Source organism: Patella vulgata, chromosome 5, assembly GCF_932274485.2.
Source record: "Patella vulgata chromosome 5, xgPatVulg1.2, whole genome shotgun sequence".
NCBI lineage: Eukaryota > Metazoa > Mollusca > Gastropoda > Patellidae > Patella > Patella vulgata.
Window position 1 is genome coordinate 1,594,633 of NC_065883.2, and position 72,089 is coordinate 1,666,721.

Below are 72,089 nucleotides of genomic sequence, written 5' to 3' on the forward strand. Positions count from 1 at the left end.
TTTACGTAGTATATCAACACATACTAAACAAAGCTTAGTCTATAATTTACAGTTTTATTATTTAAACAAGTACGATCGTACCATGGACCAGGAACTAACCATGTTGCTGGACGCAATTCAAAAATATATTTCACCAAATCGACGCAGAATTGTTCAAAGGAGAAGCATTGTCATGTCGATCGGACTTGACTGTTTAAAGAGCGCCACCCCGAGAAGAAGAACGACAAGAACAAAAGAGTAGTGGTTAGAGACCATAGCAGATTATTGAAGTCACTGTAATGACCTAGTTTGTGTCGAGTAGACGTTACCCCCCCTCCCTCTCTCTCTCTCTCTCTCCTAATACGTATAAGCAACACGTATTACCAGACACAGAAACAAAACAAACAAAGAGCGTTTTGTTTTATAGAAATGAAAACTAGTAACTTGCGTGTTTCAGTGTGTTATAAACTAGTTCCGTCATATTATCACCATCTATCATCATGGTACTAACACGGGTTTGGATAATCTTCACAAATTGCTGAAATAGGAAATGAAATCGTTGTCACCATTACTGCTGATAAATGTAACATAATCAGATCATCTAATAACTGTGGATTGGACTTCTTTAATTCAGCAAGACGGTAACAAACATTAAACTACACTACATGTATAACAACCAATACATATTATAATATTGTAATCTTTACGGCCATCGTCTTAATTCACGTCTGCCTCCATGGTTCTGTGTTGAGCTATTCAACTCAACTAACTGACTTCATCAGAAACCTAAACCAATTTATAGATGAGGTATGAAATTACATATTATTGATATTGAATAAAAAGAATTATGATGACAGCTGAATACTAATAAATAAATAAATTAAAGGTCGGCGGGTTCTCCGACATGACCATTTCAATATGGCAGTAGCTTATCTTAACAATATTCATATCGATGTTAGAAACAGCGGTTAGGTGAAAAGGACAGCAGAGACTTCACCCTGTGTTACATAAATCGCCAGGTTTTTATAACACAGATTAATCGAACAGCTAGGTTTTAATTCACCCTTTATCAGTGATCTAGTCCTCTGCATACTTTGACTGTTGTATGCTTTATTAAAGACAGACAGATTGGCTAATAGTAATGACATGTTGCTAGATTTCCATAAATATGAAAATGTTTCATATGGAAGAATAGTTATATCCGTAATTAAAATGCAGATGTGACGTCATTCTTTGATGTTAGCGTACCATTATTCCAAATAATGGTACGGGCAATGTGTCAAGGGCACATTAATTAGTTGAAATTGTGGACCCGCGGGATGTATTTCAATGCAAAGTACGTGCGAGTGTCTGTATTTAATGTTGTTATATGGTCTCGAGCTTAAGACATTACCTAATATATTGAAACAACACTCGGAGACTAACATCCCTCGTGTTGTTTCAATATCTCGCTCTCGGCCATTAAACCACACACAATGAGCGGCACACATCCGGGATTTAGTTTTAGACCAGTAATTATAGCTCATTTTAGAACTTGATGCACCATACACCATATATTGCAAAACGATTATGGTAACAGGGATGTCATTCTTTGATAAATGCAGGTGGAACCATATCTTTTGAAATTGTGGTGGATCCAAAAGCTAATTTAAGTAACCTATTAGTCATGTCTTACGCGTCAAGTTATGTCTCTATTATACTGGTCTACGGTCTATACAAAATTTAAATCTCGGGTTTCATATTCGACCATGACCCATAGTTTTAATAATCCCAATTTCGGTGTTCATATTTCTAGATTTAAAAATCTGAATAACCAGACTTAAACAGACTTACATTAATGGCGAATATCTGCCGAGTGAAAGGTAAATTAACAACAGCTAGATTATCTATCTTCAACTGGCAGCCATCTTGTAGCATTGTTTCACCGTCGTCATCAAAAACCAACCATTTTGAAAAAGCAGCGAAACCCGTGGCTCCTTTATTAACTTCATCAAATAGTTCCACCTGAGATAAATAACATTTATAGTAATAAAATGCAATAATGTTTAACGCTTTACTGTCTGCATCGACTGGGTTAATACTCTCTCTCTCTCTCTCACCCTCTCTCTCTCTCTCTCTCTCTCTCACCCTCTCTCTCTCTCTCTCTCTCACCCTCTCTCTCTCTCTCTCTCTCAACCTCTCTCCCTCTGGCGTCACTTCTAAATCAAATCGTATATTCAATTTGGAAAACGATCATACTTTGAACTTCCTAACTAGAATGGAATTTCAAACCTTCTAATAATCATATGGTAAGAATAAGAAAGATCCATCTAAGCCCTCGGGTGGGATCTACAGAGCCTCTGGTAAAAGTGAATAGCGTATAATATTTTTGACACTGTCATAAAGCTTTCTTACACGCACTGCATTCTTAAACACCCGTCATCACTTTCAGTTTTGCTCTTTATCTAGTCGTGAGGGTGGGGGCTGACGGGGGTGGGGAGTGGGGGTCCTCGGGTTAAAGAGCTATGATAAAACTCATATTTCGATCTTTAACTGGTATATTTAAGGTACTGCTAATACCCTTGATCTATATCTCTAACCGCTATGCCAAAAATCAAATTATTCACTAAAATTTAATTTTAAGTTAAAATCGATCTTCGTGAAACGCATAAAATTTCATTTTGATTTTAGTTAAAATCTAATTTTTGTGAAACAGGGCCCTGATTACCATCCAGACATCTGCGCGCAACACTGGGCTATTTCACTTTTACCTGATGTAAGATGGCTTTACCTGATGTAAGATTGTTACCTGATGTAAGATGTTACCTGATGTAAGATGATTTAACCTGATGTAAGGTGGTTTCACCTGATGTAAGATGGTTTTACTTGATGTAAGATGGTTTCACCTGATGTAAGATGGTTTTACCTAATGTAAAATGTTACCCGATGTAAGATGGTTTTATCTGATGTAAGATGGTTTTACCTGTTGTAAGATGGTGTGAATACAGATGGTTTTACCTGTTGTAAGATGGTGTGAATACAGGATTGAGAACACATCAATAACATATTTCTGGTTTCATATTCTGTCATATTGTAAATTGTATATAATAATTGTTTATATGTGTCTGATCCATTCCTCAGTTCATCAATATTATACATTATAATACCAACATCTAATATGGTCGTTAATTCCTGGATAATAAACCCTGTAAAATATTAAACATGGTGTTACTTCCTGGATAATAAACCCTGTAATATATTAAACATGGTGTTAATTCCTGGATAATAAACCCTGTAATATATTAAACATGGTCGTTAATTCCTGGATAATAAAACCTGTAATATATTAAACATGGTCGTTAATTCCTGGATAATAAACCCTGTAATATAAAAAACATTATATTAAACCAGGATATTTCAAGTAATAATTATATGCATCACCTCAAATGAACATATATATCAAAGTTCCTGTTAAAACCCTTTATAACGTCATTTTGAAATGTAAGGTCAAAATAGATAACCTTAACATCGAGCAATATAACATGGGTTGCCAAGCAACAAAACACACGCCTAGTCATACAAAGGGGAATAACTCGTGAAGGTACTAACAAGATTACAACCTCTAATGTATATTCTACCCAAGTGCGGGCGTGCTGAATGGAACAGGAACCGATCATAATGTCACCAAAGCCATCTTGGAATTGTGACGTCATTTCTTTTCTTTTTTTACAAACAATATTGTATTCTCAGAAAGGATTGAGGAATAGACTAGGCCTATATTACCTCTCTCCTATCTCTCTCAACATCAAAACACGACCTTGTTGTTACAAAAACTTTGAAAGTGTCTTGTGGTAATAGGGCTTTTTCAGTAGCAGTACCCATTCAATGGACTAAACATTAAAGGAAGCCAGAACATTAGAGTACTTTAAATTATCCTTGAAGACTCGCCTATTCAACTGTGAATACCAAACGTGACAGTGCAGCTTCAGTGCCATCAAGTAGAGCAGTTCTAGATGAGAGGCGCTATATAAATTCATTATTATTATGTAACGTCATCTCAATCGTCGAGGGTGCTTCCCCCTTGCCCCCCCCCCGAAAAAAAACAACAAAAAAACAAACAGGCATACCCAGTTTCTTGTCGGTCGTTCTCAAATTTGCAGAGACCTTGGCTCCAATACAACAACAGAATGATTAATAAGTATATAGAGTCAGTTTTACATACTTCAAAAGTCAGCAGGTAACTAAGGTAACCTATCAACCCTACTTACTTCTATTGTCATCAGGTAACCAAGGTAACCTATCAACCTACTTCTATAGTCATCAGGTAAACAAGGTAACCTATTAACTCTACCTACTTCTATAGTTATCAGGTAACCAAGGTAACCTATCAACTTACTTCTATTGTGGTCGTACAGAATAATCATATTCTTCCAGCCCAGATCTTCGATGACGGACGACATTACTTTGACTTTATTCAACTCATCTCTGGCATACACACAGAAGTCATCCATCGAGCTCTGGTCAATATTTCCATGTACATCACACGATTCAGTTATGGGTGGATTTTGCCCTGGTGATGGTACACTGATGCAGCTATAGGAGAAATCTCTTGGTAGGACGATTTCCAGAAAGTTTGACTCTTCACACAAACCATTTGTAAATAACCATACATCGTAGGATTGGTTTAAAAATGATCTGGCTGAAAAACGAAACACTGGCATGTTAAAGTAGCTATGTCTCTAGCTCAATATCATCCAAAGTCTTCGACAGTGAAAACACGAATTGTTTGTTAATTTAAATCAAAACTGATGTTGTGATCTTGCCGGGAAATGATGGGCTTCTGATATCCAGCATTTAAGACAAAATAAACAATTTACCATTGGTAAACGAATGGTGTACCATAATGCGTTTCAGCGCCATTTGTAACAAATAACTCAAAGAACGACGCTAGACATATTCCATAAGTCATGTCAAACGGTGACGCCATATTCTTATCTGGAGAGCATGCGCAATAAATGCTGTCGGTGTAGACTGGAATAACCAGGCGCTAGAGATTGCTATTTAAAATAAATTAAAAACGGAAACAATTGCACGTAAATCAGTTTATATATATTAATATTACATTATTATATGCGTTGCGACCCATTTGTGTCAATTTCTAGGTCCCAAATAATAGCGATTTAGCTCCTTTAAATTAAATATTCAGTGGTAAGATAAAAATTTGATGTAAAGTCACACTACGATTACATTATTGAAGGATTGAAGGATATGGGATGGATACCAATCGATCGTTGTTTTAATATTCCTAATACTCGCTGTGAGTCACGGTGGCTCAGTGAGTAGTACGTTGGCTCGCAAACCTGAAGATCTCGTGTTCAGTCCCTATGTTGACCCAGAAAGATCATCAGTATTTTTCCAGCACGGTTCCCCCTTTTCAATATCAGAGTTCCTATGAATATATTTAACACTACTATTTTATTCATTAAAACCCACCGTTACGGAAATCTTGAACTTCTGTACTGATGAACTGCCAATCTATCACTGCTAAAATTTCTTTATTTAGGCCAGTAATTTCATAGGTGTGGTCATGTTGAGTATCGTCATTTAAAGTATCCAGCAACACTGAAATTAAATACAAGACGATCAACAGCAGTAACAGTACTGACAGGTATCATACACGAGGCAGGGTGTGATTACTAGTTATAGAACACCAGGTATCACTTTCGAGGACAGAACCTAACGGATTCTTGTGATAACCGTTTAGTGAAGATTACACAATATACATACAAGTCTAAATATTATTATTCTGCCATGTTGTGGCTTTAAACATTGTATCGACCACTTTCAATTGAATTACATTTCTATACCGATTTGATGTACATGTATAATTAACAATGTTTCCATCAGTTAGAAATATTAGGGTGTCCCACATAAATCAAATTAAAGCAGCCAAGTCTCTACCTGAATATCATCCAAAGTCTTTAACATTGGAAACACGAATTATTTGTCAGTTTAAATCAACATTGATGTTGTGATCTTACCGGGAAAAGATGGGCTTCTGATATCCAATATTGAAGACACAGTGAAAATTTTAAACACGAATCGCGTGCCAGAATGCTTTTGAGCGCCATTTGTAATGAAGCGACACGATGAACGGGGCTAAGCATATCCCATAAGGGAAGATTACCGGAGTAGACAGGATTTACCAGACGCCAAAGACTGTCATTCAATTTGCACTCTTCATGTATTTCGCCGAACATAACTGATTAGAAATTACAGTAAAACAGAAACGATTGCATGTTAATCAGTTTATATACATTCATATTACATTATTATATACACTGCGACCCATTTGTGTCCATTTGTAGGTGCCAAACAGGAGCGATTTAGCTCCTTTAGGCCAAACTCACAACCTGCCGTACATGTATTGACACGCACGGGTCGTAGGTCAGCCGCAAGAAACCGGGTGAAATTTGTTTATTGTGTAGGACCAAAAGACTCTACGGCCAATTCTGCGATCTTCTACGCAAGTGACGCGCAAGTCTCACTCACGTACGGGTTTACTAACAACTCCCACCGTAGTAGCAAGTACGGCGCGTTGTGAGCTACTGGGCTTTACGGCGTGTAGGATAAAGCACGAGACTGAGGTTATGCTGGGGAAAGAAAGACTGAAGAAAATAACCCGAGACTGGCAGGCCGAGGTTTTTCTGTCGAGGGTTATTTATGAAGTCTTTCTTCCCCAGCATAACCGAAGTCGAGGACTTTATCTTGCTTATAAACCGTCTATGTTTACATGTACGCAAGATGAGAATATCCCAGATTTCCCGTAAGAAAACCTTATATCATGTTTTCTTACGGAAAAATAACCTACCCTGGAAGAATAACCCGTTACAGGTTTAAAGAAAAACTTTCAGAAGAATAACCCCAAATTTCCCTGTATATATCCAAAACCTCCCCCGACTTTCAGACCGCAAGTTATTCCGGGCATAGAATATACCCCAAAGATCAAAGAGATTTACCGTTACTGGTTTATAAGCTCTAATACAAGTTATATCTGCTTAGTGGCCAATAGTTTCTTTAGCGTGGGGTGGGGGTCGTGGGTGGGTAGGGGGGGAGCTCCCTGCAAATATGGCTGACAATCTTGATAAACATATAATGTGTTTGATCGGGTCACAGCTGTACGATAAATCAGTCATTAGTAGTAGTCCTGGCTTGCAATTCGTATCTATGGCATTTCTACGATAACCCCCCACCCCCAACCCGAACCTCCGTTTTACCTGCAGTTCGTACTATTGTGTCTATGATTAAATCAGACCTACCTATTTTCAGAGTATAGTTTTCATAAGATTCACAACACATGAAAAACGTTGATAAAAATAATGGCCACCATTTAAAATACGACATGTTAATCAGTTTACGAGACCTGTCAATTAAAGCTGTATATAGGAAATCGATAATATATTATACATATATTTTTTTACATCAAAGAACACTAATGATTCAGCATCGCTAGGTTTATTAACGATTGAATCAGGTTACTCTAACCGTCATTAAATATACTAATAATAATAATAATTTATATAGCGCCGACAATTCAACCGAGCGAGTTTCTCTCGAACGCTTTATATACGTACAACTAATATAAAATTACAACAATCACAACACATTAATCCATAAAAAAAACATAAACAAAATATAGAGAATATCATTTAGTCTGACACAAACACAGCTATAACCGTATTCAATCAGTTGTATATTTGATTTTTAAAAGTTCGGTTTTGAGATACTTTTTTTTAAAACATTTAATAGAATTTGCGCTTTTGGTTTCGTTTCGTGAATTCCGAAAGATCTATCACCGGAGTTGGGTTTTGAAAAGGGTTTAATTAAGAGTTTGTCTGATTGTAATCGAAGGGTTCTGCAAGATTTGTTGGGGTTGAGAAGGTCTCTAAGGTACTGACGTGAAGAATCGTCATTTAAAGCAGTTTACGTACTATGGGACTGACATTTATATCAGCATTTTATACGCACATGCCGTACACGAAATAAAGTATTGTTTGCACCGCAATGTGTACACAGCTCTACAGTTCACATCTGTAATAAAATAAATAACACGATTTATAATTAATTCAACTTTTATAACCAATTACAAATATTTACTTGCTACTTTGAGACAATTTTAATTTAATTACGTAAAGAGACTATATTTCCCGAACAGGAAATTTCAATTGAGGTTGATTTGTTTATTCTATGAAATGAAATGAAGTTTCACGCCCACTAGACACAAACTAGGTCATTTCAACACTAACTTTGGTTGCGCGTAGAGGTCTTTAGCAATTGGTGGGGGGGGGGGGGGGTCGGAGAAAACCCATGAGGTTGGACAGGCGCTCCTACTCCTTGTCACGTACAAGCGTGAATTGAACCGACTTAATGAAGGACCGTCAAGTCCAACAAGCATTCGTTAACCTTTCGCCCCCCCCCCCCCCCCTCTGTCCAAACACCGAAACGCTTAACATGATCATCAGGAGCTGTCAGACTCAACTGGCCAACAAAACATAAGGGGATAAAGCATTTAAAAACAGCGCATCGAAGGCTTGGAACGAATTACCTTACCTGCTACAATTAGAAATATTGAAAACTACGAGTCATTTAAATCATCGTTAAAAACGATTTTATTTAAAGAGTATTACGATCACTTTTTTATATGTTTAGCAATGTTGAAACAATTTACTTCAACTTCTACCCACAACATTGTAAAACGCGTTGAGATATTATTTGTATATTTTAATGCGCTATATCAGAATAAATTATTATTATTATAAATATTACTAGATACATTGTCTGTGTGGGCGCTGAGGACATCACACCTGACAGAAAAGAACCGACCTTCAAAAACTAAATAACCGCCACCCGTGGTCCTTATGACACAACTCTAACGGCGGGTTGAGTGGCGTGTGCGTTGCATCATAAGGTCTGCCATTGAGTCAACTAGTGTGGTTTCGATTCCCCGGTTGTACGTGACAAGAAGTAAGGTCGCCTGGGGTTTCTCTGGTTTCCCCCCACTGCTAAAGACCCCTACGTGTAAAAGAATTATTGAAATAAAATTGATCCATATGTTAGTCCCGAAATGAAAGAATACACTCTCTCTCTCACTCTCTCTCTTTCACTCACTTTAGAATGAAAATATATTTACCTACATTAGAAATATCCACACTGTACACTGTCAGGACCAAACCCACAATGACATTTTATAGAACCATTGGTTCTTATAGCCAGATTTAAAAAAAAAAAAAAACTTTTTTGAACTTTTATCGTTTATTTCAATATACTTCAATTTGAATAATTAAATTAGCTATTCAACATTAGGGTGGGTTTTTTTGTAAAACAAACTTTAAAAAAAACCTTAATATATAATTGAATAGGCAAAAAAATTTACCCGCATTCTTATGTATAATTAGGGTATAAATTTAACTGATACGATGCCATTGCATCTGTAAAGTATGATATTCATTAAATGAGAAATACCTAGGGATTGGTTGATGCGAGAACTAGATAAGGCCCTTAATATTGCCTAATTGAGATATTACCTTTGAAAACAAGATTATGTTTTTAGGTTTGATGTGGTGATATTGTGGGTTCCATTAACGATATATGCTAAAAAGCAGGAACTCGACGAAAAAAAAAGGGGAAAATCACCAAACGAAAGAGAATAGGTAAATGAGTAGATGCTTGGCTCTGGAACTTGATGTAGAACTCTGTAAATAATTAATTTGACAATTTCAACAAACAATTATCATCATCTAAAGGTAAATGTAGATGGAACGCAGAACATGGTTGACAAGAAACATGTTTAATTAAGTTAACTCTTACATGTGATTTTGGTTAAATAGACATTATGTTACTTTGTTTGATAGAACACAGAACACGGTTGACAAGAAACATGTTTAATTAAGTTAACTCTTACATGTGATTTTGGTTAAATAAACCTTATGTTACTGTGTTTGATTAAATCTGTATTTAACAGAATATCATTCACAGGTTTGTCAGTTTGGTTTCTCGAGTTCAGTTGCTGGATTCGGAACTAAGATGGGTAGGGTTAAGTTGATCCTATGATGTGATCGTTCATTATGCATCGTGCATAATAATACAGATATTAGATCCGAGGTGTTAGCTGTTGCGGATTCGGCACGAAAACGGTACGATTGTTTAAGGAGTTGATCCTATGGTGTGGTCTTTCCTTATGCATAATACACCTAGTAGATCCGAGGTGTGAGCTGTTCTTGTTGGATTCGATACGAAGATGGGAACGATTGCTTAAGGAGTCGATCCTACGGTGTTACCTTCATTTTGCATAATACACTTATTAGATCCGAGGTGTTAGCTGTTCTTGCTGGATTCGACTCGAAGACGGGTAGCCTTTCGTTATGCACTGTACATAATACACCCATTAGATCCTAGGTGCTTCCTGATGTCCCGTGAATTGAAATTCCAGTCCCATGCCGATGAAATCAGTATATGACATTAGAAAGATCGTTTCCACGATTTTAACGTAAGAAGGTAATCACTGTAAGGAAATATGGGGATGCATAATTCGGCTATGTGGAGATTTACAATGAAGGGATGGAAATGGCGAAGGGAACGGGAGATCAATCAAAGGACTAAAATAAGATGGCGACATTGATTGTTGCTTAAGGTGGGTCAATTTTTTTTTTTTTTTTTTTTTTTATTTTGGAAAAAATTTAAAACATTATTGTTTGTAATTAAAGACATATTTTTGCATTTTGAAATTAGAAGTAATGAAGTATTAAGAGATTTATAATAAAATAACGATGTGATTTTTCTTGTTTCGGAAAAAATAATCTTTCTCGCGGTAATATATACTTCGTTGATAATTTAACATTTCATTAAAGCGGCATTATGGGATATTAGATAAAGATCTGACCGTTCCGTTATTATAGTTAAAAAAAATAGATAATGTAAAGGGAATATGCTGAAAATTGTGTCTACTTCAACAGGCATCATGCAAGATATCTCAAGTCTTTTAACTCTTTGGGCTTATGTAATACTATAGGGGTTATTTTAGTTCTATGAAAGGTGCTCTGTTTGAGAAGCTGCTAAACGAGAACTGGGCTAAGTAGTATTTTGCAAGATTAAACTTTCTTAGACTAACTCACTGACAATTCCTGCCACCATCAATTTCTTGAAGTAGGTTACAGGGGTCCAGTCATCTCGTGCACAGATTAGTACAATTAAATAAACACTGTTGATGAAAACGGGTGCTCAACTGAAACACTTACCCAATATTGATAATTGCCCCGCCCTAATGGATGACGTATCTCTACATTTTATATACATTAAAGAGGGGGTTTAAGTTTCTTTAAACATCATGTGGACTTCCTAGAGAGACATACTGTCAGCCGCCTCGGCTTACAATCCGGGCGGGGACATCATGTAGGTCTATTAAGAAGTGTGTGGCTCTTGCAACCTTTAGGACTGTAGGGTATTTTCAGACATCATTCAATGTTCCTCTTCAGGACATCATTGAGCGGCCGTAGATGGACGTTTAGCCGCCTCGGCTTAGAGGCCGGGATAGACATACTATGTAGTGTTTCAGCCGTTAGGTCTGAGTTCTAGGCTTGTTAAACTCAGACTGTAGATATTATAATAACTCCTAATGTACTATCTTAGATGTTGTAGTTTCCTGTTATTTCATATATAAACATAGTTTTAACAAGACAGCGTTCCAGAATTAATTTATCTATAAAAAAACAAGTACACAGCGCGAAAGTCCGTAGCCAGGATAGTGTCTCAGTTATACTTAATGTAACGGTGTATATTACGTAATTATAGTTAACATCTTTTTATATAGTTATTTTTATCCTAAGCTTGTATGTTCCATATTCTATTGTAACTTTAGTCTGGTGACCGTCTCGCCCTAGCGATACCTATCTCGTTATTGTGACTGTTGGCTAGTTTTGGACACCCGTTATTAAAAGTACAATTTTAACTATTTATCTGAGTTTTCGTCGGTAGATGCCCTAGTTATACATACCAAAGCTAATAGCACCGTAACGTTGATATCGTTGACTAAGCAACAAATAACTGTTATAAATGAAAATATACGACACTAATATATCACAAAGTCGTTAGTTTATACACAGGTTGGTGTATTCAATAGTGATTGATGTTATAATTAGTCACGCTTTTACATCAGTAGCGACATCCTTTATGGCTAGGTTCCTGCTAATTAATGACAACTGTATAATTTCTAACTACAATTTTTTTTGTTGTTAAAATTATCCACTTAATTATTCAAATAGTTCCACATCCATCAAGTTCTTCTCCGTTTTATGTTTTCTTTCTTGTTAATGCTTTAGCAATTTTCTTCTTTTATCTTCGAATTCTCAATTTTTTTTCTCTCGTATTGTATGGATGGAATCGACAGTACCATCATGGTCGACATTAAACTAAACAAAATGATGTTGTTTTCAATGGTATTATCTGTATTAATGAAAGGTAAGAAAAATATCTAAATCTTTCATCTTTCGGTATTTCTCAGCTAATGAGTACGTATTGTTATAGATAGAAACTTTTAGTTCCGGTTCTAAATGAAAGTTAATCTTCTATCCTAATGATATATAGGGGTGTTGCGCACTGTAGCAGAAGGTCTGCCATTGAGTCAACTGGCGTGGTTTCGATTCCCCAGTTGTACGTGACAAGGAGTATGATCGCCTGTCAAACCTCGTGGGTTTTCTCCAGGTCCTCCGGTTTTCCTCCCACTGCTAAAGACCCCTATTATTGAATTGTTGAAATAAAATCGAACCATATGTTAGTCCCGAAATGATCTAGTTTGTGTCGAGTGGGCGTCAAACTCTCTCTCTCTCTCTCTCTCTCTCTCTCTCTCTCTAATGTTATATAATACCCCCGTCAGACCGGAGTGGCGACCTTACTGCGCTGCTGCGACCGTACGGCGACCAGAAAATGCACAACGTTAACACAACGCGAAAAAATGTCCCCAAAAACTTACAAACTTGAAAAAAGTCGTGTTCTCATAGCTTTCTAGTTCAGATCGCAGAACCTTGGCGTTTGTTTTGAACATGCTCAAAACAAACGCCGTAAATCGGCGATCATTGGCGACCATGGTGACTACAGCACGATAGCTGGCGTTTTCACCACGCTTATGGCGATCTTAACCGCTCTAAAACCATTTTCCGTCGCCGTAGCAGCGAAGTAAGGACGCCACCCCGGTCTGACGGGGGTATTAGGGAATAGATTTGAGGGTGAATAACTCGTCAAAGGAGCTAAATCTTAAACTCTATATTTTTCATAATATTCGAAATTAAAAACACGAATTAGAATTCAATATTGTCCCCTTCGAATCAATATTGATGTTATCATCTTTCCGCGAAGATATGGGATCCTACGAGGTAATATCCAATAATTACGACGAAATGAACATTTTATGATCACAACACGAGTCGTGTATTTTAAAGTTTCGGGCGAAATTTGTAATGAACAAAGAAAAACATATTAATGATGATTGATTCACAAACGACAAGAACAATAAAAACACGTGTAGAATCGACCAGTTGATTAAAAATTACAATAACGTTTTTAAAAATTAAATAAACATTCATACTACATTAATATGTCCAAACTCTATTTTGTGTTGAGTGGACTTTAAACCTTATTTCTCTCTTTAGCTCTTTCGCTTTTCGACCCAAGTTCGTCTATTGTTAGGTAACATAAAATAGAGCCACACACCCCTTAAGTGTTCAAATAAATGATAAGAATTTTATAACATTCCAGTTGTATATCTTAAGCTTAAATCTGGCTATAAGAACCATTGGTTGTAAGAAATGTCATTGTGGATTAGATTCTGTCGGATGTTAAATCTGGATGTTTTTTTATTATGTAGGTAAATATATTTTTTATTTTAAAGTTTTCTAGATGAAAAGTAAAGCTAGTATCAAGGTAGGGACCACGGTAGTTCTCTGATATATTTAATACAAATATCACAGTTTTCTGATTTATTTAAAATATTATGTATACACGTTTTTGAATCAGGAACTGGTCGCTAACTTCTACGCATCTGGTTGTTCTTCTTGTTCTTAGGGTGGCGCTCTTCGAAAAAGCCCAAGGCTCCATCAATTCAAGTCCGATCAACATGAAAATTAACATGCTTCTTCTTTAAAAATGTCTGCATCGATTTAGTGAATTAAATATTTGAATTTCATCCAACAACATGGTTAGTTCCTGGTCCATAGTACGATCTTAGTTGTTTCTATTATATAATTGACAGGCTCATCCAGGCTCATCCAGACTGTAAAATGTTGTATTTGAAATGGTGGCCATTATTGCTGTCAGCGCTTTTCATTTGCTGTGAATCTTATACGAACTCTACTCTGAAAATAGGTAGGTCTAATTTTATTTGTGTCATAGATACAAAAACACCAAGAACACATGGAAAGGGGGTGCTTGTTGCGGGTGGGGTATCGTACAAGCCTACCACTGCGGCACAGATCCGCATCGAAATGGCAACATTTCCCCTCGGCAGTTAATGTCTTATTAAAATGTAATTATATGAAATAGGGTTTAACGTCCTACTCTTCTGGGGGAGCCATGGTGGCTAAGGTCCAGGGTTTGCTCCCGATGTTGGTCGAGAAGACTCCTTGTCTGACAAGGACATCTGTCTAGTTGTGAATTCGGATGGGAAGAAAAACCGAGGTCCCGTGTACACATTGGGATGCACGTAAAAGATCTCTTGGCAGTTGGAATACGATATAAGAGTAGGTCGTAGCGCCGCTGTCCGGCAAAGTTCCCCTCATAGCACACTGTATGGCGTATGCCCGTCTTCATTACCCCAGTCAGGAGCAGAACAGTAGGACGTTAAACCCCATTTTATTTCATTTCATTTCCTACTGTTCTGCGCCGACCGCAGTGCCAGATGAGAGAAATGTTGCCCGGAGTACCGGTAACTAATCGGAGTATTAGAAAGTAAGTCAGATTACAAACATAATGTTAAAATACATTTCGTTAGCTTATCTCATCAAAAGGGATATCAGGTGTTCTAGAAAAAGTAATCACACCCTGCCTCGTGTATGATACCTGTCAGTACTGTTACTATTGTTGATCGTCTTGTATCTTATTTCAGTGTTGCTGGATACTTTAAATGACGATACTCAATATGGCCACACCTATGAAATTACTGGCCCAAATGAAGAAGTTTTAGCAGTAATAGAATGCCAAGGCCTCAGTACAGATATTCCAGATTTCACTAACGGTGAGTTTTGAAACTGACATTGTTATATATATATATATTATTTTCAACTAATAGTATTAATATAACCTCAGACACATTGAACATCCAGAAAGAGGCCGACATGCGAAGACAAACATCAGAGGTACTCTTTGATTCATTAATTGTATGGCCGAATTGTTAGCGCCTACGTGTTTTATCATAAGGTCTGTCATTGAGTCAGCTGGCGTGGTATCGATTGCAAGATTGTATAGGACAGGGGGTAGGGTCGCCTGTCCAACCTCGTGGGTTTTCTCTGTGTAATCCGGCGTCCCCCCATTGCTAAAGGCCCCTACGTGCAAGTGAATTATTGAAATAAAATTGAACCATATGTTAGTTCCGGAATGGCGTAGTTTGTGTCGAGTGGACGTTAAACCCCATTTCTCTCTCTCTCTCTCTCTCTCTCTCTCTCCCATCCCTTATAGTTCAATGATATAATCGCATTGTGAATTCACATAAGAGTTTCGGGTTTTTTCCCCAGCCAACTCATTTTTTAACCAATCCTACGATGTCTGGTTATTTACAAATGGTTTGTGTGAAGAGTCGAACTTTCTGGAAACCGTCCTACCAAGAGATTTCTCCTATAGCTGCATCAGTGTACCACCACCAGGAAAAGATCCACTCATAACTGAATCGTGTGATGTACGGGGAAATATAGACCAGAGCTCGATGGGGGACTTCTGTGTGTATGCCAGAGATGAGTTGAATAGAGTCAAAGTAATGTCGTCCATCATCGAAGATCTGGGCTGGAAGAATATGATTATTCTGTACGACCACAACAAAAGTAAGTTGAGTTGATAGGTTACCTTGGTTACCTGGTGACAATAGACGTAGGTTGAGTTGATAGGTTACCTTGTATTAGAACCAATGGCCCTCCTAATTTGAATACGGTTGATAAATATTTATAAATTATAGCTGAATCAAGATATGGTTCTAAACACTTGCTAATTATCTTGATGTTGTTCTTTATAAAGAAAAGGGTGTGGTATTCTTCGATTCGAGTACGACACCGACATGAGCCTTGGCATGTTTGTTCTTTGGCCAATTGCGCATTACGTGACAGACTTCGAATCTTGCAATAACGTCACAATTCCAAGATGGTTGTTATAAGATCATGGTCGGTTAATATAATATGAAACACAGAATTTTAGATCGTAACATACACAGTTGTCCCATTTTGTTACGATATCTTGTTAGAAAATTACAGACCTTTACCTTGATCTGATGTTCCGTTTCGTCGAAACCTATATTAGATTCCTCCCATGTTCCGATTCTTTATTCTAGTTGATTGGTGTTACATTTTATGTCGTAAAGACCGTTACCATTGACGTTTGATATACATGTCGTTGTGAATGGCTTTAGATATATGTATGTTGGAGGTGGTGAATATAATTATTATTTGAAATATCCTTCAGGGTCTATTATCCAGGAATTGACAACTATGTTTAATATTCTCCAGGGTCTATTATCCAGGAATTAACGACCATGTTTAATATATTACAGGGTTTATTATCCAGGAATTAACGACCATGTTAGATGTTGGTATTATAATGTATAATATTGATGAACTGGGGAATGGATCAGACACGTATAAACAATTATTATATACAATTTACAATATGACAGAATATGAAACCAGAAATATGTTATTGATGTGTTCTCAATCCTGTATTTACATCATCTTACATCAGGTAAAACCATCTTACATCAGGTAAAACCATCTTACATCAGGTAAAACCATATATCAGGTAAAACCACTTACATCTGGTAAAACCATCTTACATCAGGTAAAACATTAAATAGTCCTGTAGCCGAAAGGTAAAACATTAATCCTGTATTAAAATCATCTTATGCCAAATCTTTTCTGAAGAAACATACAAAAGATGAAAAAAAACATCTAAGCTTAAATTTTTGTTTTAAGAAGCCCTTCCGTCCACCAAATTTTGAATCCTTGTTTAAAGAATGGTTGGGTTGATAATATGAGCTGTTTATGTATATAACAGGTGGAACTATTTGATGAAGTTAATAAAGGAGCCACGGGATTCGCTGCTTTTTCAAAATGGTTGGTTTTTGATGAAGATGGTGAAACAATTCTACAAAATGGCTGCCAGTTGAAGATGGATAATCTAGCTGTTGTTAATTTACCTTTTACTGGACAGATGTTCCCCATTAATGTAAGTCTGATTACTGGACAGATGTTCGCCATTAATGTAAGTCTGTTTACCGGACAGATGTTCGCCATTAATGTAAGTCTGATTACTGGACAGATATTCGCCATTAACGTAAGTCTGTTTACTGGACAGATATTCGCCATTAATGTAAGTCTGATTACTGGACAGATGTTCGCCATGAATGTAAATCTGTTTACTGGACAGATGATCGCCAATTTCTGGTTGTTCGTGTTTCTTTCAGCAATTTGTGAAGATTGTCTTAACCCGTAGTAATATCATGCTAGACGGGGATAATATAATGGAATTAATAAAATATTATACATGTTCCTCCTTTCAGCATTTTGTGAAGATTATCCAGGCGACTATAATATTTTAGTTTATATTATTCATGTTCCTCCTTTCAGCAATTTGTGAAGATTATCCAAACCCGTGTTAGTACCATGATGATAGATGGTGATAATATGACGGAACTAGTTTATAACACACTGAAACACGTAAGTTACTAGTTTTCATTTCTGTAAAACAAAATGCTCTTAGTTTGTTTTGTTAATGTGTTTAGTAATACGTATTGGTGCGATCTTAGTTTATCAACCTAATACTTGTGTCTAAAAAAGTTATGCCTCCGTCAGATTAGAGTGGTGTCCTTACTGCGCTGCTGCGAACGTATGGCGACCAGAAAGCGCTGGCAAACGTGAACGCAACGCGACAAAATGTCCCCAAACATTACAAACATGAAAAAAATCGCGTTCTTACAGCTTTCGAGGTCAGATCATAGAACCTTGGCGTTGGTTTTGAACATGTTCAAAACAAAGTCGTGATTCGACGATCATTGGCGACCATGGAGACCATAGCACGATATCTGGCGTTTCCACCACGCCTATAGCGATCTTAATGCGCTCTGAGGCCATTTTCCGTCGTCATAGCACCACAGAAAGGATGCCACCCTGGTCTGACGGGATTATTGGAGACTGAGCTCGGACGATTTTATTTCTGGTCGGTAGAAATGACCAGACGACTAGAATTCATAAGCAACGCTGCATGTCTGTTGAAATTATGTTTTAAGACATCTAATACAGGCCCGGTCTTTTAAAGACGACAACGCCGAAAAAATTGAATATGCCAGAGTCTGACCCCGGGATTAACGAGATACTGTTTGTATAGAATCAATTCTGGTTATAGAAACGTGGCCCGAGGCATTGACCATCTGTGTACATATTGGCAAACACGTAAAAGAACCATTGAAATTCGATGAAGAATATGCGAATACCAATCTGATTAAAACACAGATCATATTTCGTTTCGTTTTTTATAGTTGGAAATTTCGTTTTACTTGTGTTTACTACACTGGTATCTGAAAGGGTTGTTATATAACCTGATTGAAGTGAGGGATTAGCCAATGAAACAGTTTGTTGCGGCGAGTTCTTGCCGTACGAGCATGGACCTGTTTATCCCACTAGAAACATCAACGCTGATTGGTTAATCAAATCTCTGATGTCATAGTGTCAAAATCCGTTTGTATGAACCCTGACGCGACCTCCCACCACAACTAGTCAGATCGTCATGTATAACACTACAGGGTTATTTTAGGTCTAAGAAAAGTGTTCTGTTTAATATAGAAATCTTTACCTACATGATGTGTGACGAAAACTAGGGTAATGAAGTAGCTTGCAGTAATCTGCTACTATCTTAGTCTAACTCACAGACACTTATGTCAGTATCCATTTCTGGAAAGTAGGGTACTATCGTCCAGTCATCTCGTGCACGGATTAGTCCAATTAAATAGAATAATGTTGACGTTAAAAGGTGCCTATATGAAACACTTACCCAAAAATGGTAATTGTCCCGCCCTAATAGATGACGCATTACATTTTCTGTATAGGAAAGAGCGGGTTTGATTTACCCTCGGACAATCTTTTCGAGCTCGGGAGATCACCATACCTATAGCCTCCTCGGCTTAGAGGCTAGGGTGAACACATGTAGAACAATCAAGAAGTGTGTGGGTCTTGCCACGTTTAAACTGTTAGGTTTGAGTTCGAAAGGATATTAAACTCAGACCGTGGATATTTTAAAAACTCGAAAAGTACTATCATAACTTTGTAGTCTGCTGTATTTGTTTAATTATATAAACTTAGTAACAACATAAACGGTGTTCCAGAGTCAGTTAATTGATGATTGAAAAAATTGATCCCACAGCGTGAAGTCGAAGCAGGTCCTAGACCATAATGTCACAGCTACCCCAAAGTATCACACATATGTACCCCGTAGTGCCACACATGCAGTGGACGCCATCGAAGGTATAAAAAAAGAAACGAAATATAGATCTGTATTTTAATCAGTTTGTGCGGATACTCCACAGGACAAAATTCACCTCCCTATAGGTGCACACATAATAGAATAAAAACCATCTGTTAATCCCATCTCTTCTCATACAGGATCTGACAAGGTTGAGTGATTGTTGGAGAGCTGAAGTATATACGTTATTATATCTTGTATTACAGGATCTGACAAGGTTGAGTGATTGTTGGAGAGCTGAAGTATATACGTTACTATATCTTGTATTACAGGATCTGACAAGGTTGAGTGATTGTTGGAGAGCTGAAGTATATACGTTATTATATAAAAGAGAAGGAAGAGTATTAAGTCGAGTAGGACATGTTAATTATACACACCATGTTAATCTATATCCTGGTGTTATTATATTTCCTAATACAAATTTTGGTTTTAATCAAAGAGTTTTTAAGACGTCTACAAATCAGGTAAGTATCATTTGATTGATATTATATAGAGCTTGCATTTATTAAAGTGGCAGCTATTGTAAATATATTATTATTAATTACAGTTGCAGCTATTATAGATATATTAATAATTACAGTGACAGCTATTATAGATATATTAATAATTACAGTGACAGCTATTATAGATATATTATTAATAACAGTGACAGCTATTATAGATATATTATTAATTACAGTGACATCTATTATAGATATATTATTAATAACAGTGACAGCTATTATAGATATATTATTAATTACAGTGACAACTATTATAGATATATTATTAATTACAGTGGTAGATATTATAGATATATTATTAATTACAGTTGCAGCTATTATAGATATATTAATAATTACAGTGACAGCTATTATAGATATATTAATAATTACAGTGACAGCTATTATAGATATATTAATAATTACAGTGACAGCTATTATAGATATATTATTAATTACAGTGGCAGATGTTTTCACGGCGATTACCATCTGTCAATGGAAGTTTACAGTACTATGGTTATGCCTATGATATATTACATGTTCTTCAAACAGCTTTAAATTTTAGGTAAATAAACAGTATTTTGTATTTTATTTTATAACTTGAGGACTTTGTCTTTAAATTTTAGGTAAATAAACAGTATTTTACATGTTATTTTATAACTTGAGGACTTGAAAACTAAAATAGAGACAAGGGCTTGCCGTATCTCTAGTATTATAGTATTTGTCATTATACTTGATTACAATACTGAATCCAGTTTGTCTTTTATTTCTGTAAACTCACACTCACGCCGATTCCCGGAATATATCGCCTGTATATTAACTCATTTGATTTATGTCCAATATAACTTTTAGTTAAACATACATTATTTAAGAGTTAAGTGTGCACATTGCAAGTCTTTCTTTAGGACTAAAATGTTATCTCAATTATTAATTAGAGATTAATTAGCTTATCCAGACCATAATCAACTCTCGGTGCCGTCGCTAGCCTGCGTTATTTAGCGGATTGGAATACATTTTTTGAAAAATGGATAATCGAAACTTTGGTAATGATGATCGAGGCTATCCTAAAATTCAAAACTTAACATTTCGCTTCAGAGAGAGAGAGAGAGAAATGGGGTTTAACGTCCACTCGACACAAACTAGGTCATTTCGGGACTAACGTATGGTTTAATTTTATTTCAATAATTCGCTTGCGCGTAGGGGTCTTTAGCAGTGGGAGGAAACCGGAGGACCCGGAGAAAACCCACGAGGTTGGACAGGCGACCCTACTCCTTGTCACGTACAACCGGGGATTCGAAACCACACCAGTCGACTCAATGACAGACTTTATGATACAGCGCGCGCACGCTAACCATTCAGCCATCCAACCCCCCATTTCGCTTCAGTGTGGAGCAATTTGACTGAAATTTCAGCATGTTCTATTTACGTTATCTATGTTTTAACTATTGTAGTGAGAACTGTCAACTCTTTATCTAATGTCACATAATGCCCATTTAAATATCTCCTCGTTTCTAATTTATACCAGTGTACAGATTATGGTCATTTTTTAAAAACAATATATTCATATTTATGCAAATGATTTCTTACGGTTGGTGAATTTATATAAACTCCGACTTGTTTTCAAATCCAATAATTATATATGGTATCTTTATAATATGTAGGGGGTCACGGTGGCTAAGTGGGTAAGACGCTGGGTGTTCGATCCCAGATTTTCCGGCGTGGTTCCCCCTTGTCAGTGATGCAGTACGGAGGGCCTGACAAGGATAGCTGTCTAGTCATTCGGTTGAGACGAAAACCCGAGGCCCCGTGTACATATTGGCGTGCACGTAAAAGAACCCGTGACAGTTGGAATTCGATATAAGAGTAGGCCGTAGTGCCGCTTTCCGGGCAAAATGTCCCTCATAACACACTGTATGGCATATGCCCGTCTTCATTAGCCCAGTTCGGAGCAAAACAGTAGGTCGTTAAACTCCATTTCATTTCATTTATAATATTTACATATTATGTATCAACAAATAGTGTTAAAGAAAATATATATATATATATATATATATATATATATATATATATATATATATATATATATATATATATATATATATAAACTGAACATTAGAACAACGACTTACTACTGCTATATATATATATATATACAACTGGCGGTAGTTTTTTCTTTGATGTCCATAGCAGGTATATCTCATAACAACATGTCATGACGTCATCACATGTTGATATATTCGTTCATATCAACCGCTGATGACGTCATCACAGTAATGACGTCATCTTAGGTCGATATATTCGGCTCATATCAACCGCTGATGACGAAGATGATCGAAATAATACAAAAAACACAGAAATAAACTTTTATTCTTTTGACAATTAAAAATTGCTATGGTACAGTTTGTAGCATTCAGGGCAGAAATAGACGGCGTACTTATCGGCATATTTAAATCGGTTATTCATACTCCATGTCTATGATATCTTTCAGAATTTTCTTTCCGTCCACACACTCCTAGACTTGAAGTATTTATCGCTCAAGAGTTCCTTTATAAAGTATTTTTGGGTACAGTCCACTTAAAACAGTCGGTCAAATCCTTCTCTGAACTGACCGAATACCACCGAAAACCTTCAATCTGGGTTCACTGTCAGAATTATCCGAAAAGAATGCCTTTTGATCCAAATTTTCTTCAGGCTTTGGATAGATCCTCATCGATATTTGCATTCACATCTATTCCATCGTCAATATGTTGGCTAAACAGGATTGATTATTCGTTTGACTTCGTATTACTATACATTTTGTTTTTGCGTTCAATTCAATACTCCAAAATGGCGACATATAAACAAAAACATGCACGTAATTGCACGTGATTATTTCGGTAATTTTCGCTATTTGGCGGAAACTATCGAGCAATTATCCAATCATTGTTGCCTTTTAATGGAAGAGCCCATTAAATTTAAGGGTGAAATGGCGTTGTATATGTCAGATATAAACCTACTCCATCTCGGATTGATATGATAGAGAACACTTGGGCTTCGCCCGCGTGTTCTCAATCGTATCAAACTCGGATAGGTTAATATCCTATACATAGCAGTAGTAGTATAGCTTGTCCGACTTTCCTGAGACTGAAATTTCGGAGCATAGTATAAGTTAGGAACGAAACAAAATACAAATTAATTATTTATAAATAAGTCGAGGATTGTTTTTGTTGTAAATAAGTAGACAATGGGGTAGAGTTAATTGGTTGTTGTTTGGTTGTGTTCTATGACAAGTGTTGTTCTCGGTGAACTAGAATGAGGAATAGTTAATTGTTTCCGTTTGATTGTGTTCTATGATAAATGTCGTTCTCTGTTAACCAAAAGATGGAGAATGGGCTAGAGTTAATTGTTTATATTTGCATTGTTTTCTATGACCAGTGTCGAGCTCTGCGAACCAGAAGATGGAGAATGGGGAAGAATTAATAATGATAGCTGGACTGGTGTAGTTGGTCAACTTGTTAGACGGGTAATATGTCTACTTATTCTCTCTAGAAAACCTGATACTACTCCCCACAATTTACTTTGTTGGCATTTTGGAAGTTCTATTTTCGAAGTTCAAATAAAAACATTTTTGTATTGAGGCTATTTTTTATCAGTAGATGAACGGATAAAGACAGTTCTTGTTTAAAGAATGTCCAAAATAGCTGTTAAAACTCTCATATCATTATTAGGTCCCGTTTTCGATGTTTATTTGATTGATGTCCGCTCTCATCAGCCTCTTCCTCGCATTCTAACCATTATCAATGGTTGTGTAGAGCTAGAAGAATCTATTACGTATCTACCTCGCCTTCGCTTGATTAAATATACGGATTCACTGGATTTCCAGGATTTCCTTCCCAACTACCCTATTTTGCAAGCGGAACGACTAAACCGATTAACAGTCCACAATTAGCTCAACGACTATGATTTCATGAATTGAAAATATCGCAATATATTCTAAATGGCAATCTGATTACAATACAGGTCTATATTTCGTTTGGGTTTTTTATACTTTCGATAGCCCACACTACATGAAGATCCGACAGGTTGTACTGGAAGGTCGCGACATGGGTCGTACGAGCGGCGTTTGACCCTATGACTTCAGACATTTATTAATCAATCAGCGTTGAACTATAAAAAGACGAAACGAATTCGGATCTGTATTTTATAGAAGATATAAAACCAACCAACGTCTGTCTATTGCAGGAAGTTGAGTTAGTAGTCGGTCCACTCTCCATTTCAATGGAACGCCTCCAGGTGATCGACTTCATCTCGCCGTTCTACTACACATACAATACTGTTGTGTTCCGCTTACCAGATCCGAATCGCAATAAATGGTTGAAATTGGTGGAGCCGTTTAAAATTGAGGTTCATATTTGTCTTGCGGCTACCTTCTGTGTTATATCTGTATTCCTGTATACCATCGAACAGTTTAATCCGTTCTATTTACGATCTAGGAAAGTCAGACCGACTCTACAGGGTACAATGCTCTACTTATTTGGCGCCATGCTGGCTCAAGGTCAGTTAGTATTTGAGGCATGAAATATTAATATTTTGAAAGAAATTATTCATTATGAAAATGAAATGAAATGAAATGGGGTTTAACGTCCTACTGTTCTGCTCCTATATGCTGGGCCAATGAAGACGGGCATAAGCCATACAGTGTGCTATGAGGGATAATTTTGCCCGGGCAGCGGCACTATCGCCTACTCTTATATCGAATTCCAACTGCCAAGGGATCTTTTACGTGCATTCCAATGTATACACGGGACCTCGGTTTTTCGTCTCATCCGAAAGACTAGACAGCTTTCCTTGTCAGGCCCTCCGTCCTGCATCACTGCCAAGGGGGAACCACGCCGGAAAATCTGGATGAACTTTCTCGGCCAATGCAGGGATCGAACACCCGACCTCCAGGCTAGCGAGCCAGCGTCTTACCCACTTAGCCACGTGATCCCCTTTATTCATTATGAAGAAAATGTTAATTATGAAGTTTTACAGAGAAAATACCAATTCCATTTAGCTAGCACTTGCACCCACTACGGGATCATCCATTTAGCTAGCACTTGCACCCACTACGGGATCATCAAACATTTGCTGGGTGGCCGAATGGTTAACACCTGGGTCCTCTGCCCCCCCCCCCCTGACTTCTAAAGACCCATATGCGCAAGCGAATTATTGAAATACAGTTGAACCTTATGTTAGTCGTGAAATACCATAGTTTGTGTCGATTGGACGTTAAACCCCATTTATATCTATCTATCTATCTATTAGACATTATGGGAGATTAGATAAAGGGCTGGCAGTTCTCACTATAATAGTTAAAAAATAGATAATGTAAAGGCAATTTGCTGAGAATTAAGCGATTGAATTTTCGGCCTAGCCTCGATCATCGTTACTAAAGTCGATACAATAAAAACCAGAGTCTCGATTATTCATTTCATGATTAAATCATGAATGAGAGTTGAGCACCAAATCGAATACTAATCCAGTAAATATTGCAGGCTAGCGATGACATGGTGAGTTGATTATGGCCTGGATGAGTTAATTAATGTCTATTCAATAATTTAGGTAAAATTTCAGGCCTAAAGAAAGACCTGCAATAGGCAGATTTACCTCTTGTATAATGTATGTTTAAAGTGTTATTAAAGTTATCTCGACCATCCAGGCAGTTGGTCATATTAACATTGGTTGTAAACTGGACGGACTAGTTTTAATATTTTTTTGTGATTGAGTCTTTTTGGTTTTATTAGGTGGACCAAGTTTATCAGCATCTGTGTCTGGACGATCTTTAATAGCCTGTTGGTGGATTTTTTGCTTGATATCCGTGGCTACATACAGCGGTAACCTCATCGCATCCCTTACTGTAAATGAAAAGGATTTACCGTTTGACACCCTGAAACAAATGGTATCCCAAGATGAATATAAATGGGGAACAGTTGGTGGATCTAGTTATATCACACTATTGTCAGTAAGTTACACTGGGTGTATATTACACTATTGTCAGTAAGTTACATATGATGTATATAACACTATTGTCAGTAAGTTACACATGGTGTATATTACACTATTGTCAGTAAGTTACACACGGTATATATTACACTATTGTCAGTAAGTTACACATGGTTTATATCACACTATTGTCAGTAAGTTATACTGGGTGTATATTACACTATTGTCAGTAAGGTATACTGGGTGTATATTACACTATTGTCGGTAAGTTACACGGAGTTTATATTACACTATTGTCAGAAAGTTACACTGGGTGTATATTGTGACAGTATTGGTTCTTTAATCAGGTTCGGATGACAAGACTAGTTTCAGCTTCTATTAATACTTTTATTCTGCTTCTAACATATTATGTACAAACATCGTAATGTTAAAGACACCCAGGACTAAATTACATTAGTTGGCCGTTGTCTGGTCTTAACTCCATGACCTGCGTGGCTTGGAGTTAACTACCAGACGTCGCCTAGCCTCCGCCTGCTCTCCTGTCCTGCCTGGACCTCTCTGTGTATTTGTTTCTTAATCTGGGTTTATAAACCTTTCCACACACAAAGGAATCTCATTAGGCATCTGCTATAATGTATCATGTTTCATATCAGTTAACGTTCAGTATAGTTTATCAGACAAAGAAGTAAGATAAGACATGCCATCAACAAGTTAAAGTTACATAAGTTACATAATGCTACCAAGATCTACAGGGGTCGGCAGGTAGATTTGATATTCAAATTACTTTCACATGTCAAGATGGCAGGGGGCATAACATGTCATTTTGTAACATACCTTCCCTTTTTTCAATAAAGTTATGAATTATATGAAATAACTTATTTTAAGACAGTTACAAACTTAAATATAAATGGAGTCGAGAATAACTACCCTAATTAAAATATAAACAAAAATACGAAAAATTACAATATACTGATTAAAAGTTAAATAAACAAAAATAAAAATTTAAATGGCAAAGAATAAAAAACTGGTTGAAAATATACTAGAATGTTCATACATTATGTCGCAGATAATTTTAATGTTCACACACACGAGTTCTTGGAATCGCATATAACGCACACTATTCTGTTTTGCACACACGCGAGTTACTGAAATCACATCTATATAAATTATTTTCATAACACACGCGAATATATAATATATATCATTATAATGGTCACACGCGCAATGTAGAAATTATATCCATTTTCTTCTTCCGTACATCGTCGTTGTGGTCAACTGTAGGGAGATACAAATTCATTTTTTTCTTCTTCCTTTATTCCGTCGTCTTCTTCTTGTATAAGTTTTCCGTAATAGCAAGGGGTCAGTGTTTTCCGTTAGTCTTATCTCTTCCATACCACCTGGCCGGAACGGTGCGTTATGACATGTGCTATGAAGAGTATTATAATTGTCGCCCGTGCCCAAGTTTTATCATCTGTTTATCATATCATGGAGTGAACTTAATTAATAGTTAATCAAATTAGCAAGTGGAACAGACTTAAATTAGCTATCTAACGATATTTACATTATTATTTATATGGATAGAATTGAAATTAGGATGCCATATTGTTTTATCTCAAGATAAAGAATAATGAATGATCTGAACACATTTTACCAATCTTCAATAAGATATTTTGAAAGAAGTTATCAAAATTAATAACGGTTTATCTCTATAATTTTTTAAACACAACACAAAACAAGACAATACGTTCGCTCCTAATTCTGAGCACGACCCTCTCCTGGGGTTAAACCAATCCCACCTGACTGGGGTTTCACATAAACCTTTTCCCGTAACATATCGGGACCTCCCAATCTATATTATTGGGGTATCACAAAATAAAAATAATAAAAAAAATCTCTCCTGTACATATCGGGTCATCCCATTAACATTTGGGGTACTACGTTAAACACGAATAAAATCTTTCCCGTAAATATCGGGCCATCCCATTAACACTTGGGGTAATATACACGTATAGACAAAACAAATAAAAAACCTTAGAGATAAACGCGGTAATACTGTGTGAATGTTATTGGGTTAAATTTCAAATTACGATACTGTTAACCCAATTCGAGTTAAACAATCATAAAACATTTTACTTTTCGATATTAACCTATTAATACTAATTTTAAATGCCAAAATATGTGTTCAAAACAAACAATTATAATTTATAATCTTTTAAAAACAACATGACCCATTGTAAAACAAACAATATATATACAATTTTGTTTTAGTCATTTTCCTACAAATAGTTAAGGACTGTTCCACTACTAGCTTGAACGTTATATTAAATTAAGTAACTACACCATGATATTTAATAAAGCGTGATGATAAACTGCTGATTTCCCAGTTAAATTATAATACATTATAGCACAATGTCATTATTAACCGGCCATGGTAGGATTAGAAAAAGACTTACCCGTGTAGACTAATATCTGTGGCCTGTGGTCTTCTAGTGGTGGACTTCAAACGTTGCTCTGGTCAGCGGCGCCAATTAATATGTGACAGTATTGGTTCTTTAATCAGGTTCGGATGACAAGACTAGTTTCAGCTTCTATTAATACTTTTATTCTGCTTCTAACATATTATGTACAAACATCGTAATGTTAAAGACACCCAGGACTAAATTACATTAGTTGGCCGTTGTCTGGTCTTAACTCCATGACCTGCGTGGCTTGTAGTTAACTACCAGACGTCGCCTAGCCTCCGCCTGCTCTCCTGTCCTGCCTGGACCTCTCTGCCTATTTGTTTCTTAATCTGGGTTTATAAACCTTTCCACACACAAAGGAATCTCATTAGGCATCTGCTATAATGTATCATGTTTCATATCAGTTAACGTTCAGTATAGTTTATCAGACAAAGAAGTAAGATAAGACATGCCATCAACAAGTTAAAGTTACATAAGTTACATAATGCTACCAAGATCTACAGGGGTCGGCAGGTAGATTTGATATTCAAATTACTTTCACATGTCAAGATGGCAGGGGGCATAACATGTCATTTTGTAACAATATTACACTATTGTCAGTAAGTTACACAAGGTGTATATTACACTATTGTCAGCAACTTACACAAGATACCGAAATCAAATATGTAACAGGAACAACAATAATTTTGATATACGTTTTTATGTCAAAGCACTTAAACAATAGTCTACATTACAATACTAAAACCTTAACATCTCTTTCTCTCCACGCGACTCCTGTGGCTCTCAGAATCAAATGGTCGTCTCAGAATCAAATTATTATCTAGTGTCTGATCATATGAGCGCTGGTTTTGCTCTTTTAAAGGTGCCAACACCCCTAATTGCTTACGTCATAGACTGATAACAGCTAAATTCCAAATATGGAATAGATATGGTTTAAACAGTATTTATTTCAAGAGAGAGAGAGAGAGAAATGGGGTTTAACGTCCACTCGACACAAACTAGGTCATTTCGGGACTAACATATGGTTCAATTTTATTTACATAATTCGCTTGCGCGTAGGGTCTTTAGCAGTGGGAGGAAACCGGAGGACCCGGAGAAAACCCACGAGGTTGGACAGGCGACCCTACTCCTTGCCACGTACAACCGGGGATTCGAAACCACGCCAGTCGACTCAATGACAGACTTTGGGATACAGCGCGCGCACGCTAACCATTCAGCCATCCAACCCCCCCTATTTATTTCAAGAATATTATAAACTATAAAGACATAAAGAATAGGATACAAAACAAGCCAAGTAGACTTATATTAATTTGCTTCCTTCTGGTTTGGGTGTATAATATATGTACAATTTTAAATAATATATGATACAGACAAAAACTAATTACATTATTTTAGTTGTCGTACAAATAAGTAGATAAGTAATTTTGTCCGGGAAAAATTTCCCTCGTAGCACGTTTAGTCCAATGCGTGTTAGAGAGGGGGCAAAAATAATATGCCCGAATAAAATTCCCGGTCATGGTCGTAGGGGGCGGAGTTTACCGTGTAGGGCCTCCCCAAGATAATTTGCACAATAGCGCCATACACGTGGGAGGGGTTCATTGTCAAATTTGACACTTCAAGGAAGGGTTGATGAAAACTGCCGCGTGCTGGTTTATCGAGCAATGTTTGCTTTCCTATCGGTTCTTACATAAGATTTACTGTTTAGCGTATCTTTGCTTTAGTGTTTTACGTTTAATTTGATCGGGAGACGTGTTCGTCGACGTCAACCACAACCGACAACACTGCAAGAATTGGCCGTGGCACTGCAGGAGGAGTGGGTCAGATTGCCCCAAATCGTGATTGGACGGTTGATTAGGAGCATGCCACGAGGAATTGTTGAATGTCTGAGGATTGGTGGAGCAATTACTCATCATTAAGACAAAAATCAAAAACGTCCATTTTCACTTCTTACGGTGTATCTCTTTACGAGTGAAATGAGCCGTCAGATAAGCCGCCCATATGAACTGCTAATGTTCATGTGTAGGCAATTGGCCTGTTATTAACATACACTGGTTACCTATAATAAAAACAGCAGTGCATTTCCACAGTTTTGTATTGTTTCTGAATATCCCCTACTTTTTTTGAAGAGAATATATATATTTATTTTTTAGAATTCAAATTTATCTGACTTCAAGAGAATGTGGCAAGGAATAGTTGAGTTTAACAGAACAGATCCGCAGGTTTTGAGTCCAGATTCGGATGTACACAAACATAAAGTAATGACGGAAGATTATGGTTTTATTGCTGATGTACCTGCCGCACACATGTGGATGATGGAATCTTGTCAATTCACAATGTTAAAAGAAAAGTTTGTTCCTCAGAACTATGCATATGCTGTTCAGAAAGGTTCACCGTATGCAAAATATTTTTCCGAAGAGTACGTGTAACTATTTTGTTTTCGTGACAAGGAGGAGGGTCGCCTGTCCAACCTCGTGGGTTTTCTCCGGGTTCTACTACGCGCAAACGAATTATTGAAATAAAATTAAACCATATGTTAGTGCCCGAAATGACCTAGTTTGTGTCGAGTGGACGTTAAATCCCTCCTCTCTCTCTCTCTCTCTCTCTCTCTCTCTCTCTCTCTCTCCTTTCTCTCTCTCTGATTGATGTAATGTGTTGACTAAACCTAGATATAATATATTAATCATTACTTACATCCACTACCAAAATGAGGACGCATTACAATTATTTTTTTATAACGAATCACGAGTTCCCCTAGTACTATTGACAGTCTATAGTCTTTCTTACAAATTGCAGTAACGTGCTGCTCAGTTGCGATTTCGCAGAGAGAATGTGAAATGAAATGAAATGAAATTAGGTTTAACGTCCTACTGTTCTGCTCCTATACTGAGCTAATGAAGACGAACAAACGCCATACAGTGTGCTATAAGGGAAATTTTGCCCGGACAGTGGCACTACGGCCTACTCTTATATCGAATTCCAACTGTCAAGGGATCTTTTACGTGCACGCCAATGTGTACACGGGACTTCGGTTTTTCGCCCCATCCGAACGACTAGACAGCTGCCCTTGTCAGGCCCTCGGTCAGAGAGACTACACACCCGGATATCCTATAAGACTATAAAAATCTCTTTTCAGAACCATGAAAATATTGGAAAGTGGACTGGCGTTGATTTTACAGCGTAATTGGTGGCCTGATCCCGGAACGTGTCAGGAGAAATCAGCTTCATCTAAAGTTATAGAATTACTGGACATACAGAGTGCTTTCTATGTTGTATTGATCGGTGTTGTCGTGGCTACCGTTACGATGCTCATAGAGAGCTGTTTCGTTAAAAATGGCCCCGTTATTAAGTGTCGGTTGCCTTGTTTTGGAAGAATTTCCCCAGAAAATTAAATATTGTATTTTATCTATTCTTACTACCAATGACAAGCAAGTCTGAAATGTGTTGGATTCTTTCTGCAATTGTTAAAAATGGCCCCATCATTGGTTGCCTGGGTTTAGAAGAATATTCCCACAGAAATTAAATTGCATTTGTAAATTAAAAAAAATACAATGTGCTAGTCTCAAATGTTGTGTTGAAACGCTTTATACCATTTTTGACATTGATGGAGTACGTACCCCCTCCGTATCCTGAATTGACAATGTTAGACATTGGCAGTGGTGGCGTTGCCCCTACCAGACCCCCCCCCCCCCCCCACCACACCCCCACCCTCTTCCAACCATCCCCAAAAGTAAGCTCGATCAGAAGCGACCCCATTGAAATTCACTGAAAAATCCTCACCATCACGAACTAATGGGATACCCCGCCAGATGTCCCCACCTCCATCAAAACTATTAAAGCTAACTAGATCAGCTCTGATGCGAATCAATTAAAACCCATTGGTTTAGTATCACCCCTGGTAGTATGGATGGACAATGTCCGCCATCTTCGTTGGTGAGGTACGCCTGTCATAAGTCCCCAAAAGTCAAACTGCATGTGTTTACGGTGGTGTTTTCCAGCATCTCAGTTGAGGAGGCTGTTGGAACGTCCTTCTTGGAATTTGAAATACTGCTTAATTTAAACTTAAACCCTGTACTTCTTTATACAGAGGATACGTGCATGAGGCATGTGCTGACCCCCGGGAAAGTGGCCAGGCACACCTTTATCTGACTGGTCAACTGCTCAGAGGCTACCCTGGATTTCAACACAGTGTACTTATATGGGCACCCTGGGGGACGGTTGTCCACGTGTCTAAAACATCAGTTTACAATAGTTGGATTACCAGACTATGATGTCGTCCGATTTTAATCTACCAGACATATCATTGTTAGCCCAGTTCTCGTTGTCACTGGGTCTAGCCAAAGACTTAAATAATCTCTACAGTATATAGGCCATATAGTATTACATAAAGACCTCTACAACAACAGGTAGGAAAATGAAGGGATCAAATATTATTTGAGGGTAAGACAAGTACTATAAGATGGGGTATTTAGTTCTCAAAGTGGTCGGGCGGAAGGGCGGGCAGGGTGTCGACTATATAAGTAAAAATGAGTGTGAATCAATTACTATCAGACTGTGTATTTAGTTATCGCAGAATGGACGGGTTGGAATGATAATCAGCTGTGTGTATGTGTGAAATGCATCTTTATTTAACGCCTGCTGTGATATCATAGACTATAAAAGCAAAATAATAATAATAATAACCAATTTATAAAGCGCCTCTCATCTAGAACTGTTCAAATCGATGAGCAGCACTGTCACGTTTGGTATTCGCAATTAAATAAGTGATGATTTAAAGGACTCAGATGTTCTGGTTTCCTTTATTGTTGTTGGGAGTTTATTCCATTGGATAGGTTCTGCAACTGAAAAAGCCCTATCACGACAGGATACTTTCAAAGTTTTTGGAACGACTAGGTTGTGTTTTGTTGTTGGCCGAGTTGTCCTTTCTCCACTTTTGATCTGCAGATGATCACTCAGGTGGTCAGGAGTTAAACCATGGATGCACTTGTAATGAATACGTCTGTTTATGGGCATACAGTGAAGGGACTTGAGAACAGATGTTATGTGGTCTTGGGGTTTTGTTCTTGTGATTAGGCGTGCAGCAGTGTTTTGTATCTTTTGTAGTGAGCGAAGAGAAGAAGCTGGAATTCCGTAAAGTAACAAATGCCAATAGTTCAATCTAGATGTGATTAAAGAGTTCACTAACAGTTTACTTGAATCTGCATTTAAGTATTTTCGTAGACGACCCATGTTGAACAGCTGAAAGTTACATGCCTCCGATACTGCTGCAACTTGTTTTGACATATCCATAGTAGTCTTGAAAATAACACCCAAATTTCTGGCAGATTGAGCGGAGTTAAATTGATGACTTCCAACATGAATGAAATGTCAACCTAATGATGAAACCGTTATTTTGAACCAATGGTCATGTACTCTGTTTTGTCCGAGTTCAGTGTAAGAACGTTTTCAGTCATCCATATTCTAATGTTCTCAATGCAACGCTCCAGTTGATATTGTTTGTCTGGAATATCACATGGTGGTCCTATTGTCGTCTTCATAAAGATGGTAGTCTACACAGTGTTTGCAGATGATTTCACCCAGGGGAGGGGTATAGTTAGTGCATAGAATTGGTCCCAAGACAGATCCTTGGGGAACACCAAATTGGGTTGCATTTGATTTAGCATTGTCCACGTACAATTTGATTACTGAGAATAGGTTTATAGCATGCACAATAACAAATGGATCAGTAGCCAGAGAAACGTCGATGTCATTTCCTATTTCCTACTTCTGCAAAAGGAGTTCCTTAATGTGATTTCATTTCCATTCTTTTGAAAGAGACTTTCGATGACAATAGTTAAACTAGCAGCCACTAATCCGATTACAATTACATAGAAAGCACTTTGAATATCTACTAATTCTATGGTTTGAGCCTGTGTCGAAGATTCAGCACACGCTCCAGGATCTGGCCACCATTTTCTTTGTAATATATCGACAACTCCACTCTCCATTAATTTCATAATTCTGAAACGATAGTAAAATTAATAAATTAATTATGTCCCCTTTTCCGGCTCTAACCTTTTCCCAGTGGGTTGGCCGCTTTTCACTACACACGGTGTAACAGATGGCCATGCTTTTGCTTCAGATTTTGTATGAGATTGACTAGTAAAGTTTTCCGATACACAAAAAGGTGAAAAAGAATACCACAAAAAACATGTATCTATCCGCTATACATATCACCGTAACCAACTCCGTTATCCGTCCGCCACTAAATCATGAATATTTACCAAAAACTGGCAAAACATATTAATTCAATAACTCTTCTTTGATTCGAACCAAAAACTCAACAAAAGATAGATATGCGAAAGGGGTGATAAACTTTAAATTCAGATGGTGAAATGTTATGAGAGACGGAGAGAGAGAGAGAGAGAAATGGGGTTTAACGTCCACTCGACACAAACTAGGTCATTTCTGGACTAACATATGGTTTAATTTTATTTCAATAATTCGCTTGCGCGTAGGGGTCTTAAGCACTGGGAGGAAACCGGAGGACCCGGAGAAAACCCGCGAGGTTGGACAGGCGACCCTACTCCTTGTAAATCAAAACCAAGCCAGTTGACTCAATGACAGACCTTGTGATACAGCGCACTTGTACTAACCATTCGGCCACCCACCCCTCCTGAAATATAATGGTGATCACCTTCCATATGAATGTAATTAAACACATGTTAGTCTCAAAATAAACTTAAACCCGGAGCCACGGTGGCTAGGTGGTTAAAATGCTGGCTCGCTAGCCTGGAGGTCACGTGTTCGATCCCTGCATTGGCCGAGAAAGTTCATCAGGATTTTCCGACGTGGTTTCCCCTTGTCAGTGATGCAGAACGGAGGGCCTGACAAGGACAGCTGTCTAGTCCTTCGGATGAGACGTAAAACCGAGGTCCCGTGTATACATTGGAATCCACTTAAAAGATCCCTCGGCAGTTGGAATTCGATATAACAGTAGGCGATAGTGCCGCTGTCCGGGCAAAATTTCCCTTATAGCACACCGTATGGTCATTAGACCAGTATAAGAGCAGAACAGTAGGACGTTAAACCCCATTCCATTTAATTTTCTTAAACTTAAACCCGATTATATTTGATTATTTTATGTGTATATAGCTACTTACTCGTCGTTAAATATCTGAAGGTATGGTGAGTTATTCTGTAGAGCGAAGGCGTATCCCATGGGGTAAAATAACTCTTTTAATGTGGTCAGCTCACACGATTCAATGGACCAAGATTGCGCTGTGGCCAGGTCACCTATAAATCCATAATTCTCAGTTGCAACTTTATGACGATGTAGATCTTGGTCGCCGTCTATAACATCGGGATCCGTTGCGTTAAATTTAACTATTCCCTGCCATAATCGTTTATAATCGGACAAGTTAGAGTCCTAAAAGAAGAAAAGGAGGGAGTTATTCAACTTAGGGCGCCAGACAAAACACATAGTCCATTATCCAATCTGATTACACTACAGATCTATATGTGTGTGTTACTTGTATTTTACGTCCGCTTTCACCGAGGTAATATCGCAGACAAAGATCTATATTTCGTTTCGCCTTTTTATACTTTCGATGGCTATGAAGATCTGGCCTATGACGTCAGACATTTGATTAACCAATCAGGGTTGATGTTTTTAGTGGGTTACCCACAGTATCATGTACCACACGCTAAAAACTCGCCGTAACAGACCATTTCATTGGCTATTCCCTAACATCCTCCAGAACGCGGGTTATATAACAACTCTTCCAGATCCTAGTGTAGTAAAGACAAGTAAAACGAAATTTTGAACTATAAAAAACGAAACGAAATAGGATATATGTTTTAACCAGATTGTCCATTATTAGACAGAATTATAGAGGTTTATTTAAATTGTTGCGTAGACACGCTCATCAAGACATAGCACCAACAGTCCATTATAATCAACATCTACTGTTATATATTTGGACCCGGGACCTGCCCCTAGAGTTAGTCCCCTTGGAGAAAGTGGCCTAAGTCTCAACGTAGTCAAGTACGATAAACATACTTGTTCCTTGGACAGTGGCATGTCGATTTTGACATTCAAAGATGACTGCCATGCCATGTGGAATATCGTCCTTACATGTGCGAGGAAACCGGAGTACCCGGAACAAAACCCGTGAGGATGGACAGGCGACCTTACTTCTTGTCACTTACAAGCAGGGAATCGTAGCCATGCCACTTGACTCAATGACAGTCCTTACAATACAACGCACACGCGTTAACCATTCGTTCACCCCCTTCCCCACCCCCGCCCCAATATTAAGACGAAGAACCAACAAATCTAACTTTGAATATTATTATGGACTTAACAACTTGGTCACGTTTCATCAATAAGTATACATTCATTCAATATTTATTAAGTTATCTCCATTTAAAGGTGGGCTAGCGTTGAGACATCGGTTACTTCCCCTTAGTTTAAAATTAATCCAGAATATTTTTAACGAAACAGCTAGAATAAAATCCAAATTCGTACTGATATTTTTAATGAATACTATCTAACGCCGATGAAGACACGAACACCGGAGATTTTACGTCAACAAGATAGAACTTATAGTTTGACTGAAATAAGTTGATCTATAATTAAAGCGTATGTAAACCCATGACAGGCTCAGGTCCAGGGATGTGGTGAGTGGTGACCCATGAATTTGCATGAAAAACAAGATTCCGTCTGAACACCCAAACAACAATATTTAAATTTGTGTGCGGGGGAGGAAGAGGGTTGGTTGCCCCCCCCCTCCCCCAGTGCCGCCGAGTAATATTGAGCTATGTGGAACATGCTAGAGTCGATTCGTAGCACATCTGACCCACGGTTTATGTTTGATACTGGTTAAGCATTATGATTATGATTTTAATGTTGAAAACCACATTGAAACAACATGAATTTTGCCATTTGCGAGAGTGCGCAAAATCTTAATGAGGCGCAAAAACTCAAAACCATGGCGCAAAGCGCGTCATTGCGTCCCTCTCACTTAGCCCCCAACCAGACCCCAATCCATGCACTTGATTTAATGTTTTTTTATGGTTTAAAATATCCGTGCTGTTGCCCTGTCGGTACATATTATTAGATAACTTACCCTAAACATTGCAAACCAAACCGCATCTTGAAGTGTCCCCCACTTATATTCGTCTTGTGAACCAAGTTCTTTCAGGGTCTCAAATGGTAGATCTTCCTTAGCAACGGTAAGAGATGCTATGAGGTTACCACTGTAACTAGCCACAGATATTAAACAAAATATCCACCAACAAGCCACCAAGGATCGACCGGAAGAAGAATAAGATAATCTTGGACCACCTAATATATAAACAATCCAAAACAACACAATATGCAAAGTCGTATATCAGGTATCATTATGTGTAGTTAAAAGCGAAAATTTCATATTTTCTAAGAAAGTCAACACATAATTATTTCTATGTCTTTTGCTCAATAGGTTATCAACTCACTATTAAACGACCATGGGCATTATTTCCCACCCTTAAAAATCATTGACACCGGAAATAATAACACAATTACCTCCCTTGTTTTTCTATTGCCTCCATGCATTAGCTACCTTCAAACGTTGGAATTTGAAGTTGAAAATGATATTTTCGCCAATTTCTCAGCTGGCAATAGCGAATTATAGGATTAATAGGATTATTCTTTAACAAGGTAGGACGGTTTATGGATACCATCTATTTTAAGGCTTTATTTTAATATATTTTAAAAATATAACTTAAAAATATGAAATTGTAGCTTTAATGGCCGAGTGCGAGACATTAAATAATATATTCACACTGCACGAATTTGTTAGCGCGAGGGCTATATTTATATCTTACACAATGTCCTGCACGAGACCAAAAAATATAGACTTATATAGACACTATCCAGCACGTCCATTTCAATGAAATACGTCATGCGGGTCCAATATTTCAACTAGTATAAATAATGTACGCTTGGCACATTGCCCGTACCATTATTTGAAATAATGGTACGCCAACATCGAAGTAATGAAGTCACATCTGTATTTTAATCTTAATGTTGGTCCACCTAATTTACATACAAAACAACACAATATTATTAATGTTGTAAACTTCATCAATAATAATATCGTCGTTTATAAAGCGCGTTAATACTGAAGAAAACAATTTCTTGGTTTTTATATTCACTGATTATTTACAGTTCAGGGTTTTGAAATAAGAATGTTTTGAGTGGAAATTTAAAATGGCCCACAGAGGGTGATTGCTATATTGACTGTGGTAGTCTACTCCATAGAAAAGGGCCGCCATAAGAAACGGCACGGTTTCCAAGCTGTAAGTTAATGGCTGGAGATTTTATAGTTGTGGTATATTTAAAGTAGTAATATTCAGATTACTCTACTGTTTATTATTCTAATATAAACAATGTCATCACAGAGTCACCGTGGCCGAAATATCGAAGTAATAAATATAGAAGTTTGAGTAAATACTGTGAATAAATCAATTTTATGTTTTTTTAGTTTACAATAAAGTTTATAACTAACCCTGAGATAACAATGCACCAAATAAATACAACATCGTTTGTTGTACTGTGGGTGGTCTTTTCCTCTTGGAGTTCTTGTAGAAGGGGTTCACGCTTTCCATCGTATACAACAGAATGATGACGAAGCAGAAGGCAGCAGCTAGACAGACGTAAACTTGCCAAGTGAAGGGTTCAACAAGTTTGCGCCATTTATTTCTATTAGGGTCTGGTAACCGGAAGACCACGGCAGAATACGCCAGATAGTACGAAACGGTGAAGTCTATATCTCGTTCTCGTGGCTCCGTTACAGTGATTGAACCAACCATTATTTCAGCCTCCTGAAATGATACAATATACAACGATAGCAGAGATAACAAAACGCCATTTATATGAAATACAAACGTAGGTTATATACCGATATTTGTTGGTAGAAATGGGCTATAGATTAGACACCCACAAAGCGTATGTAAAAATGATTGACAGTAATTTAAAGATTACCGTTTTAGTCGGCTCACAGCCCCCAGATCCGTGACCATTTCTCTGGGAACAAGGATTGGTAATGGTTTCTGATAGAAGGGACCCTAGTGAAGATATTTGTAGTTCGCTACCTCTGAAAACTAGGGTCGAACTCCAGGAGAGCCTAAAATCCAATATGGCGCCCAAATATGGTCTTTACTGGGGTCCCTTTTGTCAGAACCCATCAAACCTTGCTTCCCGAGAAATGGGGGTTGTGATCCGACTATTTGGTTAGACTACGTGTTAATATTTGTGGTCTACGTGTTATTATTCTAGGACTATTTATTAAAAGTTTACCCTTCTTGCAAGATCTCCAACGACACCCGTCCAGGCTCCCTTTACAAATCTGCCCCATTCTCCATCATCTGGTTCCTTCAGGGTATAACTGAATAATATAAAATTGTTAAACACGACAAATTATGTGGAATACAAGCACACGTAGCACGACGTTTCGAAATGTGTTCTCTTATCGTTCACAAGCTTTAAACACATAAAAACATAAAATATATAAAATACATAAAATATACAAAATCCATCAAATATATAAAATACACAAAGTATACAAAATACATAAAATACATAAAATACATTAAAACATAAAATATATAAAATACATACAGTATACAGAATATATAAAATATATAAATACATAAATATATAAAATACATACAATATACAAAATACATAAAAATATAAAATATATAAAATACATTCAGTATACAGAATATATAAAATATATAAAATGTATAAAATATATATAAATACATAAAATATACAAAATACATAAAAATATAAAATATATAAAATACATATTGTATACAAAATAAATAAAATATATATAATATATAAAATACATAAAATATATCAATTATATAAAATACATAAAATATATATAAAATATATAAAATATATATAAAATACATAAAATATTCAACACCCTTCAACTGAATTTATCGCCCCCCCCCCTATTTCTCACCAGCTCTCTCTCTATCCACCTATTCTTATAAAGCGCCTTGGAGCTACTTTTAATGTAATCTATATTAATGAAAGGACCCCACAAGAGTCAAAATCGAAAACAAAAGTAGAAAACAATGTTCCAGATTACCTGAAATTTAAGGATTTTTCCATCACTTCCATGAGATCAAATGAATATCCTGTGTACTGCACAGTTCCATTAATAGATGGCAAACGTTTCGAGAATGGCTCCCACTACATAAAATATCAAACAAACATTTATATTTATCACAATATAAAAAAAATACATTATGCAGCATGAGCTAAATCTGCCTATTGCAGGTCTTTCTTTCGACATATTTTCAAATGCAATTTATATAAATTTTCAAATCCGTTAAATGAAGACCGGTGATTGTACGAAGAAAAATGTCGAATCTCGAAGTAGACAGAAGAGAATAGGGATTATTTTTCAAATTCGTTCCGTCATGTTTAAGTTTCGTCTTGTTGTTCGGGTTGTACTTTCGGGTCCAAACTTGCACGCAGCATAATGAAACAGGAGTAAGCGGGCATGCCGCAGTCCGGGCATGCCGCTGTCCAGGCATTCTTCTTATTCTTAACGTTCTCAACATGAACACAGAAAACCAAGTCACAATCAAAAATGCCGAAATAGTGCATTGGCAAGCCCTTAAACCTCATTTCTTTCCTCACGAACAAACACAATCTACTTACGTGATTTGTAGTCGCCTTGAAAACTCTTTGATTAAAACCAAACTTTGTATTAGGAAATATAATAACACCATGATATAGATTAACATGGTGTGTATAATTAACATGTCCTACTCGACTTAATACTCTTCCTTCTGTTTTATATAATAACGTATATACTTCAGCTCTCCAACAATCACTCAACTTTGTTAGATCCTGTAATACAAGATATAGTACCGTATATACTTCAGCTCTCCAACAATCACTCAACTTTGTTAGATCCTGTAATACAAGATATAGTACCGTATACACTTCAGCTCTCCAACAATCACTCAACTTTGTTAGATCCTGTAATACAAGATATAGTACCGTATATAATTCAGCTCTCCAACAATCACTCAACTTTGTCAGATCCTGTAATACAAGATATAGTAACGTATACACTTCAGCTCTCCAACAATCACTCACCATTGTCAGATCCTGTAATACAAGATAATATAGGTTGTCAATAGTAACGTATCTACTTCTCTAGAACAACACTCAACGTTGCCACATCCTACAAGAAAGAATACAAATAAACGAAAGAACGAATGGTGTCGAATATTGATGTAGTGATTATCTTCGAGAATTCCGCTCACACCCTATGTAAAGAACTACGGAAGAAATCAATCCATTATCTACTTTTTATTAGCGTTTATTCTGAATTTAGGGTATAAAAAGGAAATCAGGGAAATAAATTGGTTTGGTGCATTAACCAAATAAAATACAGATGTTGTGTCGTCCTCTTGCGGCACTTACAGCATCAGTATATCACTTAGTGTCACGACATTGACCTTTAAACTAAACATCAAGTTTAATCGATCCCAATTAAATTGGATACTCATCTCTTGCGACTTACATTTTTCAGACTTTCAAAAATGATTTCCATCATGTCTTCTCTGCCTTCATTCTGTACAGCCAACTTGTTAGTATCTGCTTTAATAGTGTTTACGTACATCTGAAATGGAAAGACAAGGGCGAGATCTCTGTAGTCCATTCTACTTTAAATTCAAGTTACCGATCACTACGTTCGAACCGCGGATTTAATTTATTGCGCGGTGAATTTGATACTGGTTCATTAACTAGGAAGTCCCGAGTTCGATCCCGGTGTTGGCCGAGAAAGGCCCTCAGATTTCCTGACCTGGTTTCACCTGTTCAACGTCCCAGTCTGAAAGACGTATAGTTATTTGGTTAGGGGCCCTAGGTCATGTGTACCATTGGTACCACATTAAAGAACCCAAGACCGCTAGAAATCTGAATAAGTGTAGATCGTAGAACCAATGTCGGCCAAAATGTCTTTATTATCCCGGTTTAATGGGTCTCTCTCAAACAACTAGGCATGTGTCTCCGATGGCGTAAGGCCTGACAAATTGGAAATAGGCTTCAAAGAACAAGAGAGAGGGAGGTAACGCCCACTCGACACAAACTAGGTCATTTCGGGACTAACATATGGTTCAATTGTATTTCAATAATTCGCTTGCGCGTAGGGGTCTTTAGTAGTAGGAAGAAATGGGAGGACCCGGAGAAAACCCATGAGGTTGGGCAGGCGACCCTACTCCTTGTCGAGTACAACCGGGAAATCGAAACCACGCCGGTTGACTCAATGACAGACCTTATGATACAACGCGCACGCGCTAACCATTCGGCCATCCAACCCTGCAAAAGTCGAAAGAGGGTTGTCCCAAAACGATAGACGCCATAATCTGGATTCATTGATCTAAATTTGCTGATTTAATCATTATTTGTGAAATCTTACATTTTTGTTTATTTGTGTGTTGATGTCGGGAAAATTAACGACGGCGATATTATCAATTCGTAGTTTACAGCCGTTCTCGATCACCGTTTTACCATCCAAATCAACCACCAACCATTTAGAAAATATCTGTAACGCCGTGGCTCCTCGGTTTCCATCGTCAAATTTCTCAGCCTTAAATTACAAATAAAGCGATTGTTTATTAAAATCACGTGTTAAAATTTCAGCATCAGAATAAAATTTTCCAGTTCTTTTTTACCGCTTCAGTGTTAAGTTATATATATATATGAACGTGATCACGAAAGCTGTATCTCGGTCTAATAATATGTAGACGTTATGATAGTTAGTTGTACTTGCTCATGACCAACCTCTTGTCTGCCGTGTGACAACGTGCTTAACTTTCTATTTTATAAAATATGAACTATTATTTAGATGCAGTGAACTGATTGACCCCAGTTGGTTTTGATAATAGATGATATCAGCTTTTCAACTATACACTTTGTTCTAAACATGTACGCACTAATTAAAGACTACCAATTCCACATTTATATGTTTATATCAGTCAACGAAATTAAAATAACTTGTAAATGCCATATATAGTAATGATCTCGTCTGTGTAGACCCAGTTATCACTAAAATAGTGTTACAGTAGCTTGCACTAACTATAGTGAAGCTGTTTTGTGTCGTTTCGTATAGACCATATATCTATAGTATGAATACTGTTGATTAAAAACACTGTCACAAAAAGTCCCAGTAATATAATACAACGAACAGAGTCTAGTATCTTGCCATAACCTTACCTGGTCTATTACGGTATCTATACAGGACTGGGGGCACATCAATATAAAATTCCTGGACGCATATTCAGTGTTGTTGTAGATGGTATAGAATAAATCTATATAACTCTGGTTAGTGGTCATTTCGTCCATATCGTACAATAAAACTGTTACATCTTCAACTAGTGCAGTAAGATCACTTGTCATATGTTCTATAAAAACGTTAAAAGGACAGAAAGAATGGCATAAGCCTATAAAACGTTGTGGCATAGCAATACTGTGTGTAGTTACAAAAATCCATAAATTATTTCATGTCAAGCAGAAGGTTTACTTGTGTGCGATGGAGGAGTAACTATCAATGAACAGAGTGGTATCTCCATAAGGGGTTTCACAAAACAGAATTGGTCCACGGACGGATCCTTGAGGCACACCAAATGTTATATTCACTGACGTTGAGAGACACAATCGAGAAAATAGTCATGTGATTTTTGAAAGTTTGAAAAGTGGGTGGCAAGGAATAGGCTCACCTTACTAACCACATGAATTCTCCGGGTTCTCCGGTATTCTCCCACTTCTATCATGCGTTAGTTCAAATATTACCTGATTTGTGAGGGGGTTTATAAAGAGCGTAACAATTGTTTTAGAAATATACCCCCCTCCCCTTTATTATTACCAGTGCAGAAAATAAGAGAAAATAACAATAAGTATACTTACGCGATTCCCGGTCATAAAGTAAAATCACATTGTTCCATTTTAAGTCCTTTATAATAGATGCCACGATGTTTACACTTCTCTGTGAGTTATGTGGATATCGACAGAAACTGTCACCACCCTTCACACTAGGTTGTAAAGAACACGATGGCTCCGGCTCCGATTGGCTCGGTGATGTTATCAGTGGTACGATACAATTATACGATATATTTTGGGGCACGACTGTCTCAAAGAGAAACGATTCCTCGCACAAACGAGATGTAAATAACCACACATCATATTCTAGGTCAAATATAGTTTTTACTGTAATATAAAACACATACATAATTACAAGATGGCATCTTCTAAATTTATTCAAAGCGACGTTTCCGGTATCACTTGCCCGAGATCCATAAAGATGACATAATCACCATCGATACCCAGATTAACTTTTACTTTATTTTTTTGGGGAGACAAAAATTGTAACATAGCAGGACGAAAGGGAGAGAGGGGAAGTGGGGTTTAATATCCACTCGACACAAACTAGGACATTTCGGGACTAACATATGGTTCAATTTTATTTCAATAATTCGCTTGCGCGTAGAGGTCTTTAGCAGTGAGGGGTAAAGAGAATCATTGTTGAAACGTAGCTTTAATAGAAATACAGTAATTGTTATCCATAGAACTGTTGTGTTTATATTAGGTAAACACCTATTGGGAACGTTTTTGTATACACCTTTGCATTATCTTCGTATCATGTATATATATTACAACTACTTATATAACATATATATTATATTTTTTAATTATTTATTTATTTTTATTTTTTTCTTCTATTATAAATATGTTTCTTATATTCCTTATCTGCTGTGAAATAATCACCAAATATGTACCTATGTTGGCTATAGCAAGTAATTTGCTTTACCTTTTAAGATCTGCCAGTCTATTGTTGTAGTATATTTAGTAATTAAAGTATGTTTAAGGTTACCTCGTTGTCTTACCTTCGAGAATATCTTCAATGTTTGTACTGATTTCTGCCCAGTGTACGGCAGCAAAGTTTTGACCATCATCACCAGTAATATTATAATCCCATTCACTTTCATTACCCAAACTTGTCCGTATGTCGAACACCGCTTTAATAAATTATGTTAACTTTAATAAGTTAATAAATTATGTCATATCAAAATGTTACCCTGGAGTGTAGAACTATTTAGATGTGGTGGAATCTAGGGAAAAGCGCGAGGACCATAATCTTAATCATGTAACCCAGATCCGAGTCCATTGAACAAAGACAAGCTTGCGCAAAAGTGACAGGTTTGCAATGTCCAAGTCAACGTCACGGGCTTCACCCCTGAAAAGTGATATCCTGCCCCAGGCCTCTTAGATTGGAACCTGGGCGTGACCCTTGGAACTACAAACATAGTGTAACAACTGTATTATAAAATAACCCAATCATACCTATTGTTAGTGTTCGATTTCCACTGACCAATTCTGGACCATAATATACAGAAAGCATCACCCACAGCAGATAATAAATGTTTTTGTCCATGCTAGACTAGCATCTAAAAAAAACAATTTTGTCGGGAAAGCATGATTTAGATAGAGAATTTAAGAGAGAGAGAGAGAGAGGGAGAGAGAGAGAGAGAGTTTAATGTCCACTAACTTAAGGTTCAACTTTATTTCAATAATTCTTGTGCGTGTAGGGGTCTTTAGCAATGGGAGGAAACCGGGGGAGCCGATAAAAAACCACGAGGTTTGACAGGAGACCCTACTCCTTGTCACGTCCAGCCACTGTTTACCGCAAGCCAACCCACACGGACCAATATATATATAATAGTTCTAACCATCCAACCAAAGTCAAAACAGGAATCATAAGTATATTAACAAGACGCGCAAAATTAGTATGTCATGATGATCTACTCGATACTGAACTACAGCACATCAACCACGTCCTTACAGAATATAACTACCTTGTCAACACAGTTAAAGCAACCATGCAAACCACCCGATGCCATTACAAGAAATCGCCCGGTATTTATCACCATACCATTTTTAGTGGACCAGCTAGCCAGCAAATTAAAAAAAATTTGACAGAGCAAATCGTCGCAGATGTAGTACTCAGCAGTGGAACCACGCTCAAAACTATGTTAAAAGCTGAAGGTAGGATACAAAATCCAAGGGATGATCCAAAGGGTGTTGTATACAAGATAAATTGTAAGTGTAATGGGGCGTATATTGGCGAAACATCCCGTCCGATTTCGGTGAGAACAAAAGAACATCACACGGCAGTTACAAAACAAGAATATAACAAGTCAGCAATAACAGAACACATCCACCAAAACCCAAAGCATAAAATTAAATGGGAGAATACAGAAATACTGGCCAGAAATTTATCAACATGGAAAAATAGAATTCTAAGAGAAGCTCTAGAAATTCAAAAACATAAGCCAAAATTAAACAGTGACTCGGGACATTTTATCTCAAATCTTTGGGTGGATTTATTTAATCCCTAAGTAATGTGTGTTTTTTATCAGTGTATGATTTCCTTCCCTAACTTTTCGATTTCTTCTCTGTGCCGTTACCCCCCCCCCCTTTCATCTTGTAGTTAATGGTTTCACCTGCTAATTAGTGTTTAATTGTTATCTATATATTACTATCTCTCATCTCGTTAATTTCTTATAATTATTAGTTTGATCTGTTAAATTCATCTCGTTTCTAACTGTTATCAATACATTAAAGTCTTTCATCTTGTTAATCCTTAATATTATTACTTCTCTCATCTTGTTAATTCTTTATTAATGATCGGCGTCGTGTGATGTGATCACATGTGGAAGGTATTTGAACTTATAAAGGCCAGTCATCTAATGCTTAGCTGCCTCTGTGATGTACTACCGATGGAAATTAATCACCCTGTTTTCCCGACAATGCAAGCTTTGAGATTCTCCCGAGGCTTGCCAATTGTTGCAAGTGGCTCGCGCTGCCCCCAGAGTTTCCTTTTGACGCCGTGGAACCTGTTCCCGATGCCTCTTGACGCTCACAAATTTCCATCGGTAGTACATCCCCGAGGCACAAAATGTCCAGTAGAAACTAGGCATTACACAAAGTTATAAATGAAATGAAATGAAATGGGGTTTAACGTCCTACTGTTTTGCTCCGAACTGGGCTAATGAAGACGGGTATACGCCATACAGTGTGCTATGGCTTACTCTTATATCGAATTCCAACCGTCAATGGATGTTTTACGTGCACGCCAAAGTGTAAACGGGACCTCGGTGTTTCGTTTCATCCGAATGACTAGACAGCTGTCCTTGTCAGGCCCTCCGACAAAGTTATAAGAAGGTTTTCGCGATATTTCTGTGAAACAGGGGCCTGTTTCACGAAATTTTAACTAAGATAAAATCCAAATTTTAGTAATTTGATTGGATAATATTAGATTGATTTTAGTGCATAGCCAATCAAAATTGAATTTGGATTTTATCTTTAGTTAAGATTTCGAGAAACAGGTTCCAGATGGAGTGGACCGATTGTTAATAGGGTAATTGACATTAAACAAGACTAATTACTTTAATTAAGATAAATGAAATGGGGTTAAACATGTCCTGCACCGACTGGGTTAATGAAGACGATATTACGATAAAAATCTTATATATCAATCACTGAATACATCATTAAGACATCGCATTAAAGAGACATTCACACATTAAAGAGACATTATGCGACAGCTAAATGTGCTTATTGCAGTAAGGCTTTCTGGCTTCAAATGTTATATGAATTATCACGTAGGCATATATTCACATGACAGGCGCATAATCAACTCTCTGTACCATCGTATATTTAGTTGGATTTGACAATACCCGCTATATTTGCAATAAACGGTAATAATATTGCCGGTCAAGTCGAAATTTTGCAAAAATACATAAAGTCACGCAGAGTAAAAGTCGAAGAAACGCTACTGACTGCCATGTTCAAATCAACAGATCACGTACATTTACACGATTTGGATTCCGGTGTTGGTCATCAGGATATGTCAGTGATACAGGACGACCAGTCTGGCAAAGTGCGGTGTCTAATCATTCCGATGGGACGAACAGCCGAGGTCCCGTGTCTCATTGACATAGCGTATGTCCGTGTTTGTTAGCCAGGATGGAGCAGAAAAAGAGGACGTCAAACCCCTTTTTATTCATTTATTAGTTCAACGCCACAAATCGAAGGTAGATATTGAAAACTACACATAGAATCAGATATTTGATGTTTTTACTGGCCAGTTTTCTGTGAAATATACATACCGGGTAGTCATTGAATAAACCTCGGACATAATACTAAATGTCCTCTGGATGGAACATTGATGAATGACCTACAGGACAGCACATTGAATGAACCATTGGACAGAACATTGAATGTACCTCGTATAACACTATAGGGTTATTTTAGGTCTAAGAAAAGTGTTCTGTTTAATATAGAAATCTTTACCTACATGATGTGTGACGAAAACTAGGGTAATGAAGTAGCTTGCATTATCCTACTACTAACTTAGAGTCTAGACTTAGACTAACTCACCCCCAGTTATGTCAGTATCCATTTCTGGAAAGTAGGGTACTATCGTCCAGTCATCTCGGGCACAGATTAGTACAATTAACTAGAATAATATTGACGTTAAACTGTGCCTATACGAAACACTTACCCAAAAATGGTAATTGTCCCGCCCTAATAGCTGCTGCATTATACTTCTATATATTATAGAGCGGGTTTGATTTACTTCAGACAATCTTTCGGAGCTCAAGGGGAACGTACCTATAGCCTGCTCGGTTTAGAGGCTAGGGCAAATATATCATCCTAGCACGAACCATATGTAAAACTAACAAGAAGTATGTGGCTCTTGCCACGTTTAAGCCGTTAGGTCTGAGTTAGAAAGGATATTAAAAGTCAGGCCGTGGGGATTTTAATAACTCGAAAAGTAACTATCATAGATTTTGTAGTTTCGTGTATGTAACCTTTGTAGTTTGCTGTATTCGTTAGATAAACTTAGTAACAACATAAACGGTGTTCCAGAGTCAATTAATTAATTATTGAAATAATTCATCCAACAACGTGAAGTCCAAGCAAGGTCCTAGACGCTCATCTGTCCCCATAGTGTCACATCTAATTCCTTTTTGGTGCCGATGACTTAAGGATATCGACCCTGGAAGAAATTCTTGCAAGAAGAAGTTTCCGGTCATTTTTAGGTAGGTACATATTTCCTAATAAACTGACCATGGAAAGCCAAAAAGACCAAAAGATAGATTTAATGACATTTCAGAGGTAAAGTAAATAGGGGAAAAATCATGTTTAGGTTTAAACATGGGTAATTTTCTATAAACGTAGGAATAAATAAGAATCCTAAAATTGAAACAATAAAGCTAGGTAAAAGAAAACAAATGATGTCTCCGGTCTAGGCAGGAAGAAATGGAGGGTCTGTGCGTTTGACGCAAAACTCCATAAGAATTATTCGGATGCATAGATCGTAATAACATTTCGGAAGTCTAGAGGGGTGTTTTAGACTTGAATTTTGTAAATGAATGTAATGTACTGTTCTGTTCAAGTAATATGTATTTGTGTTTAGTACAATTATGTTAAAGTATAAACCTGTAAATCGCGAGTAGCGTTTAGGTTTAGTGTAAAGGAAAATGTCCAAGGTAAATTTAGAACTGAATGGCCTTTTTAAATTCGCGAGATGAGCGAGTAGGTCGGTATAAGGTTCTAATGAAGGTTTTAAAGGAAACACGGGACCTGCAATATAAGCAATGTACCGGTTTCCAGATTTCCGTGTTGTTTTGGAAACACGGGGTCCGGCAATATGAGTAATGTACCGGTTTCCAGATTTTCGTGTTGTTTTGTGAAAACCTGTGTAAATCGCAAGAAAGCGTGTAAGCGTGGGGCTTGCCCCAAGAAAATTTAAAACTGAATGGCCCTTTGTAAATTCGCGAGTTGCGTGTGGGTCGGTATAAGGTTTTAAATAAAAGGTTCAAAGTGAAACACGGTTTCCTGCAATAGCGAATGGCTTATAAGCAATGTGCCGGTTTCAAGATTTTCGTGTTGTGTTGTAAAAATTAAAAGTATAAAGGATATACTTTATGTGTTAAAAGTGGGAAAACATATCATGGTAAAATGGGTAATTTAAATTTGGATTCGAATGTGCGGTTAGCTGTCGAATAAATTTTGAATTCTCGGAAATGCCATGTGTAGTGTATACATAAAACCATACTTAATGTCAAGTCAAGAACTTATGTGTAAATTGTTATTTGTTATATGTGTTAAAGTAAGGAAAATATAATAACTTACGGGTTAGTGGTTGATTTGTAATTACAACCAGAAATATAATTTAGAGAAGAAATAAATTCAGAAATCAAAAACATTTAAGATGTTTATTTGGTGTATCTGTATCGTATTTAGAAAAGGGGGCGTGTACCTGTCAAAAAGTTGATTTATGGAGCAGGCCGAAAGAGACGAGGGTGATCAATAGTTCTATATATTGAAAGATACACCTTTCCATCCTATATACCAACGGTAAACAGCGGTGTTTATAGCGCAGGTGGAATGTCTTAAACAATAACCAGATACGGTTAGGGTAATTAATTGGAGATGATTTGTTAATGCGATGAAACTGTTAGCAGATAATACTAATGAACGTTAGCAAAGTAATGAGTTTTTAATTTATTAATTACTGCAGGTGATAAGCACTAATTAAAACTGCTAATTTTTATTAATAGGGCAGATTAAGTTCTATTGTTAATAGTTTATTCAGTTAAAAGTAAATAGAATTAAGGGTTAATACAGGTGTGCTCCAAATGAAGTAAATACAATTTTAATTTTAAAGTGTAAGGGAAAGAATATGATTAAGAATTGAATTGTTAGTGGTCAGATTAAGCAAGTACACTGGTCATTTATCGGATTTATTGTACCCTATCTTAATGCACAACAACGCTGAACCAGACAGAGGTATTCCAGTATGCAAGATGATATGGTTCTGAAGCGGAGTTTGTAGAAGTGTTAAAGGATCACCAAATTTACAGTGCAAGAATAGAAACAGGACATGAAATTATGTAGTGTTAGAAACAGTGAACTTATTGACATTGAAACAGTGTTTGGAACCCTATAACCAAGTATTTATATTGACAGTGAAGCGTTGAAATTATATTATTGTAGCATGTTTATCAGTGTAATGATATTTTAGAATTAGGACTTGAAATTGTAAGCTTTAAAGTCTTGATATTGTATTGTATCTAATTCATGTTAGATAACAGCGTTAATTAAGCAACATTGCTTATGTAACGCAATGCAAAGGCGCGCATTATAAGAAAAGTGTTCTGTTTAATATAGAAATCTTTACCTACATGATGTGTGAGAAAACTAGGGTAATGAAGTAGCTTGCATTATCCTACTACTAACTTAGAGTCTAGACTTAGACTAAATCACCCCCAGTTATGTCAGTATCCATTTCTGGAAAGTAGGGTACTATAGTCCAGTCATCTCGTGCACAGATTAGTACAATTAACTAGAATAATGTTGACGTTAAACGGTGCCTATACGAAACACTTACCCAAAAATGGTAATTAGAAAGGATATTAAACTCAGACCGTGGGGATTTTAATAACTCGAAAAGTAACTATCATAGATATTGTAGTTTCGTGTATGTAACCTTTGTAGTTTGCTGTATTCGTTAGATAAACTTAGTAACAACATAAATGGTGTTCCAGAGTCAATTAATTGATGATTGAGATAATTGATCCAACAACGTGAAGTCCTCATCTGTCCTCATAGTGTCACATCTAATTCCTTTTTGGTACCGCGACACAGGATAGTGTCACAGCTAATTCCTTTTTGGTACCGCGACACAGGATAGTGTCACAGCTAATTCCTTTTTGGTACCGCGACACAAGATAGTGTCACATCTAATTCCTTTTTGGTACCGCGACACAGGATAGTGTCACAGCTAATTCCTTTTTGGTACCGCGACACAAGATAGTGTCACATCTAATTCCTTTTTGGTGCCGATGACTTAAGGATATCGACCCTGGAGGAAATCCTTGCAAGAAGAAGTTTCCGGTCATTTTTAGGTAGGTACATATTTCCTAATAAACTGACCATGGAAAGCCAAAAAGGCCAAAAGATAGATTTAATGACATTTCAGAGGTAAAGTAAATAGGGGAAAATCATGTTTAGGTTTAAACATGGGTAATTTTCTATAAACGTAGGAATAAATAAGAATCCTAAAATTGAAACAATAAAGCTAGGTAAAAGAAAACAAATGATGTCTCCGGTCTAGGCAGGAAGAATGTTCGGAAATGGAGGGTCTGTGCGTTTGACGCAAAACTCCATAAGAATTATTCGGATGCATAGATCGTAATAACATTTCGGAAGTCTAGAGGGGTGTTTTAGTCTAGAGTCAATTAATTGACCCAACAACGTGAAGTCCAAGCAAGATCCTAGACCATCATCTGTCCCCATAGTGTCACACTCGGACATAATACTGAATATCCTCTGGATGGAACAGTGAATGAACTCCTGGACAGAAAATGAATGAACCATTGGACAGAATATTGAATGAACTTCTGGACAGAACACTGAATGAACCCCTGAATAGAACATTGAATGAACTTCTGGACAGAACCTTGAATAAACTTCTGGCCAGAACATTGAATAAACCTCTGGACAGAGCATTGAATGGACCCCTGGATTTAACTCTGAAAAACCTCCGGATAGAACATTGAATGAACTCCTGGATGGAACATTGAATGAACTCCTGGCCAGAACATTGCATGAACCCTTGGACAGAACACTGAATGAACTAATAAACAGTCAATAATAATATATTTCCGGCGCGCTAACATATACCTGCATAGCAGTTGTTAAGTGAAATTAAAATTAAGTTTTTTGATATGTTAAATGGTCGCTTCCCTACTTAATTTGAACAAATGTTTATTTCATGTGTCTTACACATTAAACATATCTTTCATTCTCTCATTTCTCAGTTATAGGCCTTATTTTTACATATTGAAAATATGTTCGTTTTTCACATTTCTCAGTTGGGGGTGGATGGCCGAATGGTTAGCACGTGCGCGCTGTATCATAAGGTCTGTCATTGGAACATTGGCGTGGTTTCGATTTCCCGGTTGTACGTGACAAGGAGTAGGGTCGCCTGTCCAAATTCGTGGGTTTTCTCCGGATCCCCCGGTCCCCCCCCCCCCCGCTAAAGACCCCTACCCGCACGCGAATTATTGAAATAAAATTGAACCATGTGTTAGTCCCAAAATGACCTAGTTTATGTTGAGTGTACGTTAAACCCATTTTCTCTCTGTCGACAGTGTTGACAGTTATCTCTTCTTCCCTCTCTCTCTGTCTGTCTCTATCTCTCTCTCTCTCTCGGACATCAAACTTTTCCGTAATGTGTTTAAGATAAAAAAAAAACAATTGACTAATGACCGTTTAAGATATAAGAAAAGAATGAATTGCTTCAAGCAAAAACGACATCACCTTACCTGCAAACTTATATCTGGAAATCCGATATCTGTTGAGTTTTTTTGACACAAATTGACGGAGTGTTTTGTTTTACGTTAATCAGGCTAGGAATACGCCGCAGTTTTTATAAGAATGGGTTGCCTTTTTTCGCATCTGGATCTATCGATTGTTCTGAAACAAACCTCCCTATTGTGCTTCTTTGCATCACGAAACTGCATCTCTTTATTTGCCCGATCACAGACTGACAAAATGATGTAATCTTGTTTTATCTTCGACAAATAAAATTAAATCTCTCCGTTCATGAAAAAAAATCCAAACAGATTTGTTTTCAAAGACATTTTAGATATAATCGGTAAGTGGAGATGAAAAAGATTTAACTGTCTGTCAAAGAAAAAAAAGATGCAGCTGAGATATTGCCTTACTATGAAATGAAATGGGGTTTAACATACTATTGTTCTGCTCCTATACTGGGCTTAATTAATGTGTGCTATGCGTTAAAGTCTGCCCGGGCTGCAGCACTATGGCCTACTTGTATATCGAATTCCAACTGTCAAAGGATCTTCCACGTGCACGCCAATGTATACACGCGGCCTGGGTGTTTAGTCATATCTGAAGTGGGTCCTCCGTACTGCACCACTGACAAGGGGAAACCACGTCGGAAAATCTCAATGAAATTTCTCGGCCAAGGTAAGGATGGAAAACGCAACCTCCAGGCTAGCGTCTTACCCACTTACCCACCGAAACTCCCTCTTACTATGTGTCGTCTGTTAACTTTCTATTACCTTTATCATGTAGGATTACCGACTTGTACGTGACAAGGAGTAGGGTCGCTTGTCTAACCTCGTGGGTTTTCTGCGGGTCCTTCGGTTTCCTCCCACTGCTAAAGACCCCTACCCGCAAGCGAATTTTGGAATTAAAATTGAACCATGTGTTAGTCCCAAAATGACCTAGATTGTGTCGACCGGACGTTAAAGCCCAGTTCTCTCTTTATCGGGAAGAGATGCGGGGGGAGGGGGGGTAACCTCCACATGCAATACCATGTACATTTTATTTTCAATAATTCGCTTGTACGTAGGGGTTCTCAGCATTTGGGTTGAGGCGAGGGTGTGAGAGAACATCGGATAACTATACCTCTTGTCACGCGCAAGCCTGGGATGGCAACCTTGTCACATGACTTAATGACTGACCTTATGATGAAAAGAATATAAAAATTGTGAACACTCCCTTTCCCACCGAAAAGAATATAAAAATTGCGAACATTCCCTTTCCCACCGAAAAGAATATAAAAATTGCGAACATTCCCTTTCCCACCGAAAAGAATATAAAAATTGCGAACATTCCCTTTCCCACCGAAAAGAATATAAAAATTGTGAACATTCCCTTTCCCACCGAAAAGAATATAAAAATTGTGAACATTCCTGAGGAAATTTGATTTTTCGCAGTTCGACATCCACTGCAGACAAAATATTGAAGGATACAGCTCTCCCGTGAGAGCCGCATTAGTGTGTTTCCTAGATTGGATTTTCTAAAATGTGTGTGTTCCACTATCTCCGGGTTAGGGCTAGGGATTCTTATATCTAGTTGATTTTATTTACTAAGGGCTAGGTCTAGGGTTTAATATATTGTTTGCTTTGGATTGGTCTTATTTAGTCTAATTTACTGTGCATTAAGATATCGTTCAGATTTTTATTTTTAGAATATGCAATTATAAGTTTCTGTGTAAAGATTTTCGGGTGATTTTCCCGAAGATCAGTATAGTGTTTGCTGATGATTTTGGAAGTATTTGCTGATGTTGCTCTAAATGGGAACTACAAGGGGATAGCGTTTGGAGTATCTCTTTTCTCTTAGTTTGAGAGAGAGAGAGAGAGATGGGGTTTAACGTCCACTCGACACAACTAGGTCATTTCGGGACTAACATATGGTTTAATTTTATTTCAATAATTCGCTTGCGCATAGGGGTTTTTAGCAGTGGGAGGAAACCGGAGGACCCGGAGAAAACCCACGAGATTGGACAGGCGACCCTACTCCTCGTCACGTACAACCGGGGATTCGAAACCACGCCAGTCGACTCAATGACAGACTTTATGATACAGCGCGCGCACGCTAACCATTCAGCCAATCAACCCCCCCCCCCCCCCCTCTTAGTTTGATAAATAGCAGCGTACATGCTGACTCAAAGTCGGCCTTCTAAGTACATATCCTATGGAAACGGAGAATCTGAGATTTTATGATGCCAAAGAAGGCTTGTTTGGGTAAAACGAGCTTTTGAACAGTAAATGATGTGCATCGGTTTCTTTGAAGGATACAGTCATTGCCTAGGATTGCGAGGTAGGGTTAGGTTTAGGGTAAGGTATAGGGAATTCTCGTAAAGGGGCTAAAACAAACGAACGATCCATCTGTATCATCTCCTGCGTCATAAAGACTAATTAATAGTTTGTTAGAGATGGTATAGATGAATTAGAGTTCTTAGTGATAAAAACAGCATCTCATTTTATGAAAGATTACATTGATACACTATCTATTGAAATCTAAATTAATTGTATAACTCATTGTTAGAGTTAGAGTTATGTCCCTTTCATAACACTCGATGAGTTAGAATGATTGTCTTATATTTCTGTGATACCATATTCTCTTTTGAATATTTTTTATCGTAGTTTGTAGACTCTATAGTTTCTTTGGTATTTCGAAAAAGATTACTGATATTCTTACATTCACTCACAAGAGGTCGTCTCTAAACATCTAAACGTCGCCTCCAGTCGGACCAAAACATTAGGACGTTAAACCCCATTTCATTTCATTTTATTTCATTTTATTTCATTTCATTTATAAACGCCCCGAGCAAATCAGTTGTTGAAATAAAAGGTACGATATTTTAGCGAGGATTGGCGTATTTGTCTCACATTTTGTTACTTGAATCAGTTATCGATCGGTGAAGATCGTCAAAGTTCGAGTAGCTAATAAAACCTCGATAGACTTCGGTAGGTACCCTACAGCTAACCTCATAATTGTGATGCAACTACCGGTTTACTTATTAGGAAAAAAACTTGCCGCGTTTAGAAAGAAGTCATGAAAAGGCTGTCCTTAGTTTAAAGAAAATCGGATAAACTTGAAAGAAAAACAGCTTCAGACATTGAAGGGGTATTGGATGGCTGAATGGTTAGCGTGTGTGCGTTGTATCATAAGATCTGTCATTGAGTCAACTGCCGTGGTTTCGATTCCCCGGTTGCACGGGGAGTAGGATTGCCTGGCCAACCTCGTGGGTTTTCCCCGGGTCCTCCCGTTTCCTCGTACTGCTACTAAAGACCAATTGAAGTAAAATTGAACCATATGTCAGTCCCGAAATGACCTAGTTTGTGTCGTGTGGACATTAAACTCTCTCTCTCTCTCTGTCAGACACTGAAAGCTTTGTATACAGCTTCTTAAGATAAGACACTCGTCACAGGCGTCGTCGAGGGCGCCGCCATTTTTAATCCGGGAACCGAGGTTAGATGTAGGGTATTGGAATCTGCCGAGGCGTGCCGAATGTTCAAAAACTCTGTTAAAAATAAAACCGAACATCAAATGAATGAATAAATATGATTTTACCCAAACGACCAAGCGATGCTCAGTGTCAGGCACCAACTGAATATTGGGAAATCTCAGTCAATACCAACAGCGAAGCCAAGATCTCATAGCTAGGGTCCAATACCAATGGCGGATCTAGGAATCTTTTCAGGCGGGGGTTTGCCTGGCTCCTGTTAAGAAAATTTGACAGTTGACAATGCATGATCCCATCATCGTCTCTAAATTACGTAGGCATACATACACACTGAGTGAGATATCCAACACCCCGTTTGATAAATTAATATGATCACATTTTGATTCAATTTAATTGATGCAAAACATTAATAGTGATATCACACATGACTATATCATTATTTCACACTTTAAATGCCCATCCCCATCCCACCATCTGATGATAAAGGATAAATCACGCGACCGTTACACTTTTCTCATAAAGTGTTGTTTTACAATTTTTTATGTAGCTGAGCAGGGTGGTGTTTGGAGATCGTCCCTCCCCCCCCCCAAAACCTCCCCTCAGAACTCGCCCCTGCTTACTCATTGGCCCACTGGATCAAACGACACAATGATTATTAGTTTCTTGTTTAAGACGCAGAATGAATTTAATGGTGCATTCAACTGAGAATCTAAGTGATTATTTGTCTAGCATGTAAAAGATAGTTTGTGATACATCAATGACTGTGATTAATTAGCACGTCTATGTAGAATAAAATATTAATATCTTCGTCATCAATGGTTGAATACTTTCAAAAGCGCGTTTTATTTAATAGATCTGTCATACATTCTGGTCTAGTTATTTAGTTGAATGCATCTTTGTTAAATGTATTGTTTTATTATAAAATCTGTGAAGCTGTTCTGTATTTTATCTTTCAAGGGCGTCCCTAGACTTTTCGGGCCCTTGTGCAGGTGCGCCACATCCGCCTGGGTTAAACAGTCAATGGACTGACTGTAAAACTTCGCGCATTTTGTAGCCGTATCAAAATGTCCATGGTTAACCAAATACAAGCATGGGAACAGATGGCGTTCCGTTTGTCATGGATACCGTTCAGCTCAACGTAAATTTAGATCAGGGCAAACAGACAAGACGGAAACATTTAAACGTGGTTTGCGTCGATTGATAGTCCTGTTGCACTACCCGGAAGTGATGCCCGGATGTTGACAGTCACAAAATAAACTATAGATAAAACAAAATTCGATTAATTATAAAATATTTTTAAAACTTTCTAAATTAAAATATAAAAAACAAGCCAGAATAATATGTAACAGACATTGCCTGAGTAGAGCGAAGATGATATCATTATGGTTAAATATAAAACCTTCATAATTAAGTTTCTCAAGTGATGCAAGTAATGTTAAATAATCACGTTTTTCCGAAATGAATTAGGTTTTTAAACACCGACTGTTTAGAATTTAGAGGACTGTTATTGTCCATTTGATACGGCTTAAATCATTAGAGGCCGAGATCGCGTAGCGATCGAGCGCCTCTAATGAAAAATTTAAGCGGTATCAATTGGACAATAACAGTCCGATAAATTCTAAACAGGAGGTGTTTATCGATATTGTAGCCCAAAATATTTAACATTTTTCTTGGAATTCTTTCTTTCGCGATAGTTGACGGTCTTTTTTTTGGTTTTAAAAGGAAAACAATTTTGACGTAATGAAAATATCCGTGACGTAATAAAATAACATTCATTTCCATTCTATTTGGTTCACTAAGCGACTGGTTAATTGTGTCTGTTTGGAAAGGGAGGTCACTCTGTGATAATTTTAAAAATCGAAACAGAAATTTAAGTGTATTTTATGTACTTTTTAAATGATTTTGAACTCCAGCAGTGACTAGGTTCGAAATAATTGCATATCATGTTTGATAAATGTCCATACACTCGTGTGACCGTGTAGATATTTGCTGTGTAGCGTACGCGCGTGGTTGGTATGGTAATTGGCTGATTGGGACCATGGCTGACTGGGACCAGATTTGTGGCTGACTGGGACCAGATTTGTGGCTGATTGGGACCAGATTCTTGGCTGACTGGGACCAGATTTATGGCTGATTGGGACCACGACAAGGCTCATTCGGACCATTACTTAAATGACGCGAGTATTTAAAATATGTTTGCATAGTTTTGATAATAAGACAACTATGACAATAAATAGTGTAATTAGTCACAAATAATAGTGTAATTAGTGAATGACGGCTTCAATACAAATGAGCTAAATCACAGAGAAGATGTTTCACATTCTTGGCTGATTGGGACCAGATTCTTGGCTGATTCGGACCATGATCAGACCATTGACGAGAGTGTTTTAAATATGTTTGCATGACAATAAATACTACCCAGTATTATCAAATTGTAACCCAATATCAAATAGCCTCATATCAGTATAATTACTGCAACGAATGCGATATTTTGAATTGAGTGAAGTTGAAAAAATGACAGACAAATTGTACTTTGTATAATATTTTAATTTGTAAATATCATTTTATTTCATATAACGAGACATTTGGTGGCGATTCAATTCCTTTACAAACCAATATTTTATTATTTAGTAGTAGCCGAGACAGAGACCTTCCTGATCTAGACAAGTGTTGAATGCAAAACACTAAATTGGTTGACAAATGTGTAAAATTTTCTTAGTAATATACACATTAAACAAAGTTAATTAAATCACACTTTATAGTATAAAACTCCGGTAGCAATATACAAGACCCTAATCACACCATTTATTGTTAATTAATGACAAGTCTAGTAATCCAATAAATAATCAGATCCAATCACACAAATTCCCTGTTGTGGCTGTCAGTAAGATCTGAGTAATTTTCATGTAGTAATATATACTATTCAAAAAAAGTAGGGGATATTTGATTTTTAAGTGTTATTAAAGTCACCTAATGAAACTGACGAAGTAACAAATGACAAAATGAAATGAAGTTCACATTCATCGATTTATTCCAAATGATCGTTAGACTAAGTAAGGCACAGACTGACCATTATAAGGGTAAAATGATACCCGGGGTCAAACAGCAACGTTACCACAGCATCACAACCAAGTCAGTAACGGGTAAATCCTCCTCTGTTTGCCAAACAAGCATTGATCCGACGTGGCATACTCCTAATGAGACGTCTAAGGTCATTTTGGTCCAGATTGTCCCATTCCTGTTGCAACGCAGCAGCAAGTTCTTGGACATTGGCAGGACGTTGTTGACGTTGACGTAACCTCTGTCCAAGCATGTCCCAGACATGCTCGATGGGGGAGAGGTCGGGACTCAGTGCTGGCCAAGGTAATGTGGTGATGTTCTGTTGTTGGAGGTAACCTGTAACGATCCTGGCCCTGTGACATCTTGCGTTGTCATCCTGGAAGATGAAACGGCGGCCATGACGTCGTGCGAACGGCACAACATGGACTGCCAAGATGTTGTCCCGGTAGTACTGGCCTGTAAGACGCCCTGCAACAACATGTAAAGCCGTTCTTCCAGCAACAGTGATGCCTCCCCACACTATAACAGAACCACCCCCAAATCGATCATGTCTGATGACGTTAACGTCTTGGAAGCGCTCGTTTCGACGACGCCACACCCTCCTACGTCTGTCCAAAAAATCAACAGTGAACCTTGACTCATCTGAAAACATCACATTGCTCCAGCGTCGATTATCCCAGTGTTGACGATCCCTACAACAACGACGTCTTGCCTGAATGTGATGATCTCTCAAACAAGGGATCACGCGAGGACGTCGGGCGCGAAGGTGACCCCTATGCAGTCGATTCCGAATCGTCTGGCCACTCACTCTCACACCAGTGTCTGTTTGAAGACGAGCGCTGATCTGATTTGCTGTGATGACACGATTTCTCAAGGCCAAGGTACGGATAAATCGATCCTGGGCTTGAGTTGTCGCCCTTGGTCGACCTGAGCGTGGTCTGTCCTGTACAGATTGTGTATCACGGTATCTGGACCATAGCCTGCTTATGACAGACTGAGAAACATTCATCGTCCGCGCCACAACCGCCTGTGTTGTGCCGATCTGTAGCATGCCAAGGGCACGTAACCTTTCATTTTGGGTAAGCCGACGCATATCAAAATTTGTTTTCTGGTCACTAAAACAATTAAACTGATGTTTCCACCCTGGAATTCAATGCCACAATGACTGTAACATTCAAAGTCAGAGTCGTGCAAATCTTGGGTTGGACCCCCATGATGATCCCAAGCATCATCTGCATTCCATGCGGTAGCTATTGGTGCGTTTGGGCGTCACATGTAACTGGAAATGTTTCTTCTGTTAGGTTCTATAGTGACTTTTTTCGTAGTCATTTGCATATTTTAGTATTATGCCCCCAAAATCAAATATCCCCTACTTTTTTTGAATAGTATAGTACACTTTCCTAGATATCACCTACCTGTTTACTTGTGTTAAAATTGAGTCTATAAATCTATTATGTTTTTTTCTGTACAAGGTAAGATAAACATTTTGACTGCTTTTATATACATCATATTTGAAATAACCGATTACCGTTGCTACTGTATTACTGGTATTAGTTTTCAAATTTGTATGGTTTAAACATTATTTCTATAACAGAATTACACACAATATATGTATAATCGATTCGGATTTCCGTTATGCTACTGTATTGCTAGTATTAGTTTTCAAATTTGTATGACTTATTGAAATTAGCATAAATTGGTTTAAACAGTATATCTACGTATAATTACACACAATATATAGGCTGTAATGGATTCCGAAACAAGCTATGAAGTTTATAAAATAAAATAAAAATGATCTGTTTAAATTGCATAAAACGTATAATAATTTACATAAGATTAATGGGATAATCTCTGTTAATATAGTAACTGTGACATAAAAAAATGGAATATAAACATAAATAACGTAGGCCTACATAAAAGCACATAATTATAGTCACGCTATAGCCTAGATAAAACTCCTTTAAACTTAATTCAATATCAAAACCTCAGTTTCTAGTATTTTTTATCGTGTGGTCCGAATCAGCCTAGTGGTGGTCCCAATCAGCCTAGAATGTGGTCCCAAGCAGCCTGGAATGTGGTCCCAATAAGCTTTGACTTTTGGTCCGAATCAGCCATGGTCCCAATCAGCTTGTTTACGTTGTCATTTCCACGCTGTGATTTTTTTTTTCTTCGCAAAATACCCTGGCCTGTGTTTAGGGTGGCCACCTTTGCTTGATCATATTGCGGGACATTATCTTTTTTGCATAACAATGTTGATATAATTTTTTATAGTCACTTCACTTTTCTTCATAGCAACAATAGAAAATCAAACTATGAAATATTCACACAAGCTTGGTTTGTATTCGTATGTCATTTGATATTCAGGATAATAATACATAGCAACAATATAAATTCAAGTCAATATAAATTTCTTTTGTAGCTGTAATAATACCCTTCTTTCATTTAAACAAAATATATAAATTATTAATTTGTTGCAAGAACTGTCAGCTCTTTATCTAAATCTTACGTAATGCATCTTTAACTTTCCCTGGTTGATCACCATGTCATGCTATATTAATAATACAAGATACCTTTACACCATCCTCTGTTATACGTCAATAGATTTGAATTTTAATAATTCAGAGACGGCAAAGCGAAAGCGATTGTAATTGATACTCCATTAAACCAAGTATACATATCAAAATAAAGGAATAAGCAATTCGGTACATACGTTGTCTTCCAGTAGTTTTTTTATTATATAATATTATAGTCTTTGGTCACGGCAAATGCCCCAGTAGTCAGCTAATGTTGTTGGTTTATGTGATTCACCATGTAACAAAATTTAATACTAGTATTTATTTAATTTTATTATTCTTTGGGTAAGAGGGGGGTTGGGTGGCCCATTGGTTAACGCATGCATTTTAGATCATAAGTTCTGTCATTGAGTCAAGTGGCGTGGTTTCGATTCCCCGCTTGTACGTGACAAGGAATGAGTTCGCCATCTAACCTCGTCGACTGGTTTCCTCCCAAGGCTAAAGACCTTATGTGCAAGCGAATTATAGTTTGTTTCGCGTGGGCGTAAAATTCCATTTATCTTTTTCTCTCTCTCTCCTCTCTCTTCTCTCTCTCGACTGTTTTGACAATAATTGACTTTGGTAGTTTATTCCATAGAAAAGGTCTGACATAGGACAAAGCACGTTTTCCAAGTTGAAAGTTAATATTTGGAGATTTTCAAAGATGTACTGTATGAGAACTTTGATTACTACTGGTAGTTCAGGTCTTTACAATATTTTTTAAATATAAAATGTGAATTAATTATATTCGTTTAATTTAATTTTAGTATGGTAACGGTCATGGTGTTGTAGGTTGCGCTGGTGGCAGTTGTTGTAGTTGTAGTGCAAGAGAGGGGTGGGGTGTCAATGTTATATAAATTATATTCGTTGATTTTTGTCAATATTTTCCATTTCTTATGTTTATTACATTAAAACATATATTTCTTTGAGTTAAACGTAAATGAAATGGGGGTTTAACGTCCGACTGGGCTAATGAAGACGGGCATACGCCATATTGTGTCTTATGAGGGAAATTGTGCCCGGGACCGGTGCTACGGCCTACTCTTATGTCGAATTCCAACTGCCAAGGATTCTTTTGCGTCTCATCCGAATGAGTATACATTGACCAAGACCATCTGTCCTGCACCAGTGACAAGGGGGGACCATGCCGGTGGATTTCGGTGGATTTTCAAAATAAGTCCGGCAGACCTATGACTGAATCTAGAAATTGTATACAAAGTTTTTTTATGACTGATTTTAGTAGCCTAGGGAGTCCTCGTTCAGAATCTGCCGGGTGAACCTCGGTCACCCTTGAGCGTTTTGAGAAATTCAAGATGGCGCCCAAGACGTCCGCCACATCAAATAATCCCCTAAAGCTCCCTTTTATTTATTCTAAGATGATAATTTTGGTGTCTAACCGTATGTTTCTGGGTCAAGGAATACACTGAAATCATTTATTATGTTGTGGGGTGATTAGATGATATTAAAATCAAACATGCCAGACAATATGACCCTTTAACTCGTTATCGGCGGTTGGGGGCGATTATTTCACCTAACCAATCTAAATCTGGAGACAAACTGGGCTAATGAAGACGGGCATACGCCATACAGTGTGCTATGAGGGAAATTTTGCCCGGGCAGGGGCGCTACGGACTACTCTTATATCGAATTCCAACTACCAAGGGATCTTTAACGTGCACGCCAATATATACACGGGACCTCTATTTTTCATCCCATCCGAACGACTAGATAGCCGTCCTTGTAAGGCCCTCCGTCCTGCATCACTGACAAGGGGAAACCACGCCGGAAAATCTGGATGAACTTTCTCGGCCAATGCAGGGATCGAACACCCGACCTCCAGGCTAGCGAGCCAGCGTCTGAGCAACTTAGCCAGTGATCCCCATTTTACGTGAAAGCCGCGTCAATTTAATGATGACGATCTACATGACTTGTACTTCATTCAACTTGTTTAAAATCACTGATAAGTACCCCTAGGTGGAAGCGGGCGTTGAGCCCAACAAACGAAATAACCGTTAAATGAAACACGAATGCTAGAACTATTGACTCTTGTTCTGTTTTGGTTTTGGGTGGCCGAATGGTTAGCACGTGCGCGCTGTATCATAAGGCCTGTCATTGAGTTAACTGGAGTGGTTTCGATCCCCGGTTGTACGTGACAAGGAGTAGGGTCGCCTGTCCAACCTCGTGGGTTTTCTCCGGGTCCCCCGGTTTCCTCCCACTGCTAAAGACCCCTACGTGCAAGCGAATTATTGAAATAAAATTTAACAATATGTTAGTCCCGAAATTACCTAGTTTGTGTCGAGTGGACGTTAAACTCTCTCTCTCTCTCTCTCTCTCTCTCTCTCTCTCTCTCTTCTGTACGTTATTCAACTTCTTCTTAAAATCTTATTAATTAAAAATAAAATACCCGACACACAAAAGTAACATTACTCACTGAGGTTTATTGACTATTATAGCGTGAAACTTGCAAATAAAAGAAGCCCTGAACACTTCTATTATTGATAATAACAACTAAGTAGTTTACTAACAAATACATTAAAGCCTTTCTTAAATATTTTATGAGATGTCTATAGTATGATGAATTTAACTTTACAAAACGAACCTTGAATATCACACGAGTTGTATACTGAAGTCTAAAACAGAAAATGTTTTAAAATATAAGAATAACGAATACGATATTAAATATTACCATAACGCATCCGAGTTTAAAATATTACCATAACGGATATGACATTAAAATATTACCATAACGCATCTGATATTAAAATCTTACCGTAACGCATACAATATTAAAATCTTACCGTAAAGCATATGGTATTAAAATATTACCATAACGCGTCCGATATTCAAATATTATCATAACATATACGATATTCAAATATAACCATAACGCATACGATATTAAAATATTACCATAACGTATCCGATATTAAATTATTACCATAATGCATCCGATATTAAAATAAGATATCACCATAACGCATACGATACGTATCCGATATTATAATAATTCCATAACGCATGCAATATTAAAATAATACCATAACGTATCCGATATGGAAATATTACTATAACGCGTCCGAAATTAGAATACTGCCATAATGCATCCGATATTAGAACATTACCATAACGCAGCCGATATAGAAATTACTATTTAAATATCACCATAACGCATGGAGTATAAAAATATGTTTATAAAAATGAAATGAAATGAAATGTGGTTTAACGTCCTACTGTTTTGCTCCGAACTGGGCTAATGAAGACGGGCATACGCCATACAGTGTGGTATGAGGGAAATTTTGCCCTAACAGCGGCACTACGGCCTACTCTTATATCGAATTCCAACTGCCAAGGGATCTTTTACGTGCACGGCAATGTGTACAGGTTTTTCGTCCCATCCGAACGACTAGACAGCTGTCCTTGTCAGACCCTCCGTTCTGCATCACTGACAAGGGGAAACCACGCCGGAAAATCCCGATGAACTTTCTCGGCCAATGCAGGGATCGAACACGTGACCTCCAGGCTAGCGAGCCAACGTCTTACCCACTTAGCCACGTGATACCCATGTTAATAAAAGCATAACGTATTAAAGTATAGATCAGATATGTTTAAAACGCATGACGATAAATCATATTACCTTAAAGCATTACTGAGAGAGAGAGATGGGGTTTAACGTCCACTTAACACAAACTAGGTCATTTCGGGACTAAAATATAGTTCAATTTGATTTCAATAATTCGCTTGTGCGTAGCGGTCTTTAGCAGGGGGGGGCGGAGGACCCGGAGAAAACCCACGAGGTTGTACAGGCGATCCTACTCCTTGTCATTAGCTATTAGCTATAATATGTATATAAAATATTACAATAATGCAGACGATGTTTCAACAGAATAACAACAAATCTATGTATAAAAAATTACTACAAAGCATTCTATTACCATATTAGGATAATATTCGATAAAATCAATATAAACAATAAAATACAAAGTCGTTAAACTTATCCACGGCCATTTTAAGGGTAATATACATGTACTTGTACTAATAAAAGGGCCGTGTATACCACATTGACTGTAGCTGAGGAGATACCTATATTGGGGCAACACGAGTCCGTCTTAAAGTCTCTAACTCAGTGTCATCCAAAGTCTCCGACATTGAAAAAACGAATTATTTGTAAATTATAATAACATTGATGTTGTGATCTTGCCAGGAAAAGATGCGCTTCTGATATCCAATATTGAAGACAATTAAAATAAACATTTTATCATTGGTACACGAATCGTCTACCATAATAAGTTTCACCGCCATTTGTAACAAGGGACTTAAAGAACGAGGCTACACATATTCCACAAGTCATGTTAAATATTGACGCCATATTGTAATCTGGAGAGCATGCGCAATAAATACTATCGGTGTTGACTGGAATAACCAGACGCTAGAGATCGCCATTCGATTAAGACTCCTGGCGTATTTTGCCGAGCATAATTGATTTGAAATTAAAGTAAAAAACGGAAACGATTAATTTAAATCAGTTTATATACATTCATATTATATTATTATATACTTTGCGGTCCATTTGTATCAATTTCTAGGTCCCCTATATTAGTGACTTAGCTCCTTTAACAAACGGTTCCCTCCAACAGTGACTTGGCCGTCGCCACCTAAGCACAGTCGTTATAAAAGGCAATAAAACATATATTTCATAATCAGCTTCGAAAAAAACGGAAATTGTGATTTGTGCTAACTCAGTGTATTTCGATTGTAACTTTTCACAGTGGACGGAGCTCTTGTTGTCCGGGCTCTCTTATTCCTGATTCGGACCGCTATGTCCAAAGGGCAAGCGGAACGAAATATTTTTCCTTCTCCATTGAACACAACATTCGAATAATATAGTGAATGTAGCTATAAATATTCCTATAAAGACTACATAGAAGGAGCTTTGTATATCAATAAGTTCTATGGTTGTAGCTTTAGGTGTTGGTATATTACATATACCAGATCCTGGCCACCAGTCTCTTTTTAATATTTCACCAAGTCCACTCTCCATTATCTTCATGGTTCTAAAACAAAACAAAAAATAATCTGTTAACAACGTGAGAGAGGGAGAAGGTAGGTTTAACATCGAATCAACACAAACTCGGTCATTTCGGACATACAATTAATTCAATAATTCGTTTGCGCGTAGGTCCCGGGGAAAACCCACAAGGTTGTGCACGCGATCATACTCCTTGTCACGCATAGGATAGCGGTCGAAAACACGCCGCTTGACTCAGTGAGATATCTTATGATCTAAAGCGCATGCGTTAGACCACTCGACCATTCCATCCCGCCTGTTAGACCCGTCAATTACACAATGAAAATCGGTTATCATGTATTTACTTACTCATCAGAGAAATGCTGTAAATACGGAGATTTATTTTGTAATCCGAATGCATAATTGACCGGAAAGAAGAGTTCTTTTAGATATGTCAAGTCACAGGATTTAAAGACCCATGCTTCTGCTGTCGTCTTGTCAGCTATCATCCCATAGTTTTCACTGACAACTTTCTGATGATGAAGAGACTGATTTAGTTGTAGAACATCCGGGTCAGTTTTGTTGAATTTCTGTATACCTTGCCATAATCGTTGATACACGGATAAATTGGAATCCTGAAAATTCATTATTGAATTTTAATTGATTTATATTTTGTTAATTTGAATCTGTATATGGTGATATTAATCTGTACATTGTCGAATTTACCCATGTTTGACAGGCTGAAGTGCAGGGCCTGAAGATAAAGAGGCCTCGGGGGGCGGGGTTATTTTAAGAAACTGTATAATCAGAGAGAGAGAGAGAGAGAGAGAGAGAAAGAGAGGGGGGGGGGGAGGGGGTATTGTCCAAACTATAGGTCATTTCGGACTACCATATGGTTCAATTTTATTTCAATAATTCGCTTGCGAGTAGGGGTCTCTAGTAGTGAGAGCAAACCGGATAACCCAGAGAAAACCCACGACCCAACTCCTTGACACCCACAACCGGGGAATCGAACCAAGCCAGTTGACTCAAAGACAGACCTAATGATACAATGCGCACGCGCTAACCATTCGGCCATCCAACCCACCCCCCTCGTAAGGACTTCCTTTTATCTCAATCGGGCACTGGTTTTGTGACATATTGAATTACATACGAGGTGAGAGAACTCATTCGGTGACGCTAAGGTCTGAAGCTGGATGGAACCAAGATGGCTGACTAACAATGGCTGTGGTTCAGTAACCAGAACGTTTAATCCTGGGGTTAGTCGAGAATGTTCCTCGGGAAGTTCCTCAATCAATCTGATTAAAACACAGATCCTATTTCGTTTCGTTTTTACAGTTCAAAATTTCGTTTTACTTGTCTTTACTACACTTGGATCTGGAAGAGTTGTTTTTTAACTCGTGTTCTGAATGATGTCTGTCACGGCGAGCTTTAGGCGTGTTTTGCACGAAACTGTGGGTAATCCACTAGTAACATCAATGCTGATTGGTTAATCAAATGTCTGACATCATAGGGTCATAAGTCAGTCTTTTGACCCCTGATGTGACCTATCGCTATAACTTGTCAGATCTTCATGTAGTGTAGGCCAAGGAAAGTATAAAAAACGAAACGAAATATAGATCTGTATTTTAATCAGATTGTTCCACAATAACAGTTTGCAAATGATTAAAAAAATCCCTAAAAGCAGTGGGTTAAGGTTAAGTCTAAACAGGAAGTACTTAATCGGGTCTAAACGGGAACTTCATGAATAATCGTGTCTAAACATGAAGTTCATGAATAATTGTGTCTAAACAGGAAGTACTTGACTCGTTGAATCATAAACAAGAGTTACTTGAATAATCGTGTCTAAACAGGAAGTGCTTTACTGATCGTGTCCAAACCGGAAGTACTTGACTACTTGACTGACCGTGTCTCTAAACCGGAAGTACTTGACTACTTGACTGACTGTGTCTCTAAACCGGAAGTACTTGACTGACCGTGTCTCTAAACAGGAAGTACTTGACTAATTGGGTGTATAAAAAGCATACCTGAAGTAACGAAACCCAAACACTTCCTCCCAATGTTCCCCATTTATACTCATCTTGTTGTCCCAGCTCAGCCAGTGTTTTAAAGGGCAAATCTTCCTTAGATATAGTTAAAGATGCAATAAGAATACCGCTATAACTGGCCACTGTTATCAGTGAAAATATCCACCAGCAAGCTACTAATGATCTACCCGATGTTGATGAAGATAAGCTTGGTCCACCTGGTAAAACAGAGAGAGAGGAATGGGGTTTAATGTTCACGAAACACATACAACGTCATTTCGGGAGTAAGATATGGTTCAGCTCTCTCTCTCTCTCTCTCCCTCTCTCTCTCTCAAATAAATTTGTCGGTTACATATTGTGAATTTAATAAGATAGATCTTCGGTCAGCCATGGTCGTCAAACCAACTCATTACTAGATACATTGAAAAATACTATGAAACGTAACCGCTAGCTGAAACAAAAACATACCTTGCGTTAAGAGCGCACCAAACATGTATAGTATAATGTTTTGAAAGGTAGGTCGTTCTTCGTGGAGTTGCGTGTAGAAAGGGTTCAAACTTTCTATGATGAAATGAAATACGGTGACGAAAGTCAGAGAAGCAAAAACACAAGCGTGTACTTCCCATCTGAACGGTTCGATTAATTTTCTCCATTTATATTTGTTCGGGTCGGGTTTCCGGAAAACAACTACGGAATAGGCCTGGAAATAAGGGTAGCTGAAATCCATAACTTCTTCCCGATCTGATGAAATGGCCAATGGTCCACAAAACAGATCAGCTTCCTGCAACAAACAATAACAAGTGAAAAAGAATGGGGTTTAACGTTTTAGTTTTCTGTATAAGTCGTGGCAATGTAGACGGGCATATTCCATATAGTGTGCTATGAAGGAACTTTGGTGATGACAGCGGCGTTACCAACTACAGGCAAGGGCGCTCGTGAGTGTATTGCAAAGAGTAGACGGGGTTTTCGTCCCTTCTGAAAAACTAACCATTTTTCACTTACCCCTTTTTGTAGCTGAGCAACTGCCCCCGTCCATGTTTTATTTATTATTCTTCCCCATTCACCATCCTCGGGTTCCATTAACGTAACACTTGTAAATAGAATAACAAAACACGTTAAAGTGTAGCGTAATAAAAATACGTAATATTTTAACGTAATAAGAATGCATAATAATTTAGCATAATGAGTGTACGTAAAATTTTAATGTAATAAGAATAAGTAATATTTTAACGTAATAAGAATACATAATAATGTAATAAGAATTTTAATGTAATAAGAATATGTAATATTTTAACGTAATAAGAATACATAATATTTCAACGTAATTACAGTACGTAAATTTTAATGTATAAAGAATACGTTATATTGTAACGTAATGAGAAGCGTAATGAAAATACGTAACATTTTAACGTACAAAGAATACATTTTTTTAAAGTAATCAGAATACGTAATATTTTAACCTAATGCGAGCACATAATATTTTAACGTAATGCGAGTACATAATATTTTAACGTAATGGGAATACGTAATATTTTAACGTAATGCGAGTACATAATATTTTAATGTAATGAGAATACATATTTTTTTAACGTAATGCGAGTACATAATATTTTAACGTAATGAGAATACGTAATATTTTAACGTAATGAGAGAGAATACATAACATTTTAATGTAATATAATGTAATATGAATAATGAAATATGTAAAATATTAATATATTAACGTAACGGTAATAACGTTATATTTTAAGGGAAGGGAATGGAATAATAATAAAATATGTTATATTTAAACGTAATAGGAATAATGCAATACGCTATATTTTAACGTAATGACAATAATAACACACGTTATATTTTAATGTAGTGGGAACGTTATATTTTAATGTAATGGGAACGTTATATTTTAAT

At 37.4% G+C, this 72,089-nt stretch overlaps 1 protein-coding gene and 1 long non-coding RNA gene across 2 annotated transcripts in view; one reads left to right on the forward strand and one right to left on the reverse strand.

Moving 5' to 3' along the window:
* Nucleotides 1–23,261: 23,261 nt before the first annotated feature.
* On the forward strand, nt 23,262–32,105 carry LOC126822747 (glutamate receptor ionotropic, delta-1). Its single transcript, XM_050551804.2, has 6 exons — nt 23,262–23,345; nt 23,613–23,700; nt 24,420–24,732; nt 25,964–26,181; nt 30,775–31,040; nt 31,758–32,105. Exons 3-6 carry the CDS (start codon nt 24,456–24,458, stop codon nt 32,011–32,013), a joined length of 1,017 nt encoding a protein of 338 aa, XP_050407761.1. The 5' UTR covers nt 23,262–23,345; nt 23,613–23,700; nt 24,420–24,455; the 3' UTR covers nt 32,014–32,105.
* Nucleotides 32,106–70,656: 38,551 nt separating this feature from the next.
* Nucleotides 70,657–72,089, reverse strand: part of LOC126822760 (uncharacterized) — a 2,441-nt gene continuing 1,008 nt past the window's right edge. The window contains exons 3-4 of the long non-coding RNA XR_007680989.2: nt 71,184–71,271; nt 70,657–70,962 (exon numbers count right to left, since the gene is read on the reverse strand). This is a non-coding gene — a long non-coding RNA (uncharacterized LOC126822760). The remainder of the gene's footprint in view (nt 70,963–71,183; nt 71,272–72,089) is intronic.

Excerpts from the sequence above, each read along its gene's own strand:
- LOC126822747 (XM_050551804.2), top strand. The coding sequence starts at position 24,456 with ATGGAACGCCTCCAGGTGATCGACTTCATCTCGCCGTTCTACTACACA. Across the intron at positions 24,733-25,963 it reads TGGCGCCATGCTGGCTCAAG|GTGGACCAAGTTTATCAGCA; the intron begins GTCAGTTAGTAT and ends TGGTTTTATTAG. Across the intron at positions 31,041-31,757 it reads GCAAAATATTTTTCCGAAGA|AACCATGAAAATATTGGAAA; the intron begins GTACGTGTAACT and ends ATCTCTTTTCAG.